This window comes from Trichosurus vulpecula, chromosome 1 (genome assembly GCF_011100635.1).
Source record: "Trichosurus vulpecula isolate mTriVul1 chromosome 1, mTriVul1.pri, whole genome shotgun sequence".
NCBI lineage: Eukaryota > Metazoa > Chordata > Mammalia > Diprotodontia > Phalangeridae > Trichosurus > Trichosurus vulpecula.
This window is the reverse complement of record NC_050573.1, coordinates 342,881,515-342,953,603: the sequence shown is the minus strand read 5'-3', so window position 1 is coordinate 342,953,603 and position 72,089 is coordinate 342,881,515. Positions and strand designations below refer to the sequence as shown.

General features: G+C 36.5%; 1 pseudogene; it reads left to right on the top strand.

The window, feature by feature from the left end:
- Positions 1-47,104: 47,104 nt before the first annotated feature.
- On the top strand, positions 47,105-47,537 carry LOC118852597 (annotated as a pseudogene).
- The last annotated feature ends 24,552 nt before the right edge of the window (positions 47,538-72,089 follow it).

Here is a 72,089-nt window from a genome sequence, read left to right as displayed (position 1 = left end):
GCCGAACCGCGAACTCCTTCCACTCCCGCAGCTTTTCCCACTAACCTTCTCCGCAGTCTTTGGTGTTTGTGGGTCGAGGGGTCTGGTAACTGCTCACGTATTCAGGGCGCTAGGGCCCCCTCCGCCCGGCTTCCGGTCTGGATCGTCCACGCCGCTCAGGCTGGGCTCTGCTCCACTCCGTTCCCAGCTCCCAGCTCCCAGCTCCCAGCTCCGTGTGGAATAGAGCTCACCCAGAGACCATCCGGGCTGTCCTGGGCTGGAGCCCTGCTTCCCTCTGCTGTTCTGTGGGTTCTGCCGTTCTAGAATTGGTTCAGAGCCATTTTTATAGGTTTTTGGAGGGACTCGGGTACGGAGCTCACTCTAGTCCGTGCTTACCAGCCGCCATCTTGGCTCCGCCCCCTAGTCCAATCAACCTGGAGCACATTTAATGGATGTAAATACACATCTGCAATCTAGTCATGCTCTCCCTATCTCCATTATGGGAAAAAAAGGGAAATAAAGTTAAATGGAAGCAAACATTCTTAACCATAAAATTAACCAGTTTCAAGTCTCCAAGGTGATGCTTTCAATGATAAATCTCTGCAGAAGGTCTACTATGACAGGAGTTATCAACATAACTTGAGTAGTTATATAGGGCACAACACAAGGGAATGATTTCCTGAAATACCTAGCACAGCTTCTTGCATATTTAAATGCTTGCTTAGTCTTGATTAAAAGCCACAAAAGCATAGCAATATGAACATACATTGCTATAAATGCATGTATGTGCATGTACATATGTATGGAGAAATATTTATTAAATGAGAAAAAAAACCAGGAGCCTTTTAGTGACCATCAGTGCAAAGGAAGATGAACATTAATTGCCAGTTATTCATAGTCTCTTCATATTTATTCTACAAAGAGCTGCTCCTTGTTAGATGACTGAGAATTGGGAGTAGAGGGGAATGGGAGGATTAGATGTGGGTAGACTTTTTTTTCTCACTGTCTAACTACCTTAAAAATATCTACTTATTTTTATGAGTCTTTAATATGTCTTTGCCACTACCGCAACTTCCTGTCATTGGAAATTTTAAGGAAGAAAAAAGAAAACCCTTATATCAGATAGGAATAGTCCATACAAATAAATCCCCACATTGTTCAGGCCCAAAAACTGTGTGCCTCATTCAGCGTTTTAAGTCCATCACCCTTCTGGTAGTAGGTGTATATCTTCAGTCTTCTGGATAACATGGCTTTTCATTGTATTCATCAAAGTTCAAAAGTTAAAGTTGTTTTTCTTTATAATGTTGCTTAACATCCTTTTAGTCTTCCTGGCATTGTCAACTGCACTCTTGGGGCATGGTCACCCTTTCCTTAGTTTCTTAGGAAAGGTGTGATACTAGGTCATTTTTCACTCTTTTTGTATCAATACCACTTGCACAATGAAGGCAAAACTTTCTGTGTCCCCCTTACCTCTCCTCTATGCCATATTTTATCTTCTCCAGTTTGATCTTTCTAAAAAAATTTTTGATGAAGCAAACACAGAGGGCTAATATTCAGGGTAGGATTCTGTGTAGGGTAATGTAGTAAAGCTAATACGAGAACCCATTTTCTTAGTTTCTTACATTTAGGTACTTAACAAGATGATGCCAATTGTTTCTGATCAGCTTCATTTGATACCATCGCAAAGTTGCATTGACATCAAAACATTTTTCAAATGTTCGCTTATCCATAAAATCAAGTCAGTTTCAGAACTGCAGCAGTGTTCAATGTAATATTGAGCCAAGACATTATAAATGATGCATACCAAGAACTTGTCAATGGTTCTTGTCTGGTTTGACAGAAACTATTTAAGAATCAAAGAACTGTAGAGCTGAAAGAACCTTGGAAATTATAATTTTACAGAGAAGGTAACAGAGACTCCGACAGGTAAAGTGACATCTAAATTCCCACTACTAGATGGTTGCAGAATTGGGAATAAAACATAAGTTCTTTTTACTTCTAACTCCTGAATCTTTTGACTACCTCATGCTGTATGCTGTTTCTCAAAACCTCACATTTTAAAATGCACTAAAAAAGAAGAGAAAAAAAGAATATATAGGTTTGTTTTCAGAATGCCATTTGCACTCGTTGGCTCTATCTCACATTAGCATTGGGTATTGGGAAATTTTAATTTTGCTTATTAGGCATACTTTCCATCTAATGTTCAGCTTAAACACATTCCTTGTCTTGGTTTTTCCTTAGGATTTTGTTATTGTTGGTGGTGGGTGGTTATGTGTGTCTTTCATTTTTTTCCTTCCTAGGGAGTTATTTCAAATCCAGATTGAAAGGATGGAGATTTTGGAGAAATAATTTTAAACTCACTGTACTTAATTCAGGTGTTGAATATATGTGTTCTTCCATGTAAAGAGAGTTTACAAGTTACTCCTACAAAGATATCTATCCTTTCTCTCAGGGTCATTACCAAGAAGGTTGATGTGTTCTTGTTTTGAAATTTGGAACTCATACGTACATTTTCCAATAGAAGCAACTCGTGGTTAGTTGCTGTTGAAACAGTACCATTAACATTAGAATTTGGGTTCATTGTTACTTAAAGAGGATTGTGTGGGATGTAGTCTAACCAATGGTGTATAAATGTAATAATGTTGCTATTAAATTAAAATACTTATTTAGCAATTAGTCCATGTAAGGCCCTGTGCTAGGCCTCCAGATACGAAGATGAGAAATGATATAGCTTTCCAGCAGCTTATAATTTAACATGAAATAAGGAATGGATATTGTCATTAATAAATGGAACATATGACAGAGGAAGGAAATTCTTTAAAAGCCAATTGTTTTTTTCAAATCTAAATGCTGGAACTCCCAACATTTATTTACATGCACAGATCGGTCATAAATCACAAATTCTTAAACCAGATATTCCCTATAAGTGAAAGTGGAAATTGATTTAATGTTCTATGCTTAGTGTATCAGGTACACTTAGTATATCAGGCAGTGGATCTCAATACCTATGGAACCCTTAGTCTGGACATCCCTTGGCTTGCTATTTACCTTGGCATATAACAATAACAAGAAGCTGATAAGGCCAAGTGGAGTAGGAAACATGCAAATCTTAGATAAGTTTACCCTAGCTGTCAGGCATTTGTAAATGTGTAGTGCAAATCATAGTTCCATTTTCCTTTTAATTTGATCTTAAGTACAACTTCCTTCCCCTCCCCCCCCCCACCTTGTAGCCTGTGATTCTCTTGTACCATTAAAATTTATATTGCTGGTTTCAACTAATATTGAGTTCATGCTCCCTTAACAGCAAGGCCATAAAAAAGTATATTTGGGGAAATACTTTTCAAGATACTCTGGGACCAAATCTGCACTTAAACGGAAAATACAGTACCATTGCCCAGTTTTCAAATATATGATCTCAGTTTGTCTCAGAGAATCAGTCCTCAGTTTGATTTAGTACATCTCTTGCTATAAAACCACTTAGTACTGGCACTTAAAAATATTTTATTTCTCCCTTGGGTGGAAATGAGTAATTTTTACATTGTTCTAATGCTGTCTTTTTCTTCAATGATTTTTTAAAGCTCCTAACACTGAGACTTTCTATAAGGTTTTAGGACAAAATTAAAGACACCTAACAGGTAAACAATTACACATTAAATTAGCTTCCCATTTTGTTCATTTGTTCAAGAAGAATGAACTATGACACAACTAAGAGATCATTTTAAAAAATTTCAGAAAGTGCTTTGGTATTACCACCAACTGAAGAAAAAAGTCCACACATGATTGTTAAGAGTCCTCTCTACTTTGCCAGGAGTTGTTTCCAAAGAACCATTCAATTGTATGCAATTCTGCATAGCTCCTTTTCCATCTCTGTCTAATTACCTACCAATACAATACATGTGCAAGAAGGTACACTGTTGCTTTTTTCATATTCTTTGATCAGACCTGAAACTTGTGGTACATAAAGATATGAGTTCATCAGAAATAAATCCCTCAGTTCATGTATGATATGCCCCAAGATTTATTTTTTCATTGTTTTACAAATGAATTCCTCTGCCAAATGAAGTGTCTTTTCCAGTAATACTTAATACAGTTTCTCTTTTTTGATTTCACACAAATCAATTTAGAAGCATGAATGAGATCTCTTAAGATGTGCTCTGATGCTTTTAAGAGAACTGAGGCCAGTTTCTTATTGGAAACAGCTCAACTCATCTTTATCTGGAAGTATAATGATATTTTTTCATGTTTAGAAGTATTTAATTAAGAGGAATTCTCCTATTCTGTCAATTGACAGAAATAGTACAACCCAACTTCTGTGTGCAAAGTAGAGACAGAACTTGCTGAATCAGGACAAGGAAGGCAACCACTGGCTCAGCCGAAGAGTAAAGAGTCCTCATCTCTACTCATTTGTCCATCATTTACATGCTACCTCGTTATAGCACTTGAATTGTAGTTTATCTTTTCATTTATCTGTACTTTTTCTGATCATGGACTCTAAGCTCCTTGAGGCAGGGATCATATTTTAGAGGTTGGGCCTTGCAATGTATCCATTTTTTTAAAAAAATAATCTTTGCCTGTTTTTCTATAGTGTATAGAAGAATTAAATTTATTTTGAAATATTTTAGCTATCAAAATTAATACTTCCTAAGTGTCTTTTCTTTTTTAATGAGTAAACAACAAAAAAGTCTTCTCTATAGCAGATTAAGAAATTTTGCATTTGGTTTTTCAGTATTTCAAGGATTTGTGATTTTGACAGGACTAGAACCACCTCTACCAATACAGATTACAACATTCATATGCCTTAGCAGATAGCTTTCTTCAGTCAGTCATTCATCTAGCAATTATTAAATGCCTTCTATATACCAGGCATTGTCCTAAGCACTGAAGTTATTCTCTCTAAAAACAAATGAACTCATTTACCAGCATTCATTTTTATTCTAGCAAAGAACCACTCCAAAATTAGCTAGCCTGGACGATAGACATGCATTTTATTCTCAAGCTCATATTCAAAGCCTTTCCAACTTTATAGACTCTGCCAGAGGTTGCATCCACTAACATAGGTGATGACAATCCAGAATCACCTGTAAGCTACAACAGAGTTTTGAAGTATGCCTTTAGTGAAGTCCCCATCCTACATGAATGAAATTCTATGACTTGAGATGAGAACTTTCCCCAAAAATGAGGGTGAAGAAATAAGAGAAAAACCTTAATTTTGGCTAAAAATCCTAAAATCCAAAATACTGAGTTCGTCTTCAAACACATATGCAAAACTAAACACTGCTAGCTGGACAACTGAGGATGAAAGATGGATTCAATATAGTTTAGTGGAAAGAGCACTGGGCTTGAGACCATGAAATCTGGAAGACTCTGATAATACTTTGAACCATGACCAAGTTGCCTAATCCTTGGACCACAATTTCCATTTTAAGTACCAATTTCTATGGCCTTTGTAAGGTATCTAGCACACAACATAGTTGTATCATATTGTCTCATTGACTCATGTAAGTCAATATTGAATGTCCTCTGAATACAGTATGCTCTTCTGGAGCTGAGATCAGGCCTTACAGGATAGAGAGACCTGTGTTTAAGTCCTATCTTTGTCCCTTTGCTTTGTGAATTTGTGCAAGTTGCACTACCACTAATAGTTTACTCATCTACAAAATGGGAATAATGATACTTACACTACCTGTGAGGAAGTTACTTTGTAAACTTTAATGTTAGTTATAATCAATATAGTCATTATAGTCAATAGCATAATCGATAGCACATAATAACTAGCTCTTTCTTCCTGCTTCAAGGAGTTATCAGCAAGTAGAGGAGGCACATAAAAAATGTTCACTTTTAAGCAACAGGGGCAACTGCTGAGCTCTAGATGTAGGAACAAGACCCTGATAATAACAATGATGATTTTTAATAACAACAACAATAATATTCATCTTAGATAGTGATTTAAGTTTTGCAATATAGTTTTATAAATATTTTATTTGTTCCTCTAAATAACACTGGGAGGTAGGAGCTATGATTATACCCCCATTTTATAGATGAGGAACCTAAGGCAGACAGAGTTTATGTGACTTTCCCAGAGATACTCAGCTAGTAAGTGTCAGAGGATGGTTTTGAACTCATGTTTTCTTCACTCCAAGCCCAGCACCAACTAGCTACTCTTGATATTGACTAGCTGTTGAAACTGGATACTAGACATTGAATAGTGCCTTTTTTCCCCCTTCCCTTTTGTAGAGTCTGGAAACTGGCCTTGAAAAATCAGAAAGACTTGGTTTAATTCTGGTTTTGACACTAGTGACTATAGGCACTTAACATCTCACCTTTTCAAGTAAATCTCTAGGATAAGATATTTCAGGTGAGTTGCCAATTTGCATTTTGTTGAGGCTGGTTCCACACCATGAGATCCGCCATTGGTGAAATCACAAGTCCAGACCCTTTCACTTTAAAAAAAAAATGGAGAGCCAAGATGGCGGCTGGAAAGCAGGGACTAGCATGAGCTCCCCGCTGAGTCCCTCCAAAAACCTATTAAAAATGGCTCTGAACCAATTCTAGAACTGCAGAACCCACAAAACAGCAGAGGGAAGCAGGACTCCAGCCCAGGACAGCCTGGATCGTCTCTGGGTGAGGCCTACCCCGCACGGAGCTGGGAGCAGAGCAGAGCTGAGTGGAGCAGAGCACAGTGTGAGCAGTACAGACCAACCAGACCAGGAGCCGGGCTGAGCGTGCCCGAGCTCCCTGAATCAGTGAGCTGCAGCAGTTACCAGACTTTTCAACCCACAAACACCAAAGACAACAGAGAAGGTTAGTGGGAAAAGCTGCAGGAGTGGAAGAAGTTTGCAGTACCAAGGTGGTACCCCAGGGGCAGTGGAGGTCGGGCAACTACAGAAGTACAGCTGTAGTTGCTTCCGGCCCCAGGCCCACCCGGGGGGAGGAATTAAGTGGTGGATCGGAGCAGGAGTGCAGAGCCTTCTGAAGATCTAAGTCCAGTCCATGTTGGGGGTTCTTGGGCAAGGAGGAGTGTTGGTGTGGCAGCGCATCCGCCCAAGCTTGGAACATAGTTCTCTAAACTCTAAAAGCAGTCATACCCCACTGAAAAACTCAAGGGTCAAGTTAGTTGGCTGGGAATATGGCCAGGCAGGGAAAAATGCACCCAGATTCAGTCTCAGACTTTGGAATATTTCTTTGGTGACAAAGAAGACCAAAACATACAGACAGAAGAAGTTAACAAAGTCAAAGAGCCTACAATGAAAGCCTCCAAGAAAAATACGAATTGGTCCCAGGCCATGGAAGAGCTCAAAAAGGATTTGGAAAAGCAAGTGAGAGAAGAAGAGGAAAAATTGGGAAGAGAAATGAGAAGGATGCAAGAAAACCATGAAAAACAAGTCAATGACTTGCTAAAGGAGACCCAAAAAAATTCTGAAAAATATACTGAAGAAAACAACACCTTAAAAATAGACTAACTCAAATGGCAAAAGAGCTCCAAAAAGCCAATGAGGAGAAGAATGCCTTGAAAGGCAGAATTAGCCAAATGGAAAAGGAGGTCCAAAAGACCACTGAAGAAAATACTACCTTAAAAATTAGATTGGAGCAAGTGGAAACTAGTGACTTTATGAGAAATCAAGACATTATAAAACAGAACCAAAGGAATGAAAAAATGGAAGACAATGTGAAATATCTCCTTGGAAAAACCACTGACCTGGAAAATAGATCCAGGAGAGATAATTTAAAAATTATTGGACTACCTGAAAGCCATGATCAAAAAAAGAGCCTAGATATCATCTTTCAAGAAATTATCAAGGAGAACTGCCCTGATATTATAGAGCCACAGGGTAAAATAGAAATTGAAAGAATCCATCGATCGCCTCCTCAAATAGATCCCAAAAAGAAATCTCCTAGGAACATTGTCGCCAAATTCCAGAGCTCCCAGATCAAGGAGAAAATACTGCAAGCAGCCAGAAAGAAACAATTTGAGTATTGTGGAAACATAATCAGAACAAGCCAAGATCTAGCAGCTTCTACATTAAGAGATCGAAGGGCTTGGAATACGATATTCTGGAGGTCAATGGAGCTAGGATTAAAACCAAGAATCACCTACCCAGCAAAACTGAGTATCATGATCCAAGGCAAAATATGGATTTTCAATAAAATAGAGGACTTTCAAGCTTTCTCAGTGAAAAGACCAGAACTGAATAGAAAATTTGACTTTCAAACACAAGAATCAAGAGAAGCATGAAAAGGTAATCAAGAAAAAGAACAAGAAAAAGAAATTGCAAGGGACTTACTAAAGTTGAACTGTTTTGTTTACATTCCTACATGGAAAGATGATGTGTATGATTCATGAGACCTCAGTATTAGGGTAGCTGAAGGGAATATGCACATATATATATATATATATATATATATATATATATATATATACACATATATTTATGATGTATATGTATAAGTGAATGTGTATGTATGTATATGTGTATGTGTATATATATATATATATATATATATATATATATATATATATATATATAGAGAGAGAGAGAGAGAGAGAGAGAGAGAGAGAGAGAGAGAGGGAGAGAGGGCACAGGGTGAGTTGAAGATGAAGGGAAGATATCTAAAGGAAATAAAATCAAATTAAGGGATGAGAGAGGAATATATTGAGAGAGGGAGATGGGGAGAGATAGAATGGGGTAAATTATCTAGCATAAAAGCAGCAAGAAAAAGCCGTTTTGTAGCTAGGGAAGAGAAGGCAGGTAAGGGGGAATGAGTGAATCTTGCTCTCATCAGATTTGACCTGAGGAGGGAATACCATAATACTCAATTGGGTATCTTACCCCACAGGAAAGAAGAAGGAAGAAGATAAAAAAGGGGGGGATGATTGAAGGGAGGGCAGGTGGGGGTGGAGGTAATCAAAAACAAACCCTTTCGAAAGGGGACAGGGTCAAGGGAGAAAATTCAATAAAGGGGGATAGGTTAGGAAGGAGCAAAATATAGTGAGTCTTTCACAACATGAGTATTGTGGAAGGGTTATACATAATGATACGCATGTGGCCCGTGTTGAATTGCTTGATTTCTTAGGGAGGGTGGGTGGGAAGGGAAGAGGGGAGAGAATTTGGAACTCAATATTTTAAAAACAGATGTTCAAAAACAAAAAAAAGTTTTTGCATGCAACTAGAAAATAAGATACACAGGCAATGGGGTGTAGAAATTTATCTTGCCCTACAAGAAAGGAAGGGAAAAGGGTATGGGAGGGGAGTGGGGTAACAGAAGGGAGGGCCGACTGGGGAACAGAGTAACTAGAATATACGCCATCTTGGAGTGGGGGCGGAGGGTAGAAATGGGGAGAAAATTTGTAATTCAAACTCTTGTGAAAATCAATGCTGAAAACTAAATATATTAAATAAATAAATAAAATATCAAAAAAATGGTGAAGTTATGAAACAAAATATCTGCAAACCTTATCAGCTTCTCATTTATTTATTTAATTTATCTATCTTTTTAAAAATTTACTTATATATTTATATTTTAATGAGGAAAGTTAGCTCTTTGGGAAGAAAACCAGCAAGTAGCCAGTTCAGATTTGACCTTTAAATGTACCTTTTAATAGTCTATTTTGACACAATATGGCTTTGGGGAAGTCACTGTGCCATGTATATTTTCATTACCTTGACTTCATTACAAATGGAGCTGAGCCTAAAATATTTGAAAATGCCAATTCTGTAGACAGAAAAAGAAAAATACTAATAATAACTTTAAGCAACAAAGACATTCTAATGCTATCATCAACCATGGAACATTAGATTATAATTTATGCACATGTATTTATACATATTTAACAGCATATACATTCAGAACTACTTAAAGATCAATTTTGAACTCACTGACGGTTCTAGTAAGATCTGAGTTAACATTTGACAGCTGACTTGGAGGTTTATCCTCAATTTGAAATAAAATTAATGAATGCATATAGGTTGGCCAATATAGAAGAAGCTTTAGAAAATTCTAATGAGGAAGAATTTATGATTAATAAAGGTCACATTTTGGGAATCACATTACTTCTTACATCAGCCTAAATTATTCCATAATAGAAATTTCAATTTGATAGAACTTGCAGATTTATGCACCATGTAGCAGAGAATCCCTGTCATTACAACTCATCTACTATCAACTGTTTGGACAAGATAAGAATGGATTTGCATTTTTAATAAGAGCTCTCAATTTCTCTTCTGATGCCATACTGACAAATACAAATTCAAATCCATACTTCCTTTAGGCTTATTATACTTAGTTTAGTAATACTCTTCTGAATAAAAAGATCAAGTACCCATAAACCCAAGCAGAATAGGTGATTTATGACATATTAAAAATTAATCTTCCACATTAAGATTTTTTTCAAACAAACTTTGTGACCTCTAATGACCAATAATAGGTTTACAGAAAAATTAACATATCCTGGTCAGTAATATAAAAGGCAACAAAAAGTATCTTAGATGTATAATTAATTTTTATTAGAAATAAATTAGAAATAGAGTGAAGCTAGAGGTCATGAAAGTTTAGGAGGCTGTTGAATTGGCAAAGCAATGTATTTGAGGGAATATCACCACATACATTGAAATCCTCCAATTATGAGGGGTAGGGTTGGGTTCCAAATACCAAGAACCAGGTAGAAAACTCCTTGAGAAAAGTAGGCAGAGGTACCCAGAGGCTAGCAAATAGGTGCTAGCCCATGAATTGACACCAGGTAAATGGATGTACCTGAACCTTGAAGAAAGAAAGATTGTTGGGTCTGAGTTCCCAGTCAGGATAAATGACTATAGCCCCCAAAATGAAAGAGTATTGTATAAAGAATGAGTATTAATGAAACAACTCAATGTAAATTTAGAGAATCTTCCAATACATTTGAAAGCAATGGTGATTATAACAGCAGGTTAAGCCTAAAGAGTAATAACACTATGTAACTCCTTCCCATCTCCTGATTGCCTAGGTAGATCTTCGTTTAAAAAAAAAGAAAAGGTGATTTCTTCATTTTTCCAATGTTACATAATTTTTGAGTATTTGAGTTTGCTAAACACTATTATTAGTGATAATCTTTTTCTGCTGATCATCTACATAATTCAGTCTATAATTTATTTATCATATAAGGAGCTTCATTTATTTATCATATTTTGAAATATATAGTCCCTGAGGAATATCCAGAAATCTATTTTTCCTAAGGAGGGTAGGCAGTACAACCTCTACAAACAATGGACAACATTCATTTTTACATACAAGTCAATACACTAGTTACTGGGGAAAAAATTGAAAAATGCAACATCCTGTTCTTAAGAAAGAACCTAAAATATAATATATATAAATAACTTGGGAAGGGAGAGAGCTCAAACAACTGGGAGTGGGGGAGCAGCTCTATAAAGATATCGCCAAAGAGGTGGAATCTGAATTGAATATTGAAGGAAGAGGATGCGGACAGGTAGGTATGAGCAAGGAAGGCATTCCAGGCCTGGGGATTTGCTTAAATAAATGCACAGAGGCTGGAGATGAATTCAGGGGAAGAGTTGATATCTACCTTGGCTGGAAAATAAACTACATGAAGGAGAGTACTATGATATAAATGAGGGAAACACTAGTTCAGTGGAAAGAGTGTTAAACGTGGAGTCACAGACCTAAATTCAAACTTGTGAATTTGGGTAAGTCACTTCATCTGTCTGGGCCTTTAAGGACTTTTCCAGCTCCAGATAAATTAAAGCTCTGAGTCCTCCTAGGCAAGTAGGGAGAAAGTTTAACATTCAAGTAAGTTGTTTGTATTTTTTAATAGAAGTAACTGGAATTCACTTCAGAGCGGGGAGTGCAATGGTAAGACCTAACTGTTACTACGCCCTTTAGTATAGGATCATGTAGCAATATCATGAAAAGAAAAGCGATGTTTAGAATTAGTATCTTTGTTTACATCTCAGGGCTGCTCCAGCTCACAAGTATAGGAAAGAAGTAAACAAACAAACAAAAACCCCAAGCAGTTATTTAAAGGTTTTAAATTTGATCACCCTGAAGCAACAGAAATAATTATTTAAGTTTTGTGCACAGAGAAATAAAAATTAATCTCTAAAATTATTCATATGAATAGTTACAATTTGGTTCTACTTTAATGTGACCATAAGGGTGTGTTTCAACACATTCATTAAAAAAGTTACTTGAAAATGGGATACTAAGCAGGGAGAAAAAAGTAAATTACCTAAACAAAGCCTCTGATGTTTAGGAAAGCAGGGAACAGAATTTCAATTTGACCAGCCACACTGTGGGTGAGGAGAACCTCATCTCAATGTGACTACTTTGTGCCAAGTATTCTGCTAAGTGCTTTATAAATATTATCTCGGTTGACCTTCTCCAAAACCTGTAAGCCAGGTACTGTTATTATTTTCATTTTACAGCTGAGGAAACTGAGGTAAACAGGTTAAGCAACTTGCCCAGGGTCACATGGCTAGTGAGTGGCAGAGGCAGGATTCAAACTTGGGTCTTCCTGACTCCAGGCCCAGTGATCTATCCACCTGGTTTTTGTACAGGGCAAATGACTAGGCAAAGTCAATTGACCTCCATCTCCCTCAGTTTTCTTATCCCTAAAATAAAGTGATTAGATTTGATGATCTTGGAGGTTTCCTCACCATTCCTCCTCTCCCAAATGCCCAGCAATGGGGCAGAAACGTTGTCTTGTGCTTAAAAGCCATTATGGTTGCTAACTCCACTGTATTTATAATAGTAACAGAAAACTGTGTCGGTGGGTTGTTGGGGAATATTATTTTACCCACCAAAGAAGAGCCACAGATCTCTTTCTCTAATGACATGGAAAAGGATAATTTATAAGAGCTCTGATAATAAGATTTCCTTTAGATTAGTTAAATGATTTGTATGAGTAAAGAAATATAAATTACTAACAATTTTAGAGATTAATTTTCACATCTACATGCACAAAACACTCAAATTTCTGTTACTTCAGGTGGATCAAATTTAAAACCTTTAAATTCATTTTGTACACACTTTCACTTCCTCGAATTCATTAAAGATATACTTCTTACTTGACATGGTAAAGTTTTGGTTTATGTCTTCTTAGAATAAACAACACTCCCAATTGTTCTCCTCTTCCACATATCATTTAGAGGAGCCTTTGGGGCTGGTATACCTTTATTTGCAGTAACTACTAAATATTTCATCAATCCTTTCCCTAATAGGTGTCTTGAGTCTATTAATATAGTGTAAATCTCTGAAATGTGAGTGAAGAGGCATGGTGGATAGAAATAATTTCTCTTTCCCATACCATATTGGACAATTCATTTACAAAACTAATTTCAAGAGGGTAAGAACAAACAGTTCTTAGACAATTCACCTGACAAGAATAAAGCAGCAAAAAACAAGTATAAGGAAAGTCACATTGAGAAGAGCTTCCCTTCCCTGCAATGTGGTTAATCTAATTGTCATTCTACTCCCTCCTCTCCTAAACACAAATGTCTTTGTTTAGGTCATTTACTTTCCCCCCTCCCCTCCCTTCTTAGTTTCATTTTCCAACATTTTTTAATGAGCATGTTAAAATACATATTATAATATGACATAGTCACAATGAAGTAGGACAAAATTATGATTACTCACATGAATAATGACTATTTTACTTTAATTTCATTCAACAGACATGTATTAATAGCCTTCTGTATACAAGGTACTTTGTGAGACATCAGTGAGACAAAGATGAAAAACGATACTTGGTCTTTAAGACGCTTAGTCTTTTTGTGTCATACGTATCAAAGAAAAGAAAAATGGAGAAAGATGTATGTTCATTAGACTCTAAGTTCCTTTGTCTTTTCTGTAGAGGACCTAGTACACTGGCTAACCTAAACAATGTTACACCCAAACTTCCCTTATGAAACATTCACATTTTTAGGTATCATGTGTCATATATGTCCTGTTTTCCTCCCTACAAAAGTATTTCTGGTTTAGGAAGTGTTAATGCTATTAGGAAGTAATACAAAAGTTGCCAGTAATCTAAAAACACCTATCAGCATATCAACAGGTCAACCTGAAACTCACTTCTGAAAATTATGGTTTTGCATTCCTAGAAAGAGAGATCATTTTCCTCTAATGCAGACTAACCTTAAATCTTCCAAAAGGCTAACTGCCACTTTCATAAATGACACTTTTTGGATAACAGCAATTGAGGTAAGAGTAGCAGGAGCGGGGAACAAATCCTTTTATTAAGGGCATTTCTTCTGTGAAGTTTGGATACAGTCAAAGGGCTGAAGTTGAGGACCTAGAGGGCCACATGTGGCCTCGAGGGCACAGGTTCCCCTCCCCTAGTAGGGTGACCTAATAGATCTTGTTGCTGACAGCTATGCATAACAAAAGCAGGAATGGGGAACAAGCGGGTAGAAAGTAATGACCTTGTTTTTCACATAATTTTTATTCTGGTCCCCAATTTGATTTTCATGCCAATAAAAGGGGACATTGGGTATAAGTTTTACTTTGGCATCCAGGCAGGCACTCTGCTCCCGTGCATGTTTTTGGGCATTGTTGCCAAATACATTGGTGAGAGGTGGGGAGACAAGTTCAGAATTAGAGACATTATGGGAATTACGAAGAAAATTATAACCCTAAATCATATTGGTCTGTGACCAAAAACCTTGAATCAGCACAAGGCAAATTCAGTTTAAAGAGGAAGCTTAATCTTTCTCCAGGGGCATTCTGATTTTTGTTTGTTGCCTGCCTACTTGTGGCGGCTCCTAGTCTGAACTGTGTATTCAAAGAATATCAGCTTGCCCTCGACAGGGAGATAATCTTTTGTCACTGCATTCTAGGAGTCATTTGTTTTGAATCAATGTTGGTAAAGGTGAATTATATTGGTGGGGGCCTGGGCACAATCATGTTGAGTGGCTACTGGCCCACAGAACGTTTTAAATTTGGGGCAACTTGTTAGGGGCAATTATTTGATGGGGTAACTGGTAAAGTGTTTTGGGGACTCATCTAGGATATCTGTTTTGGATTCCTCAGTACTGGATATATCCTCGATACCAGTAGGGGCTGGCACTGGTTTTGCAACTTGAAACCTTAGTGAGCTGCCAGGAGCATCGAGAGCTTAAGTGGCTTAGCCAAGATCACACAGAAAGTATTATCAGAGCTAGGATTTGAACCCAAATAACCCTGGCTCTTAGGTGGACTATTTATCCACTGTGATATGTGTATGTATGTATACATAGGTATGTTATGTATACATGCATACAAGATGGCTGTGTGTGTGGTGGTAGTGGTGGTGGGGGATTCCAAGGTCTGGTAGTGAAAGGAGCAGTGAAGGTCCAAATATATTGTCTTACTGTCACAGGGGAGCAATGGACTGCTAGATAGTAAAGGCCTAAAAGTGTATTTAGTCAGTCTTAAAAGAGACAGATGGTAGATCATAATCAGTTGCTATAGACACTAAAATTTTTAAGGGAAAAGTCAAAAAAATAAAGACAGGTATTTAATTAAGAAAATGAACTTAGATTGGTTCTATAACATCTCCTTGGGTTATTGAAATATACCCCAAAGAGACCAAGTCCTTCAGCTCTGATTTATTTCCCTGTAGGCCACAAGCACAGCCCTCCATGAGGTATACTCTAATGTAGGATTAACCACACTGGTTAGTGTTTAATGAAGGCTACTCTTAATGTTGTTGTTGTTCAGTCATTTCAGTCATATCTGACTCTTCATGACTCCATTTGGGGTTTTCTTGGCAAAGATACTGGAATGGTTTGTCATTTTCTTCTCCAGCTCATTTTAGAGATGAGGAGACTGAGGCAAACAGGGTGAATGACTCGTCCCGAGTCACATAGCTAGTAAGTGCCTGAGGCCAGATTTGAAGTCATGAAGACAACTCTTCCTGACTCCAGGCTCAGCCCTCTGTCCACTGTGCCACCTAACTTTCCCCTACTCTTAGTAGCCATATCGAATTATTACTCATAAAGAACTTGAGTATTCATATGTCATCTTGAAGCAGAACACCCCATACTGAATGTATGTTTTTCAGGGGTGTATTGCCTGAGTTGTTTGATCAGGTCCCTTCCAACTCTAAGATTCTGAAACAGGAGACTTATTCAGATTCTAGCAAAGGTACTTCTGTCTTCACTAATCAATATTTTCTTTTCTTAGAAAGAAATCTAAATTTACCCTGGCATAGTCAGAGATCTTACTTTCTTTTTCCTTTTCCACCAAAACATTTAGATGCAAAACTTTCAGACAGCTGTGCCATTTGGTTTATTTTCTTATGCTGAAGTGGAATACCTCATCAAACATACGGCCATGATATACCCCTTTGATTTCAGGTTGCTGCAGCAGCTGGCTAACTTCAAATGAAAGTTTTCTGCCATTCTACCCTCATCTGTTTTTCATATAGTCATGCAAAAAAGGAAAATGAGTTTTTCTTAATGCAGCACCAAACAACACAGAATTACCTGAAATAATTTCTTTCATCATGATAGGTAGAACATTAACTTAGGAAAAAAAAACTTAAAACTTAGGAAAACAAGATAAATCTTACAGGACAATTTTCCTGATGGGACTGCATACTTCCTTACTAGATTACTGAATTAAATAAGCACAAAGACAAGTTTTAAAAAGACTAACATGTCTACTAAAGATATAAAAAATAATGTTCAAAGCAAGGAGACTAAAATATTATATTTATAGATATGGCATTTGCTACAGAGTAACATTTTAAACCTTTTAATAATCAGGCAAAATAATAAAATGATATTAAATTAAATTTACAAAGTACTATATAGTTCCAATAACAAAACTTTAATAAAAAGAATAAATCTCCAGCACCTGTGAATTCTAACATTCAGTTGGCTTCCTTCAGGCAAAGCATCTATGCGCAGATCCAGGTTTTACTAGCAAAAGGGAACAGTTTTCTACAAACACACTCATTTAGAATTATAAAAAGTGATTATAAAAGAGCAGACATACACCAGAAGTTATGCACCTTCTGGAACCATAAAGGAACTATTTTTTTAAAAAAAGCTATACCCCAGGATATTTATGACACTTATCTGGTTCAAAACAGCTTTATGTTCATTTTGTTTCTTTCACTTAGTGACAGACAGACAGAAGGGTAGGAGGGGTAAAACAAGGAGTGTATGTATGTCAATTTACTTTACTTATTTGAATGTGACAGAAATCTAGAGGTAGAAGGAACAGGGTTCAAATCCTCTTTCTGCTACTTTACATCCTCTAGGAGGACCTCAGACAAGCCTCAGTTTCTTTCTCTGCCAAATGAGGGAGTTGGATAAACTCTAAGTTGGATAAATGGACTAAGGGTCCATTGCAGATCTAAATTCCATAATCACATATATCTGGCATTTTGAGGATGATGTTCCATAACATTATGAATTATACTTTGGTGGATTTGGGAGGTATGTGAATCCTTAAATTCAATACCATCATCTGTTATAAAAGGTAGTTTGTTTAGATTTTGATTCTAAGGCTTTCTTTCTTGTGATTTTTTTTTTGTTAGGCTGAGTTTCTTTAATTTGTAAATCTCTCATACAACATGCCCCCTAGGAGAAAATAGGCTGTAGTCGTCTAATATTTAGAATTATCAAATAAAATATGTAAGAAAAAAATAGTACCTGAAGCATTTTCAAACTACCAGGGAAGTTTAAAAGAAAATAATTTGAAACACATTTGAAAGTGAATCCTGCCTCAAGCTTTTATCTCAGAATCATGAAAGAGGAAGCTATAGCATACATTCTGCATGTCAAATAAGCACTCCTTGGTAATGTGGTGCCATGTCCAAGAACCTGAAATTTAGGATGATATGACCAGGTATAGTAAATACCCAGTGCCACTTTCACATTTTCTTGTTCAGAATTCAGCAGAATTGTTTTTTAAAGGAAACTTATACTTGATATGTCTGCCATAATTTCTCACCAATTTTAAATGGTTTATTCACTTCTGTAAGGAAAATAGCCAAGCTTTCTCCTTTGCTCCTAACAAGACTAAATCTACATAATCACATTGAGTTTACATCTGGAGTTTAGAAGCAAAGTTTTTATCCAACAGCATAATAGGCCTAGGGTTTAACAGTGATGTAGAATAGAATTCTTGAGCTAGGAAGGGACTTTCCAGATGACCTAGTCCAATTTTCTCATTTTAGACAAGTAAACTAAGGGTCAGAAATCAGAGAGGATCATAGAATCTCATCTCTTCTACTTTTTCTCATTCTATACATGTTAAGGCAGGGTAGCTAGGTCATGCATTGGATAGCATGCTGAGCGTGGACTCAGGAAGACCTGAGTTCAAATCTGGCTTCAGATACCTACTAGCTGTGTGACCCTGGGCATGTCACTTAATCCTGTTTACCTCCATTTCCTCATCTGTAAAGTCAGTTGGAGAAGAAAATGGCAAACCACTCCAGGATCTTTGCCAAGAGAACCCTAAATGAGGTTACAAAGAGTTGGACAAATGGAAATGAGTAATAACAACAAGAACAAATATACATATTAAGTGATTGGCACAGCCACATGGGTATTTAGAACTCAGATTGACTGACTCTCTCTTCACACTGTACTATACTTTCAAGATGATTTTTTAGGGTGGTAATTCAAGTGGTTTCTTGGGTGTTTTCATGAGAGTTTGAGTAAGATACTGGGTCACATAAAATTTCTAGGAACGTATTTAATGTATGAATTTTTTTTCTCAAATTTCTCTAATTTTACTTTCTCTTATATTAATGAAGAAAGCTAAATGTGTAAGAAGGTGGGGTGTGACCCCCAAATTAACATATCATTAATAAATAATTCTTGATTGGTCATTATTATATCACTGCAAACTACTGATCAGAAATATGGCTGAGATCACTATAGAAAATGAGGCAGAGATGGCTGAACGCAATCAAATGCATTTGGAAGTTTTTCTTTTTTTAGTTACCCACACACAGACTATAGCCTCTATATTAACTATCCCATGGAATAGGCTTGGTATAGTGCCTGTCACATAGTATGTGCTTGTTTCAACAATCCAGCTATCAGGTGTTGTGGGGGTGGAAGCCCAACAACAAGAATGCTACCAGCATGCTGCAAAAGCACAGGTTCTTTTGATCTGCTTAACTAAGGAAAGTTACATGAAGGGGTTGACAAGCTTACTTTAATTCAGCATACAAATACAATTCACTTAGTTCAGGGGAAAAAGCCAGCACCCTGAACTTCAGAATAAATACAAACAAATTACATACATGGACAGACAGACCTTGTCTGATTCAAATCCCAATACATAGTTACCAGAGTTTAACAAAGTCTCAGCATCTGGGTTTACGAGCCGAAGGGCTCCTTAGCTACAGCTGCCTGGAGTCTCTGCGTCAGCACCATTACGAGTGAGAGCCCTGCGCAAATGGCTCTGTCTTCTCTTCTTAAAGGGTTTCAGACATCATCGTCATCTGAATGACCAGAACTTAGGCTGCTATAATTGGCTCTTGAGTTAGCCCCTCCCCTTAGGACCCTGGGAGGTTCACATCCACATAGGCTAGGTTAATACCTAATAGGGGTTAGAGCCTGGGGCTCAGCACTTAGTAAGACTCAAGACAGGCATGGCTCTGGAGTTAGCACCTCCCCTTAGCCAGCCCCACCTTGGGCCCCACCCCAGTCACCAATCCACACCCACATAGGTTCCACACCTAATAGGGGTTTGGGCCTGGGGCTTAGCACCTAGTAAGGCTCAATGAAATACACTGAATTACTCAAAGGAAACAAAGGCCAACTAAGTGCTAAGAGCCCATTTTGCTTACCAACACACTCCACCCCTTGTTACAGGATACATAATCTAATCAGCCATGTGTCCTGGAACATACATTGACCCATTATAAATTGTGATCCAATTACACAGAAAACTAAACCATATTCACAAAAAAGCAAAACATATCATTCAGTGACATTCCCAAATTATTTGTTTACAATACAAAGATGACCCACCCCTAGGTCCCAGCAGGATAATCTCTTCAACCAATCATTCCCAAAATAATTGTTTACAATTTAAATGTCCACCCCTAGGTCAAAGCAAGTTAATCTCTTTAGCTCATAAAGTACTTCTTGAGCATCACCCCGCCATTGCAGGCTTTTTCCCAGTACCCTGAGGCATGGGCATGCTTTAGTTAGTAAAGTCCTAATGGAAACAAACAAATAGAGTTCTCTTGGGGATGTCTCCTCCCCAAACTGCCATTGCAGGCTTCCACGTGGCACCCAAAGTCCCAATTTCAAAGAAAGAGTCCAAACAAAATACTTTTAGGGTCTGTCCTCCCATTTATGTTCCAGTCCCAGGTTCCAAGTCCTGAGGGTCCCCAACAAAGGCAAATCCATGCCTCCCTCCTGGATCCCAAGCAGCCCAAGCAGAAGGGACCAAAAAGGCAGACTCAGTGTCTTGCTGCAAAGTTTCCATCTTGCCCCAGGGCTGAATTCCAAGCCCCTGGGTTCCTGGTTGTCTTGTTCCAGCTGGCCTCTCCTGGCTTCTGCCAGAATCTGGATTGCAATGTAGGTGATTCTCCCCCTTTTTGCTCACCTCAAAGTTCTATGCTCTGGCTGGGGAAGGCAGGGAAAAAAAACACACTCAGCATCTTGCTGCAGTTTCCATCTTGCCCCAGGGCTGGACTCCAAGTTCCTGGGTTCCAACTCCAGCTAGCCTCACCTGGCTTCTTCTGGAATCCTGATGTAGGTGGTTCCCCATCTTTGTGCTCACATCACCAAAGTCAGCTGGAAGGCAGCTCACTGCTCTCACCTTCCCAAAGTTCTCATGCAGGCAGTCTTCTGCTCTGTCTGGGTCAGTATTTTGGCAGCTGCCTCCAGCTCATAAACCCGGATGCTGAGACTTTGTTGAACTCTGGTAACTATGTATTGGGATTTGAATCAGACAAGGTCTGTCTGTTGATGTTTGTAATTTTTTTGTATTTGTTCCGAAGTTCAGGATGCTGGCTTTTTCCCTTGAACTAAGTGAATGATATTTGTATGCTGAATTAAAATAAGCTTGTCAACCCCTTCATGTAACTTTCCTTAGTTAAGCAGATCAAAAGAACCTGTGCTTTTGCAGCGTGCTGGTAGCATTCTTGTTGTTGGGCTTTCACCCCCACAACAGCTGCTAGCCGGATTGTTGAAACAGTGCTTAATACATGTTGACTAATTGGTTGATTTTGTTGTTGTTTAGTCATTTTGGTTATGTCCAATTCCTTGTGACCCAGTTTGGGGTTTTCTTGGCAAAGATACAGGAGTGGTTTGCCATTTCCTTTTCCAGCTCATTTTACAGATGAGGAACTGAGGCAAACAGGGTGAAGAGACTTGCTCAGGGTCACACAGCTAGTAAGTGTCTAAGGCCAGATTTGAATTCAGGAAGATGAATTTTCCTGATTTCAGGCCCAGTGCTCTAGCCACTGAACCACTCGGCTGCCTGTATTGGTTGAATAGAAGTCTCTTATAAGAACAGGAACTTAGCTTATTAATCTTCTCTAACTCCCCTTTCTCTTTGAAACACAAGACATAATTCTATTAACTCCCATATCATATTTTCTTCCAAAGGAAGTTATCTGCAACATCCTTCCAAAATGCAGAGCAACTTCCCTATCACGTATGCATCAAGATTTAAAGCATCATTAGTAGATTTTTCAGTGAGTTGCCTCCTTCTAGAGCCCAACTCCCCTTTAAGTAGTAGATAGATGTCTTTATTTCCTTCCATGGTCTTTTCCTTATTTGTGACAAAGAATCCCTCCATCCTCTGCTATCAGAATATTCTAATTCTTGATAATGTAATACATAGAATATTGGAGCTCCCCTACCAAGGAATAATTGGGAAAGGGAGAATAGGAATAATAATAATCATGGCTTCCATGTAAACCACCGGTTGGATTATTAGAGCTTACAACCTTGGAATACAGTTGGTCCTCTTCTACAATAACCTTATTAATGCCAGTATTTAATAAGTTTTTCTCTTGGCTACCAACTACACAAGAAGACTTCACATCCAGAGTGTGTATGTGTGTGTGTGTGTGTGTTTGTATGGATACATACGTATGTGTGTGTGTGTATCTCCCAAGCCACAAGTACAGTACAAATCAAACAAACTTCAGAAACATCACATACACACACACACACACACACACACACACACACACACACACAATATATATATATATAAAATCAAAATTTTAGAACCTTGTAGGTGTGATCTTACTCTTTACTCTGGTCAGTTCTACCAATATGCAAGAGTGATCCTATAAATGATTAGTCCAGATATGAGCATGGTTGGACTGTCTGAATGGATAAATTTACAAATCATCACTAATTTAATTATCATATAAACAGTAAAATACAATAAAAACTGGAACCATAATGAGAGTAGGGTGATTGGGATGTTGCCCCAGGGAACCAAAATTTAACATGTACATTTCTTTTGCAGCATAGAAACACATAGTTACTAAATAGAAACTCAGTATCTAGTTAACAAGAATAATTAAATAAGCAGTCATCAAATTGGCTTCATTGTTAATAACACCCATCTGTGAGCCACTATTGTATCTAATTCCCCTTTTGTTCAACTGAATTTATCTTAATTAATTCTTCTATTTTTTCATAACATGAATTGCAAAGTTACTTTGAGTGTAGGTTTCATGCTGCTTGCTCCAGGTGCCAAAATTGCTAGTTATGGCTTTGATTAAAAAAAAAAAACAAAAAAAAACAGCACTATAAACATTGTCTAGTTGAAGAATTGCTCAGTGAGGTATAGAGTTCTCTCTTTTTTCCAAAGAATTCTGAAAACCAGCTAAATCATGGATATGAATTTGTTGCACTTCAATTTCACACTCTTTCCTTCTGCTGCCTTCCCTCTGGTAGAGATGCTTGTTATAGAATATTGTTTTTGAAAGTGAAAGTTCTTTTTTTTTAATACCACAGGATAATCAAAGGAAAAGGGTAAGTATGGGTTAAACAAAAAGAGGGTAAGACTATTCTATATGTGCTGAGGATTGGTATACCTAATTTGTTTTATTTTAGGTCTGGTAAATGAAAGATGCAGTTTCCTGAACCAAACAGCAATTTAAAGAGGGATCAGATTTTGTGACTATTTTTCTGTATCATTTAAATGGTCTCCAATATAAAACATTTTAATCTTTAAATGTCATAGCAAGAACTTTAAAAAGACAATGTTATATAGATGTGCATCAAGATTTTCAAGCAAACTGACATTTGAGGAACACACACAGGGAATATTAAAACAAATCCTTAAGGTTGCCATTTGTTAGAGTTTGTACTTGCTTCTCCATAATGTGCATTCCTTTGTCAAGAAACATTTATTTACCAAAATAAATCTGAAGCAATTACGTAAAGTAAAAATAAAATTCAAATATCATTCTAAGTTGCAGAGAGACAAAAATCATTCATTCATGTTTTTGTATCTCATATTGAGAATGTGGAATATTCACAAATAGACTTTCTCAACTGAGGAAAAAACAAAAAATTATATTACTATGTGAATAAAATATCAAAATATTCTATTAAAGTGGCATATCTGGCTGTACTGGACACTGGCCATTACACTTTGGATATATATTTTCTTAATACAAAATACTGTGATGTTTGCCTCCAATTTCAGAATATTCATTTTCCTCATATAATAAAAGTGACACTGGAAGGTTAATGATGTGAAACCTTGTGGACAAAATGAAGCTACAACAATTTCTCTGCTGACAAGTCATAGTGATACAGTATGAGAAATGAGAAACACTGTAGTGAAATCTCAAAAGGAAATTTGGCTTATGATGTATTTTTATAGGAAGAGGCTTAATATGGAAAACAAGGTGTTGTTTGCTGAGTGCCAACTAAAATTATTGTGGTTGTTTAATTTATAGCCTATAAGAGTCAGAATGTTACATGAATGGTGGGGATGGGAAAAGAGAAGGAAATAAGTATACCTGCAATATGCACACTATCATGTTATCTTAATTTTCACCTTGGAAGAATAAGCAAATCATAGGTATGCATTCACTTAATTTTTTTAAAGATGAAATAAAATCACTTCAAGATTGCAATGATCACACTATGTCAATTCTCCTCCAATCACACTTAACTTTATTCCCCTTCCATATTCTTGCCAATCATCTCACCTCTGCAATCAGAGTCCATCCCCAGTAGAAATTAACCCTCTTATCTCTGGAACTCCTGCCCTGGGGCCCTTATTTTCTTGTCTGGGTGAGTAGTTCATATACACATTATATCAAACTAGCCCTAACCATCCCTCACTTTACTCCCCAGCTATATTCTCACCAGGTATTTTGCTATTGCTTAAGTGCTTTTTTTCCTAATCGACCAACATTGCAATTTCCCTCTGCCTTCCAGTTTTGGAAGCATGATCAAAATCAATGCTGCTGACACTACTAGAAAGATGATGTGTCCATTTACTCACATATGGGTTCTTTCACCATAGCTGTAAATTCTCAAAACAAAAGTATCCCTTACAGTCTACCACTTTCCTATATGTGGTGTTTTTCTCTATTACAATGTAAGTTTCCTGAGGGCATGAGCTGTCTTAAGTTTTGTATTTGTATACCTAGCACTTAGCATAATTCTTGGCATAAAATAATAATCATTCATTCAATATGAATATGGTCCCTAAAAGTTTGACAAAAATGCATAAAGGAATACTTATCATCTAAGAATTGTAGTTGGAAGGGATCTTTGAGGTCATTAAATCCAACAGTCTCTTCTACAGCCATTAGGAAGGATTTGTGATCTCATTGGCAGGGTTATATATACCCCATAAATGGTATTGATCGCAATCTCACCATTCTTTCCTATCCTGTCAATCAATCAGTATAATTTAGAATTAAGAAAATAGATTATTTGATGACAGAACAGCAATCTGGTCTACTTGTCTCTTCTTCTTGTGAAAACTGTTTTAGGTGATAGGGTTTGTCATTAGAGACATTTGTCAATACAAACATTCTGTCCATTTTCTGAGTCGAGTGCTTTTTGAAAGAGGGCTGGATAGAGCTACCTTAATATATACAGTACCTTATCATCTTTATCTTTTATTCACATTTGATATTTATTTTTGCTACTACTAGGCAGGTTCTAACAATAATTTAAATCTGTAATGAGGATTTGTCTATTAAAAATTTCAAATTTTCTTGTTTCAATATTTTCCATATTTACTACTACAATGGCAATGCCTTCTATCTTCTTCAAGTTTATTCTACTGTATTCTATTCCATTCCATTCCCAATTCAACAAGATTTTATTTAAGAATGACTATGTACAAGGAGGGAGGGGGCAGCTAGGGGGAGCAATGGATAGAGTACCAGGCCTGGAATTAGGAAGACTCATCTTCTTGAGTTCAAATCTGGCCACAGACACAAGCTGTATGACCCTGGGCAAATCATTTAGCCCTATTTGCCTCAGTTACTTTATCTGTAAAATGAAATGTAGAAAGAAATGGAAAGCCCAAATGGGATCAGCAAGTGTTGAAGGACTCAACAACAACAACAACAAATTACAATAAGCCTTAAAAAGAAAAGTAGAGACAGAATGTGAAGTGTCGGGGGCCGGACGGGATGTGCCCCACTTTGGCACCCCGTACTCCCCGACTACCGCCTATCACTCACCCTGCCCTCGGGTCTTCGGACGTCTCCAGCTCCTCTCGGGGGATGCGAGAGGAGAATCACCAGGCAGAACACCGGAGTCAACACACACACAGCTTTATTGCATGGCGTACCAGAAATCTCACACAAATCCCACTGACCCTCTCTGGGGAGCGCCTTATATTGGGTGTTTCGGGTTGGCTCCTCCCCAGTTCCTCCCCGAGGGTGGAGCTCCTCCAGTAAGAGCCGCCCCGGTACTGACGTGGTGGAAGCCACACGGGCACTGCCGTGTCAGCAGGTCCAGACTCTCTGGCGTCTCACTACCCTCTCGGGGGGCCCAGGCCCAGAGCGCCCCTAACAGTGAAGGGATTAATTGTCAAACTGAGGATTCTCTATGTTACTCAAGAGGGAATTGAGAGCTACTGAAGATTCCTGAGGAGGGTAGTGAAATAGTCCTACTTGAGCTTTAGGAAGATTATCTTGGTAGATATGTAGAGAATGGAATGGAAAAGGGGAGATTAAAGGCCTAGAGATAAATCAGGAGTCTACTACCATAGTCCACTGAGATGGCATCAACTAGAGTTGTGGTTATATGAATGGAAAGAAGAGGACAAATAAAAAGGAGGTTGCCTATAGTAGGATTAACCAAACTATGTATTCATGGTGGATAGTACTAAGGTCTCTGGCCCCAGATTTATTTTCAACAACCTAACCCATGCTCACCTTTCCACTGAGCACTAAAGTATATATTGGCTTAATTTAGATGAACTTGTAGAGTTCTCAGTAGAACCCTTCTACTCATTAATCCTAGGCAGCAGATGTTGGAGATAAGCTACAATTGGAAATAAGGATATAATTGAACATGGAAAGGGAGTTTAGTGTAGTTTAAAGAACCTTGAATTTAGTCTAAAGACCTGGCTTTACATTTCAAATCTGCCTGACGCTGGGCAAGTCACTTGAGCCATAGTTTCCTCTTCTGTTAAATGAGAATAATAATACCTTTAAGGTCTAACTCATAGGGTTATTTCGAGGCTCAAACCTTAAAAGGGTCATGTAAATAACAGCCATTTTTATTTTAAATGTTGGGGCCCAACAACTTATGATCTATGATGGGGGCACATTCTGCATCAGTGAAGAGAGTTCCCAGGACTATGAAATCACTGATAATCGAAAAATACTTTTATCAGTTCATTATTCAAATAGAAAATGTCTTTTGAAAAAAAAATATGCTCTTCATACATGATGCTTAGCAACAGCTGTTCAAATGAGATTAGATTAGAGGTGATTGTATTGATTTCCATTAATATTTGCAATGAGTTTCATACCTGAAGGTTTATCCTTTAGCTACACATAAAGAATATGTCAATCAGTTGGAATCAGATTGGTACATTATACAGCCAAAATGAAGATTGTAGCCTTATGAGAAGTACTATGTTTTTTCCTCTATAAAGACCTTGATCTTTTGATTATCATCTTTGCACAGTTCCAAAAAGTCTTTGGGAAAAAAGAGTCTATATAATATAGGGGAATTAAAAGTAAGCTTAGATAGTTTTCAGAATGTTAGATTAGGTAAAGCATTTATTAAGTATTTATCTGCCAGACGTGCCATTTGTACCATATTTGAACTGAGCTAGTCCCTGGTTACAAATGCCATACTTCTCAATTTTTCTGTTCCATACCCTCTCCATCCTTCCCTTAGAAATCTAATGCTACCAGATGTCTACACCAGACTGTCAGGCTACTGAGGTTTTGAATGGGGTAGACAAGTCGGCTTTGGTACTGAAAGTCTGAGGACTCAAATTAGTAACTTGAAGGCCAGAGAAGTAAGACTTCAGCAGGGTTGATAAGAGTATGACAGCTTTAATGAGGAGGTATTTGGGAGTCTTCAAGGGCTTGTCTTAAAGACTTTGAATCTAGTTCCCTTAAGGAGAAAGGAAAGATTGAAACAGTCAGAACTTGCTAATGAAGGAAGGTGGCACAGTGAATAGATTACTAGATGTATAGTCAAAAAGACTGGAGTTCAAATCCTGCCTTACTAACAATGCGACTCTGGGCATGTCATTTATCTTCTGTCTGCCTCCATTTTCTTATCTATAAAATGAGGATAATAATAGTACCTAAATCCCAGAATTGTTGTGAGGATATGATAAGATAATATTTATAAAGTGCTTTCCAAACTTTGAAATGCTAAATAAATGCTAGGTAGGTGGTATACTGGATAGAGTGCTAGGCTTGGAGTCAGGAAGACTTGAGTTCAAACGGGACACCTCAGAAACTTATTAGCTGTGACCCTGGGCAAGTCACTTAACCGTATTTGTCTCAGTTTCTCATCTATAAAATGAGCTGGAGAAGGAAATGGCAAAATACTCCAGTATCTTTGCCAAGAAAACCCCAAATGAGGTGACAAAGAGTCAGAAACAACTGAAATGGCTGAACAACAACAAATCATTGTTATTATTAACGTACCAGAGTGGTAGGCTTTGAACTGCCAGGGTGCCTCCATCTCTTCAGAACATGGTTTAGCTTTGTTGCTAGGGGTGGACACCACAGTACTCTAACTTTATTCTAACATAATGCAATTTAAAAATAAAATGAATGCTATGATTTTTATTATGTGTATAACACAGGCATACATGTCTTAATACACTACTCTACCTAAACTTTGTAATTATATTTTACATTGAATTTTGGTAGAATGGAATAAGAAGATCGCTTACAAAAAAAGCATAGATTATTCCAGGCTTTGTGAATGAAAGTTATAATGTAGCTACTTGGTAAGGGTCAGCACAATGAGTTGAGAGTTAAAATTCGATCTTTTTTGAACAGGTAGTTTATATGCTAGAAAAACAAAACAAAATAATATGTACTCACTGGTCAAAATTGCTGCCTGTGCTGCCTATGTCTAGGAAACAGAAGATTAAAAAATGTGTCAGATTGTAAATCTCAGGAAAGTTCCCCTTTATATTAAGTTCCAGGAACACTCTGAAAGTTTGCATTTTTCTGAGTTAATGCGATATTTACCTTCTTTAATTTTTATCAAAGCAGTTGAAAACACAGAAGTATTTTTTAAGTTCTTTATTATATCTGACCAAGCAATTGTTACAAATATGTTTTTTAATTTCACCAGTAGTTCACAGCGTCATGGATCTGAAGTTGAAAGGATACTCAGAAACGATTTAGATCTAGGTTGGCCACAGCATGTCAAACGTAGCTCTCTGCCAGTTTTTGTGCAGCAGTGACCTAAGAAAGGTTTCTACATTTTTAAATACAATAAAATTTTATTTTAAAATATTTTTAAAAAATCCTTAAGTTTGTAGCCTGTACAAATAAGCCAGTAGACCACATTTAACATGCAGTTGGTATTTTGCTAATTCTTGACCTAGCCCAGTTTCCTCATTTTACAGATGAGGGAATTTGGTAGTTAGTTTTCAGGGATGGGATTTCAATGAGGTTCTACTGGACAACACTGACTCTCTCTTAAAGGACACTGTCAGTTACAAGAGGAACTTGGCAAAGGGGACTGAATGGCTGATGGGAGTCCATTAGCACAACTTACAAACAATTAAAGGCACAGATGGGTTTATTAACTGGCCTCCAAAGGCATCCAGGACATCCTGATTTAACTCATGTTGTTATCCAAGCCTAAAACTCTCTCTCCTCTGCCTTATCTAAATCCTCTTTATCTTTGAAAGCCCAGTTCAATCTCTACCCCCCCCCCCACCATGGAGCAATGATCTATTATTATAATTCATAATGATCTCCCCCACACCTCTTGAAACTATTAGCACTTATTGCCTGTATAACTCATTGGTCAATCAATTATGTATTGTATTGTACTGCCCTGTGACACCTCTTGTGTTAATATTTGCCTCTGGCATTGTCATAGTGACACCTCTATTATTAACAAGTCCTCTTTACATCCCTCCCAGCAATTATCATAATACTTTGAATGTTCTAAACACTCAATACAAAGCAAATTTGTTGAAGGAATGAAGGTCAATCACACTATTTCCATATAAAAATGGCTTATTATTACCCAGAGGTATCAGGCTATGTTTATTTTTAAAGAAAAATAGTAAATTTAATGGCACTATAACTTTTTAGAAGAGATAATTAAATGGAAAAATACCACTGTTATCAGATAAGTATAATAGTAGCATGTTTGATTCAAACATAATCATGTTGGATTATCTCCATTTAAAAAACAAAAATGCTCAAAACCATGTTCTCAATCAATGCCATTCTCACAGTCTACAGGCATCGTCATCTTGTATGAGGTTCACAAAGAATGAACTTGTAGTCATTTGTACTTGGCATCAAATGACAATGCCATCCATCAGGGAGGCAATCTGTGTTACTTCTCTGCAAGGGCTTGTTATTCAGACGCAGGGAGCCCTTAAGTCATATAATAGAAGAACCAGTTGGGGCTTATTATCTGCATACATCCCTTAAGTGCAGCTGATTTAAAAAAAAAAAAACAACAAAATTTCCAATTGTCTATAGTTGAATAATTCCCAAGCTTGATGAATTACAGACTAAATTTTCTGTAAAAATTATTTTTTTCAACAAAAGGAATTATTTGAAAAGAAAAATACCAGTATGTATATGTGTGGATGCTAGAGGTTAGGTGGGGGGATAAGGAAATAGAGATCAATTAAACCAAGTACTTGGAATTCATTAAATTAAAGAAAAACGCCTTAGTTTGTTGACATTTAAAGACTTACATGCATATTTTGCATTGTCATTTTTAATGCATATTTTGTATAGACTTTCTCTCCTATTGTACTGTAAACTCTCCAAGGTCAAGTCATTCATATATTCATATATGTAGACCCCTCAGTGCTTCACATAGTACCTTATATAAAACAGCAGTATAAATATTTGTTGGATGAATAAGTAAATGAATGAATGACTACTGCACAATAGTAGAGGCCTCCTTAAGAGGTACATGTGCATTAATTATTCAGATTTCTATTCCCTTTGGCTTTTCTAAGTTCTATTATAAACCACCACTGTGGTGATACTAATTATATTCCTATATTCATTCTCTTTAGGGAATTTTCTCCAATGTCTGTTGTAGGAATAAAATCTACCAGTCTCTCCTCATATGGGCTGGGTTATTTCTTTTCCTTAAGAGATATTGAAACCAACTTGGAGACTTATTTGTTTCAGGGGATGTGTCCCTGTTGCCTGAGTACAAAGGCCACAAAGAACATCACCATGAGCAAGGCAGAGATAGGGGAGCTGCACTGAACAGAATCAACACAACATCCTTGCTGAATATTCTTGTTGAATATTCTTGCCTATTCTATGGCTAAGTAAATATCCTTTTGTTAAATGTTAGGTGAAATACCAAAGTTTCATTGTTTTTGTCCCACTCATGGAACAAAATATAACATGGAGTCTCAAGTGACTCCATATAAATAGAAAATCTTCTGTGCCATTGGGAAGATAATTTTTTTTAATCTTAAAAAATGTGGGTTTGAAGAACCAGGAAATAGAGTATTATTTTTTTCTATATTGAGAATATTTGCCTTTGTTCAATTTTTGTTTCATTTTTTTAAACTTCTTTATTTTTAAAAGTTTCTGTTTAGTTGATATACTATTAAATGGTAGGCATGTATTTTCATTTTGAAAGGTAAGTCGTGGTACATTGCTGATAGGCAGTTCGCGGCCAGGTACATAATAAGTCTAACTCTTTTTATTGTAGGAAGAATACCAATTTCCTTATTTTTTAGAATCATAGAACTGTAAGGAAGAAAATCTCCTTATGTCTAATTCCTTAATTGTGTATGTGAGGAAATGAAGGCCGGGTGACTTTCTTTATCTCAGTTGCAGAGGTGGCATGAGAACCCACTCACAGATCTTTCTGATATACCTCACTGACTTTCATACATCACACTAACTGCCATCTAGAATTTTTTGAAAATAATAATAAAATTAGCCAAGCCAGTTTATGCATTTTATACACATCAATGATAAAAGATTGATAGCTTAATAAAAGCTTCATTTTTTCTGCCTCAGGGGTGTATCTAATCAAGTAAATATTAAATGAATGTTACTAAGGCAACAATAATCCACTAATAATCAAGCTCAAAGTCTCCCTTCCTTAACTGATAGTGTTCCTTCCATGTTCTCTACTTCGTGAATTTAAGACCACACACGTGCTTCTAAAATGTTCAACAGCTAAGCATTCATCCTTTACAGACAAATAATTGATGTGTGTGTGTGTGTGTGTGTGTGTGTGTGTGTGTATTCAAGCAAGAGAACATATTGGTCCTTATGATGTAGTTTGCCTCTGCTCCTTCTTATCTTTCATTTTTTGACTAGTGCCTGTAAATTTATGTGAATAAAAAAAGCTAACAAAGACAGAAACAGAAAGAACATCCCTTTCTAAAGAAAAAGAAATCATCATACACTTACTTAGGATTTTTTTTAGGTAAACAAAAAGACTGCAGTGAAAACTACAATGAAAAACATTTTAGAGGTTAAATTTTCTATTTAAATGTATTTTTTAATGATGAGAGATCTGGTTCTTTAAAAAACAAACATAGAACTAATTTTGTGCTGCAGGTTTTCAGCATATGCAGGAAAGGCTGAAGAATTTAGTAAAACAACTAATTGTATATTCATTTAAATACCATTTGAGAGGGCAAAATATTATCCTAATTGGAAAAGGGGAGGCATGGTACAGATAACAGGCATGAATGATTTCTCTCTGTCTCCTAGTTATCTATCTAATCTATAGATGAAGGCACCATATTGAAATCCTGAGATGTGGTAGGATGGCCAACACACTGAGTTATTCTAACAGTATAAACATATCTTGGTAAGATAATCACTTTGGATAGATCATTAACAGAGGCTAGAAATGAATGGAGAAAAATTAGGTTGGATACCACTTGGAAAACACTTTGTTACTGTTCTTTCGTTTCAGTTGTGTCCCACTTTTCAAGACCTCATTCGAGGTTTTCTTGATAAATTTACTGGAATGGCTTGCCATTCCTTTTCCAGCTCATTTTACAGATGAGGAAACTGAGGCAAATAGGGTGAAGTGACTTGCTCAGGGTTCACAAAGCTAATAAGTGTCTGAAGCAGGATTTGAACTCGGGTTTTCCTGACTTCAGGTCAGGCACTCTATACACTATGCCACCAAGCTGGAAAACTACGTGTTCTTTTTTGGCAATCTTGAGCTTCTCACTAAGTCGGAAAGACCATGATTTTAATGTGAATATTCTCCCGGGAACACTATGAGGCTATGAGTCATGGAATAACACATTATTAAAATTATTAAGACTACAATTGACCTAAAGGATAATATAAAAAGGAATGAATATAAATAGGCTGCACTACACATGATTGAAGGTTGTTATAAAATGCCTAATTAAAGATATGTATGATAATAAAAGGAAGTAGGCTGGTTATGTAGTGAAAGTAAGGGATGACAGATGAACAGTCAGTGCTGCAACTAGAATTTACAAAGTTAGAACTATCACCATCAAACATCTAGTATAAAGCCTATGACTCATCTGTAATCTATATTCTCACAGACTTTCCCAGGAAACTGAGAGGTTATATAAGTTGTCTATGGTCACACAGCTAAAACGTGTCAGCAGCAGGACTCAAACCAAGGTTTTCCTAACATGAAGGTGAGCTTCCTATCTACTACAATGCTGTCTCTTATAATATGTCATAGTTCTCAGCAATACAATTTGGTTATTGCGACTATTGTTAGGTAAATACATGATATATACTCACCATTCAACCTCTTGTAGTAGTTAAAACTGACAACCTATATAAGATATTACATAATAAATGGAGTAGGTGATGTTGATGAATTTACAAAATAACATTTGGCAGGTTTGTGATTAACTTTAGTGATCTTTAAAGCATAGAGAGAATAGACTGAATGTTGAAATCATTATAGAGCTTAATTAAAACACTAGTAGATAAATTGATAATTACTAAAGGAACTTAAGTAAATGTTCTTTTAAGTCAAAGTTACCTTTGAAGAACCTTTGAACGTTGATAGAGATTAAAAGAAAAAAATTAGAAGAGAGAACATGTCTATATTCCCTGAATAAAAAAATACATAGTCATGAAAAAATATATGTGGTTTTATACTGTTTAGCCATTTTTATCTATTTTTAATCAAACTGTGCTGTTAAAGAGAAACTCAGTAGAGATGAAGTGAAGCAACAACCTTGAGATTACATATTAAATTAAGTTTCTTTAAGAAACCAGCTTTGTAGTTTAAGTATATTATGCAGAATATATTTCTTAGCATTGTAGGATAAATATTACCACTGAAGAATACTTGAGAGTTAAAGTAAGGTTATGCATCTATCTTGTGTTTTGGTTTTTGTTTTAGAAACCAATATTTAGAAATGTTTTAAGAACATATCTAATATTTAAGGGCCTATGATTTTGTTAATGTGGAATTAGGAGATTATTGTGGGAACTATTTCCTCCTCATTAGATTGAAAAACACCCATGAAGTATGGTCTTAGAGAGCTGGCTAAGACTCAGAGAGGTTAAGTGATTTTGTCCATAGCCACAGAGCTAGTAAGTGACAGAAAGATAATTAGAAACCAAATCTTCCTGATTTCTTAGTTTTCATGACACTCCAATACCGCCCCTCTGCGCCCCCCCCCCCCAAACCTAAGAGGACTAATACAATTGGAAAGTGCTCTATGGGATCTGAAAGATTTTTTTTTTCTATTTAAAAAAACATAAAAATAAAATAACATAAAGGAGACCAAATGCTTTCATATGCCAATTCTTGGCTCCCAAGAAGAGATAGAAGTCATTTCCTTCTCTTCTTTGCAAAAAATTTTGAGGAACTATGGGAACTAGAATCTAGAATCACAAATGTAGAACAGGAAGGAGCCTCTTTTACTAAGCCTTTTGCTTTACACTAAGAAAACCGAAGGTCAGAAAGACTGACCCAACCCCATGCTACACAAGTAGTAATCATCAGAGGCAGGATTTCTGCTTTCTGACCCCAGAGCCAATGATCCTTCCATTAGGCCTCCATGCCTCTTATATAACCTTAGACTGGTTAGTTTTATGGAACTGTTTTGGTTTTTCTCTTTTTAGCTCTCTGTTACACTCTTGAGAATATGTGTGGGAAGAACATTTTTGGGAAATGTAGCTAATAAAACCAAAGATATCAATCAAATTTAAAAATACTCAAAACAATACCATTTTTTGAAGTCCTGAATTAGCAAACTCCTTAACAGAGATCACTTCCATTTTCTTATTTTTTTAATCAATAGCATTTTCCTTAGAAATGGCAAAAAAAGCTAGCAAGATTGATGTAAAACCACTCATTTTCCAATTTTAAATTATACTTCAAAGAAAGTAGTGTTGCTTAGTCATCCAATGTACTTCTACCATGTTGGATCATATGCACTTTTCTGGTTTAAGTGTGATGTTCCAGATTGCTTGTACAGTGGCAAGCAGACTAGAACTTACCTCACCAGCATTAGACCTTGGGCCTGGTCTGAAGTAATTTTATTCTAACCCCACAGCATTACAACCAGTTAGCCAGTTGAGGATACACAGTATACTCAAAAATGTCATGGGCCTTGTTGAATTCTCAAATAAATGATCTATGTCCACTTATTTTCTCTCTGTCCATTTTCTTATATTTTTATTTCTTATATAAGTTGTAAAAGTATCCCTTGGATATTTGATCATAATGTTGAATTCTCTATGTCAAAAGCTGAACTTGTCTTATTCAACTGCAAACCAGTTCCTCATCCAAAATTCATAATAGCTGTCATTCATCAGGTGCTTATGTCAGCTAAGCCTTATAATTACCTTGTGTCTATATAATATAATAGATATATTATAATCTCCCTTTTACAGATGAGAAAACTCAGTGTCTGAAAGTTTAAGTGGAACCAGGAAACCTGAGGGCAGTGAGGTAGTGCAGTAGGTAGAGTGCTAGGCCTGAAGTCAGGAACATTCATCTTCCTGAGTTCAAATTTGGACTCAGATATTTAATAGCTGGGTGACCTTGGGTAAGTCGCTTAACCCCATTGGCCTCAATTTCCTCATCTGTAAAATGAGCTAGAGAAGGAAGTGGAAAACTACTCCAGTATCCCTGCCAAGAAAACTCCAAATGAGGTCATGAAGAGTCAGACAGGACTGAAAAAAGTGAACAACGAAGGATACATTAACTCTGAGGTACACTCCTGTTATAGTCAGAAACTTCTTGCCCATCTTTTGCTGATGTGAAGATGAATCCTATGCTGCTTTTTTTTAGGACATATGAGTAGAAATGGCTGACAGTTACACCTTACTATGAATGTTTTCATTTATATATTTCATTTCAGAGAGAAGAATAAAACTCTACCTATTCAAATGAATTTGTCATTATTCCTGAGGACACATTTTAGCCAAACTTGCCTGTTTCCTGTCCCACAGACACACTGTTAATCACTGCTTCTTTGCTTTTGTTATTGGCCAGAATTAGAGTGCTTTCCTCTTTCCCCTCTGTCTATCCAGATGTTACCCATCATTGAAGATCCAAAACATGCCTCACCTCCACCAGGAAGGCTTTGCAGACTACTCCAGCCCTCATTGATTTACATCTATTCTAAACTTCTACAACACTTAATATCTATTCCAAACAAACTGGCACTTAATCATAAACTGTTTTGAGTTATTTATTGTTGTTTCGTGCATGTTAATATTGTCTCAAACTAAATCAGAATCCCTTTGTGGGCAAGTTCTATGTTACATATGTTTTCCGTTTTCTGTCGTAGCAGCTAGTACATTATGTGGCATGACACACCTTCATTAACCCAGTCTTCCATAACCATCTCTTTCATCATTCTACATTTTCTCTCAAAAACCTTTAATGGCTTCCCAATACTTATTGAATAAAATCCAAACTCCTTACCCTAGCAATCAAAGCCCTCATTTGTTTTATAGCCTTATCTCCAGCCTTACATCACATTCTTTACCTTTATTTTCCAGCCAAATTCAACAAATCAACAAATATTTCAAGAGTGCAAGTTGGATAACTTACATCCTGAACATATCTGTAAGGTCATGATATTCTCTACTCCTAAAATCTATTCTCATTCCATTTTAAAAATCCTATTGTTTCTTTAATATGAAGGTAATGTGCTATGAATCCCTCTAATGAATCCTCCCTAATTCCTCCATGCAGAAGTATTCCCTCCTTCCTATGAACTCTCAGAACTTTGGTTGTAACATTATCTGTTTTGTATTTTTATTTATTTTGTTAAATATTTCCAAATTGCATTTTAATCTGTTTGCATCACACTTAGAAGTATTGCTGATTGCAATGGCAAGTGTTTGACATCTCTGCTGTAACTACTTAAAAAGGTATCTTTTTTTTACTCCTTCAGCATTTGGCCTTTGCGGATAGAAAAAAAAAAGTTTGTTAGATGAATAAAAACAAATAATAGATCATCTTTACGTAACACACCTCAAAGCATTTTGCACAATTATCATAGAAACGTTGTGAGATCAAAAGTGCAACTACCATTCTTAGTTTATAGATGAGAAAACAAAGACACAGAGATGTTAGATGCCTTGCCCTACCTCACACAGATAGTAAGTGGCAGAATCGGGTCATGGACCTCAGTTTTGTGATTCTGTATCCAGTTATTTATTTCCATTACACTTTAATTGCATGGATGGAAAACTGGAAAATTGCAAAACAAACCAAAGCTCCCCACTATTTTACATGTGATATTTTGTTTTGTCTTATTCTAGATTCTAAAGTACAAGATTTTGTGAGGAGAGGGAAGACTTACACATTTTAGAAGAAAGAAAAGGAAGCAGTGGACCAGAAACCAACACCATGAAAGAAAATCTAGGGGACAAGATGAAAATGGATATTTAAAATCACTGATCCTAAAAGTACAGAGGACTGAGAGTGGTAATGGATGCATCAAGAAGGCAGGAGTAAGAAAAAAGCTGGTAAAGGTAAGAACGTTAGAGGATATAACTTTTGCTTATTGCTTTAACTTCATCAGTTTTGTAGCACACTGTGATGGTGGATTACAAACACTTCAAAATGGAGATGAATCCAAATGCTGAGGGGAATATTAATTAATTTTACTGATTTTATATTGGAAGAAGATATGATAATGAAATGATTCACATCCTCATTCTGCTCAATGACTGTCTCTAGTACTTTTCATAGGAAGAGTCTGGCAAGCACTGTGTAAATAGCACTACAGAAGTTCTCCAGAATTTATTTCTACAAAGTGGTGAGTCCTCACTTTTAAAGAGATAAAATTTATAGGCATAATAATAGAGTCAGGCATATTTAGGAGCCAGAAGTATTTTTTTCTCCTTGTTTCTGCCTTAATAGAGCAATGATTAAGGACAGTGCAGAGGATGGGGGGAGTAGAGGTGAAAGAACGACCAACATTATTGCCGTTTTACAGGCTTTATAAAATGTTAAAGAAATATATGATGCCTTGGCACCTAAATAGATCTCAGAAAGAAGGAAGCTGTAGAATTTGAATGAGCACTGAATTTGGAGCTGTTAAGACTCAGCTCTGACACTTACTAGCTGTATGACCATGGGCAAGTAACTTAACTTGTCTTGGATCATGTTTTTCTCATTAGTAATTGGGTAAACTAGTATTAATAGCTGACATTTATATTGAACTTTAAAGTTCACAAAATATTTTATACATATCACCTCATTCGTGGCTCCCAATAACTTCAGGAAAGGGGGACTGGTGAAACTGAGGTCTTATTTTTCTTATCTGAAAAATTAGTGGGTTGGATGATATGACATCCCAGATCCTTTCTATCTCTAAAACTATTTTCTTATGAGGAAACTGAGGCTCAGAGAAATTATGTTACTGCCCATGATCACAAAGTTTATGTGGTAAGCTCAAATCGAGATCTAAGTCCAGCACCTCCAAGCTGCCACACACAGTTGTGAACAAAGTACTTAGTAACCTGTCAAGTCTTTTATAGATGTGATCAAATTAAAATCAAAATAAAATAAAATCAAAAAATAAAAAAAATCAAAATAAAATTTAGAGCTAGAAGGGATCTTAGAGCTTATAAAGACCAACTCCTTTATTTTGTTAATAAACATGGACACAAATATAATAAAACTGATTTGAAACAAAGTGTTCTGATTCTAAGTTCAATGTTTTGTTATTGTTGTTGTTAATACTTACCATGCCTTGATACATATAAAATCGAAATTAACATTAGCCTATTCATTGGCTTGTAATTTTTTTTTCTTAAAAACCAAATTTACTAGTTTAGATTCAGCAAATTGGAAGGATCATTTTTCCTAGCCCAAAATTTTTCAAGAACACTTTGAAAATTATCTTTTCATTGAAAGGGATAGGAGAAAATTGTATGCTCACTATAAAATATTGATCCTCATTAGGTATGAGCTCAGAAACTTCCAAAGCAAGTCTCTAATGCTTGCGATATATAGAAGAATTAAGATGCTTCATTACTGAATTATATCTCCTACTCAAACTAAATATTTATAATCTAAAAGTGAATGTTAAAAAAATTCCTACTGGTCCTAATGTAACACTAAGCAGTTTGATAATGACTCTTGGTAATGAGCACTATATGTTCCTAAGGAAAGAATCATCAGTTAGAAGTGAAACTGTCTCTGTGATTAATCCATATGAAGACTAATACTTAGTGACTATTGACCCACACATGATGGTTTGGCCTTTTGTACTTACTGTCCTACATGATCACTCATCCTTAGGAAGCATCGCCTAAGAAACCAGTATCCCAAAACATGGCACTTATTCTATTTGGACAATTGGGTTCTCTATTATTTAAATCTATTATGAGGAACATTAGATAAGAGAAAAGAAAATAATGAAAATGGCTGCATGATAATTTGGTTATAAAAATATTTCCACTAGACTCAAATACCAAACTTTCCCCTTTCCCCTTCCTTTGAATGCCAATAGAAAGTAACTAGATATAGCTATGGGAAAAAATAAAATTATCAGACTATGAATAAAAATTGGAAGACCATCATGGCAGGAACAAATATCAAGTAGTTTCTCTTTTAACAGTACAACAAAATATTTTTCTGTTTGACTGTACAGATTAACCAGATAGAAGATGGACAATGTGAAATGCTTTGGGTAATTATTATCATTTAGGCATTATATAATGTCTATTGAATGGGAACAGGGTGCAAATATATATTTACATAAACACATAAGAGATAAGAACCAGGATACGTTCTCTTTTCTCTCTCCCTGCCTTCCCCTGCCCCCCCACCAACTTTTGACACTGCCTTTGGATACTTTACATGCTTCCTCACACTAGCTATATAGGGAAAATGGGGATATTGTTGGAAAGTGAATGAAAAGACTAGGGGGATAAAAGGATGAACTAGGGTGCAGAACTAGGCATGCACATGGTCCTAGAGAGCAGGACTGCATGAAAGACTTGAAGTCAAAAGATCTGGGCTCAAATTGAGAAAATCAAATTGATTCCGATTCTATTTTGTAACTGATTCTATTCTCTATTAGCCCCAGTTTCTTGTGAAATTACCTAAGCAATGCTTCTTTGTTTCTGAATTAAGTTCAGAAGTTCAGCTTTCCTCTCTGTGCTAACCTGTCCTCTAAAAATCACCTTAATTCAAAGAAATACGTTGTCTCTATACATCTTACTGGTCATGTACAATGAAGGGAGATCTGTTATCTTACTAACAATTCTTGCAAGATGCAAGTGGGCACCAGGAAGTCTGCAACATTTGCTGTCCTTCAAGAAAATCTGTACTGTCATCACTGTGACTCTAACCACGCAGATGGACCACTTACTAATGAGCTTTCCATAGCAACAAGATGGAAAAAGCGGTTGTTTCTAGTCCTGCATTCCCGGCTTCCATCCACTCATATTATTTTCCATCATCTATGCTACTTTGGACTTTGTAACCAAACATGTTGTTTTAGGCTCCTGTTCTTTGTTCTCTTGTATTTCCCAAAACTATATGAAGGCCCGGTAAGGCATACCTCGTGGTCTTTTGACTGACTGAGGAATTGAGAGAACGCTTTTAATCAGTAATTTCTAGTCTTACCAATAAATTGAATATACATAGAACTTTGTGCCTCGGTTTGCTTTAATTTCAATCATAACAAGATCCTGGCTCTATTACTTAATAGCTATGTGAAACACATCCCTTCCCCTCTTCCAGGCTTAAGTTTCCTCACTTGTAAAATTATCATGGTATCAAATTCAAATAGAAATAGGCACTACTAAGCCATACACAAGGATCCTTGCAGGCCAAATATTGACTTGGAAAACCACATATTAATATTATCTATATTTTATTGTTTTTATTCATTTTGTTAAATAATTCCCTATGAGATTTTAATCTAATTTGTGCCATAATTAGAAGTATTGTGAGCCACATGTGGCCAGCAAACTCCACGTTTGACACCTTTAAAATAGATGATCTTCAAGGTCCCTTTCCATCCTAACATCCAGCAAGTATGAAAATTTGTGGCAATTAAAAGGAAATATATTTTGGTTCAATTCAAGGAAGAACTTTCCAGCAATTACTGCTGTCTCCATTGGAAGGTGCTGATGTGAGGTAGCACTATATAAATTGTATTTTCACTGAAGGTTTTCAGGCTAGAGGGATACTTCAAGAAGAAAATGGAGAGGAGATATGTCTCTAAAGTCTTTTCCTTCTTTAAGTTTCTATAATTCTATGAATTATGCTATATGCTGTCTGACATTAGACTTTCATTAAATAGGTACAGTAAGAGAATATAGAAGTTATTTCCATAAATCTATCAGAAACTGAACAGAGCAACAATGTATTGATTAATATGTCTGGATATGTAATATTTTGATAATCTGTTCTCATTAGATGATTATGAAAAAAAAATAAAATTATTTGCTGTGGAATGACATGTGACATCTCTAAATTCATCTGTCGCCATCTTACTACTGCCTGGAATCATCCATCAAGACTTGGAACACCCTATGAGATGTCCTTAGAAACAATTCATGATTCTGAGGAGTTTATGAATATCCTGTGTTGACCTGAGCTTCAAAAACTCTTCTGCTGTGGCTCCAGATTGCAATTTATCACATCCCAGGTGATATGCTGGCTTCAATCATGTCTGTAGGTTGGTTCTGAGGAATTGGAAGATAATAGAATATCCTTTACCCTGATCTCTTTCTTACTCAAGAAAATTGGCTATGTTTTAAAGACATATTTTTTTATATCCAGAATTTTTGCAAGTAAGAATAAAATGGATCAAAGGGTGTATCCTACATTGTTTTTTGTTGTCATTTTGGTGAAGAGCTATTATGTAATCAGAGTGGATTCCAACATGAGGGCTAATAAATTCTCTTTTGTAGAGCCCTTGAACAATTCACAGGATGTTATTCTTAATGACAACACTTACACAACTAATTCTCAATAGTTCTGTAATAGACCATTTGTCAAGATCAAGATTTTTCACCTAGTTTTCTTAAAGAAGAAAGGAAGAAAGGATATAAATTGAAATAAAGTATTTTTTTCCTTTCCAGAAGGATGTATAAGCACACACACACACACACACACACACACACACACACACACATACACGCCAGGCATTGTGGTCTAATGGATACAGCCCATCTTGTAACCAAAAAAAACACCTGGGTTCAAGTCTTGCCTCTGACACTTACTGGTCATTGTCTTTGACCTCTCTGCAGCCTTTGGTTCTGTTGATCACTCCTCTTTGATATTCTCTTCTCTCTAAGTTTTTGGGACAACAATATGTCCTGGTTTTTTTCCTTCTTATTTGACCACTCATTCTCTGTCTCTTTTGCTGGATCCTCCTCCAGATCATGCCCTCTAACTGTAGGTGTTCCACAGGGTTCTGCCCTGTGACCTCCTCTCTTCTCTCTCTAGACTACTTCATTTGGTGATCTCATCATCACCCGTGAATTAATTACAATCTTTATGCTGATGATTCTCAAATCTACTTATCCTGACCCAGTCTCTCTCCTGACCTCCAAGTTCACATCTCCAACTGCCTTCTAGACACCTTAAATTGGATGTCCAGTAGATATCTGTAATGTTAATGGGATAAGAAGATCTTTCTCACCTATTAATAGGCCTCACATAGAGCCCATTAAGGGACGCTTACTTAGGGGAAGCTTGCTAACAGGAAGGCTTCCACACCTTTTGGTACTAAGTTGATTAGGCACTGATCCATGAGGGTTTGATGCCTTCTGGCTGTGAGAAGTGTATATATTCTCTGAGTTGGTATTTTACTTTGGGGGTTCACTTATGAGAAGGAACTTTTGATTTCCTGGTCAAAACTCTGAGTAGCCATATGTTCAGACTCTCCGACTACTCAGATGTAAAGGCTCTCTCAATCTAGTGGTGTATGTAAAGTGTATAGCAATATTGTTTTGATTCAGGCAGTCGGACCCCTGTCTATTGGTCTGTGCCAATTTCTCTGCTTGTACCTTTTCTCTGTATATTCTCTGCTTGTATTTTCTCTGAAGTTCAGGGTCCTGACTTTTCCCCTGAATTAGTGAATGTAATTAAAGAAGATTGTTGACCCCTTAAAAAGCTATCTTTCCTAGTGAAGCAGATCTAAGAACATGTGCTAGCAGGCTATCCTGGGTATGCTAGGGTGCTTGCTGTTACATCTTAAACTCAGAATGTGTGAAACAAAACTCATTATCTTTCCCCCTAAATTCTCTCTCCCCAATACTTTGCCTGTTATTGTAGAGGGCAACATCATCCTCCCAGTTCTTCAGGCTTAGAATCTAGGAATCATCTGTATCAACAATCCAGCTAGCAGCTGCTGTGAGGGTATAAAGCCAACAACAACCAGCTCACAGAATGCTGCAAGCCCAGATCTTTTTCATCTGTTTTATTAAGGAAAGCAACGTTAAGGGGTTAACAATCTTACTTTAATCTAGCATACAAATATCATTTACTTCAGGGGAAAAAACCAGCACCCTGAATTACAGACCAAATACAATTTGTAGTTATCAACATCTAGGTGTACAGCCAGGGAGCTCATTATAAGGGCTGACCCAGAGTCACGCTCCACTCCTGCTGTGACTCAGAGCTCTGAGAGAGAATGCTAGCCTCTGTGCTTATATATTCTGTTCAGGGTCCTGGAGGGCCATGACCTCACCCCGGCTGGGCATGGAGAAGTTCCCCACCCCCAATATCACATCAGATACAAATCAATGGCTCCCAATTGTCTCTGTGTTGAGAAATACAAAAACATCCCACTTTATCTGCCCCATTCAAACAAAGGCCAGAATCATTAAAGGTCAACAGCAAAAACTCCCACCTTAATTACTATTACATCATCTTGGATTCCTCATTATCTCTTTCCCTGCCCCCCCCCCAATTCCTATATCCAAGCTGTTGCCAAGGCCTGTTGATTGCACTTTTGCAACATCTCTTGAATATATCCCCCCTTTCTCCTCTGATACTGCCACCACTCTAGTGCAAGCCTTCATTACCTCACATCTTAATTACTGCAATAGCCTGCCTGTGAGTCTGCCTGCTTCAAGTCTCTCTCCATACCAATCCACCCTCCATTCAGCCACTAAAATAATTTTCCAAAAACCCAAGTCTGATCATGTCACACACATCTCTCCACTCCACAGATACCAGTATGCTTCCAATTACCTTCAGCAACAAAAATAAAATGCTCTGTTTGGCCTAGACACAACCTTTTTGGGACCCAGGTAATTCTAAGAGTCAAAGTTGCAAAGTGCTTGCTGATCTGAACAAGTAGAGTGAATTTCTATACTAGAAGTTCCCCTATACCAATGAAATTTCAGGTTTAGACAAAAAGGAAAAAAACAAAATAAAGAAAAGAGGACCAGAGAGGGGAGGGGAGGGGAGGGAAGGAGAACAAGAAAACTTTCATCCAGAGCTCCATCCAAATAAGAATGAATAAAAGGGAAACAGGAGGTGGGTCCAATTTTGGGAAAACATTCACATACCTATCACAACCTCTGTTAGGGGTCTATAATTTTTTTCTCCTCTTCACAATGTTCAAACCATGACTATCAGTACAACTTCAATAAAGGTATCATGTCCACAGAAACCGTGTTGGATGCTCAACTATCTGAAATTTATTTAAAATTGCTTAAAGACCAAAATGTGTATAGAAGCACTTTTGAGATAGCTAAGACCTATGAACCAAATATATTATCAGGGATTGGGAAGCAGTTCAACAAATGTTGGTACATGGATATAATGAATATTACTGTTCCCTAAGAAGTGATCAACATGATGAATACAGGGAACCATGAGAAGCAGCATACGAATTGATGCAAAGTGAAGTTAGCAGAAAACAATATAAACAGTGACTAAAGCAACATAAATGGAAAGAACAAACAGAAAACAATCAAAACTGAAAACAGTGGAGTTAAAATGATTAAGCTTGACTTCAAAGAGGGAGTATGAGAAGATATACTCTTCCTGTTTCTTGCAAAGGTGGGCTAGATAACCTCTAAGTGCACCCCCAGGCGATCAGCATATCCCCAAACATAGCATAGTTGTGTAAGTGCCAACAGTTCTTTTTACTTCAGTGCTAAAGAGTCTTCATGACTGTTGTATGCCACAGTCCAGCACTGACAAATTACTGCTATTTTGATGTTGAAAGAAAAAAAAACTGACACAAATGCTACTTGTTGAGTCTAGAAAACTGGTTTCTTTACCATGTTCTCTAAAACATTAATCATTCAGTAAGGCAATATACAAGATAATTGATATTGAAATTCTAAATACTCCGTGATTTGTCCCTCAAAGACCCCTCTTTCAACAAATTTACCCAGGTGGTACAGTGGTTAACATGCTGGGCCTGCAGTAAGGAAGACCTGAGTTCAAATTTGGCCTCAAACACTTACTAGCTGTGTGACCTTGGGTGAATCATTTAACCCTGTTTGCCTCAGTTTCCTCATCTGCAAAATTAGCTAGAGAAGGAAATGGCAGGTTACTCTAGTATCTTTGCCAAGAAAACTCTAAATGGGGTCACAAAGGGTAGGACAGCACAACTGAGCAATAACAAAAAACAAACGTGTTCATATTGCAATGCCCACTTTTCTCTCCACCCCCCCACCCCATCCCTCTCTACCTCTGTGAGTATATATCTTACCCTACCTTCAAACCTTCACCCATATACTTTCTCCTCCATATTTTCTCTGATTTCCCTAAATAGAAATATTATCTCCATACACTCCTAGCTACTTTTTTACATTATACATTGCTTTCTAGTTATTTGTATACGTGTTTTCCCTTCTTCTAGATTCTACTTCACACAAGGGTAGGAGCTACATATTCTTCTTTATATCCCAAGTGCCTAGCACATGTGGTACTGGCACATTACAATAAGAATAAGCCCAAAACATTAGTGAATCAGTTCTGAATTACTTTTTTAGCTAGCCTTTTTTTAAATGAATGATTTTTTATTACATAAAACTTAAAAGTGTTTGCACAAACAAAACCAAGGCAACTAAAATTACAGGATAACTTAGAAAACTTAGAAAAAAATCTTTGTAGCAAGTTTCTCTGATGATCTCATTTCTTTCTTTTTAAAATATTTTTATTAAATACTAAAACTTAAATACACAATAAGAAAACAAAAAAAGAAACATAAACTTCAAATATTGAAACTTAAATACAAAATAAGAAATGAAAAAAGACTTTGAATGTGCACAGCAGAATGTAAGAGAGGATTCAAAATTTACAGCAATAAATTTCCATTTCAAGAAAGCCTATATATAGTAAATACTACTCATTGTGTTGAGAGCTGTCCATCTTTTCTTTGCTTCCTTCTGCGTTTTTTTTGTTCTCTGCTGTGCACTTTTTACTTGGTTCTTTCCCTCTCTTATCCCCCCCCACCCCTTCAGGCTACAATTAAGTGTGGAGATACACACATACATATATACATATACATACATATACACACACATACACACATATATACATACATACATACACAGACATACACAAATGAAAAACACAAAGGTATAAAAATATATTTACACACACATACATATACCCATACCTACACATACATATACTTAGATATCTATAATCATACTCATATATGGACAAATGAATTTCTATACATTTATGTAAGACCGTAATATACTTATTTGTCCTCTGTTTCTCTGAGGGTGGCTAATCTCTTCCCTCATAAGTCCAAGTCCTTCCATATTTTTCCAAGTCCGCCAACTTGTCATTTCCTATACCATAGCAATGTTCCAACCTTACACTGTCAAGTTATTTTAAACAGTTGAAAATGACATTGTTGAATATGGCTGACGGTGTAGTTTCCCTATTATTCTATTTTGATTAAATCTATTTTAGCCTCTAAACCCAAACAACTCTCGCATTTTTGTTGCCGTGGAGTATCCTCCCGTAATCTCCTCTACAAATGGGCTCTGTGGCCTAGCGGGCCCTACCACCGAGCCAGGTCACCCGTGATCGTCCGCCGCAGCCCGCTGCCTGACAGGGGCTGCTCGGGAGCCGCCACTAAGGTTTACATCATCATGAGAAGAACAAGCAACATGGCAGCAATCCCGTCCAGCGGTTCACTTGTAGCAACCCATGACTACTACCGAAGGCGTCTGGGTTCCACTTCCAGCAACAGCTCCTGTGGAAGTGCTGACTACTCTGGGGAAGTGATCCCCCACCATCCTGGTCTTCCCAAATCAGACCCAGGCCACTAGTGGGCAAGCTTCTTCTTCGGGAAGTCGAGTCATCCGTTCATGACAACTGTATTGGAATCCCCAGAGCACTCAGGAACTTTCCAGGTTGCTCATGGCACGATCACCTGTGACCTGGCTCAGGAGGCCATGAGGAAGCGGCATGTCAGCGAGCCCAGCAAGACCAACACTGGGCCTTCTGCATGAGCAGCAGCACCCTCCTTGATGCTCCCTCGCTTCTGAAGTGTGCTAGGCATCAGAGCCCATTTCCCCCTCCTCTCCCCCCCTTCGCTCTCCCACCTATTCCCTTAGAATATATAGGCTGCTTAAGTGTAGAAGTAGTTGTGTTGTGTGTGTGGTTTTTTTTTTAAAAAGGAAAACAAAAGCAAAACACCAAAAAAACGAGTAAAAGAAGCCACACTGTTATTATTTATTTTTTTGGTTTTTTTTAACTATCTGAATCACCTATGTGCTTTTCAGCAGCCTCAGTAACTTGTTTACTTTGTACTCAACAGAAACTAATAAACTTTGAGCAGCCTTTAAAAAAAAATCTATTTTAGCCTCAACTTTGTCCAAGATCATGATTACTACCACCCCTGCACCCTTTTCCCTAACAAATTCTACTCCTTATCTTTATTTTAGATTTGTATCTCTTATTTCCTATCACTCCTGATTCCTCTACTTTACTTCTACTAGCTACCTTGCCATCCGATTACTTAAACTCCCCCTCCCCACCAAGGATCCCTCCTCTATCCTCCCATTCCCATTATTTTAAACATCCTTCTATGCCCCCCCCTTTGTCCTATTCCCTCACCTTCCCCTCTAAAGATCCCTACCTTATCCTTTCCCCCTCCCTATCCTTAGTGTTTTATTTCTTTCTGAATTTGGAAGATTTTATAGCCTTCTAGATATATATGTAATATTCCCTGTTGAACCCATTCCAGATCCAAGTGGGTTTCTAGAACTACCAGCACTCCTCTCCCATGTAGTTCTTCTGTGTCAGTTCTTTCACCTCATTTGTATAAGGTAATTGCTCTTTTTAGCTGTTCCTGAATAGTTTTTTAAAAATCATATCATACTCTGGTCTTTTACTGTCCTTCTTAAACAATCACTTGGGATAGTTCTTGTTTTAGGAGAACTAAATAATTAGAGGTTGGTTGAATGTCTTCATTGAATAAATATTTTGTTTCTTTGTATGGGATATTTGGTTGTTAATGTAGCATTCTTTTGAGCATAATTGGATCAAAAATAATCTTAAAAGTCCTTAGTGGGCATATTTTCTCATTCTGAATTTTCTCAATATCACTTGTGTATATATTTGTATCTAAATGGTAAGGTGACATTTACGTGATCTATTCATCTTTCTATAAAAGTTTATTCTACTCTCAGTTATTATAAAAACCTGTCACTGATGCAAAATATTTTAAATTTTATTTACAAAAAAATGATTCCATCTTCATTGCTCTTTATACTTCACATTTTATTTATTAGGCTCTTTGACATTTAACAGCCTCTTATATTTATATAGCACTTTAAATTTTCCCAAGCTTTTCACTTCATTTGATTCTCACAATAGCACTGTATAGTAGATAGAGGCACATATAATTATGTCTGTTTTATAGATAAGAGGTGGGCTAAGGCCAAACTAATAATAAAAGGGCCATAATTAGACACTAGATCTCTAGATTCTTAGGTCACTGTTCTTTATACAATGTCACACCACCTCATTAAAACTTAAATGAATGGAATATGATGTGAAAGACCGGCAAAGTCTGTCTGAAAAGATTCTACCAAAATTCAACTTTGCTTATGCTTTTGTGGATTAACATTAGAAAATCATCCTTTTGAGCAGATCTTCATTGAATCATCTGATGCTTATAGGAAATTCATCGGATGCTGAATGTAGTGAGCAGAAGCAGGAGAACATCGTAGACAGTAACAGTCACATTGTGCGATGACTAACTTTGATACACTTATCTCTTCTTAGCAATTCAAGGATCTAAGACAACTCCAAAAGACTCATGATGGAAAATGCTGTCCATATCCAGAAAAAGAACTATGGAGTCTGAATGAAGATCAAAGCATATTATTTGTTCTCTCTCTCTTTTTTGTTTGTTTCTTCTTTCTCGTGGTTTCTCCCATTGGTTCTAATTCTTCTTTACAACATGACTAATATGCAAATAGGTTTAATATGAAAAAAATCAGAGAGCTGAGATCTTACATTTTATCTGTTTTCTTTTTATCTTAATCTATTTTCACGCATGTTATAATTCAGGTGTTATAGCAAGAATTCTATCACTCACTTTACAAAGTACAATATGGCTGCTTCTAACTCCATTTCATGATAAATATCTATAATGAAAGTCTTATTTATTTATATACTATAATAAAATAATCATTCTCAAAAAAACTATTTAAAACACAAATAAAAAAGCAAGGTTTGCAGAAGATCCATCTTTCCTTGATGTTATAGAAGTGAAAAGAAAACAGGTTGAACTTTTCATTAATTTTAATTCATACACTGCAAAAAACCTGAAAAACTGAAAACATATATTGAAAATCATTTTACCAAAAAAAGATGCAAAAGTGTACATGCAATATTATGAAATGAATAGTAGGTAAAGTATGTGTACTAGTTATCATGTACTTTACAGTAAATACTAAAACATAGAAAAGCATCATGCAATGGAAGACAGAGATCTGGTCTTTGGAGTCAGGAAGACCTGGATTAAAGGAATGAATGGCTCTGTGACTAGAGGCAAATCATTTAACCTTCCAGTGCCCTCAAGCAACCAGGACAGCAAGTCAAAGGAAGGCATTCACTAATTTGCCCTGGTAGTTTTCATGCTTGGAGTTCCCCACAAGAGTGAAATAATAGATCCAAAGCTTCCCCCTCTGCCTTCATCTTTCCAGTCTTCTTACTCCTTATACTTCTCATCCCATTTACTCTGTGGGCCAGTGACACTGGCCTCCTTGCTCTTCTTTGACACACCATCTCCTGACTTGGCATTTTCATTGGCTGTCTCCCATGCCTAGAATGTTCTGCCTCCTCATCTCTATATCCTGGCTTCCTTTAATCACAGGGAAAATTTCCTCTTCAACAGTGTTATGTTAATGGGAATGGGAAAATCTTTCCCATCCATTAATAGGCCTACATGACCTGCTTTGAGACAGAATCACATGGAAGTCTGAGTCACATATGCCTAGGTCACATGGAGCCTGTGCTGGGAGGAGCTTGTTGAACAGGTGGAACAGGAAAGGGTAGAGCAGGAAGTGTGAGTGTGGTGGAGCTGGGAGAGAGAGAGGAGGCAGAGAGAGCAGAGCAGCTAGCTGGGTGAGAGAGGGGCATTTTGCCTAAGGGAACTTGTTTTGGGGGAGGTTTGATGGAGGGAAGGCTTGGGGATGGCGGTGCCCCTTGCATTGGTAATGTGTGTAGACCTCTTTATTACTATGATGGATTTGGCTTCCTGGTGTTTGAATAAATGTCTTGGTTTCATCTTCGATGAAGAGAGTCTGTTATATTTTGTGGTTTGAATGTGGAAATATGTTAGCATATTCATAGCAGCTGCTATTAGTATTGCATTGGCAATACAAATGGGAAACCTTCCTGATTCCAATTAACTTTAGTGCTGTCTCTCTGTTGATTATTTCCAATTTATCCTGTATATAAGTTGTTTATACATATGTATTTATATGTTTTCTCCCCCATTAGACTTGAAGACAAAGATTCTTTTATTTTTCTTTGAATTCTTAGTGCTTAGTATAGTCCTGGTACGTAGTAGGCACTTACATATTTATTGACTTATTGACACACACATGTGGATGGTTCAAATTAGGATATTAAGTAATGTTTTCTAAATCTAATCTTACTAAAAATGAGTCCCTTTGAATGCTAATTCATAAGCTGAAATGGAAAATGTTGTTTTTCTTTATTAGCCCATGCTTAGCTCAATGCTCATTAAATTTTTTTCTTTTTTTTTTTTCAGGGAGGAAGGCAGGGCAATTGGCATTAAGTGACTTACTTGCCCAAGGTCACCCAGCTAGTAAGTGTGTCAAGTGTCTGAGGCCGGATTTGAACTCAGGTCCTCCTGACCCCAGGGCCGGTGCTCTACTCACTGTGCCACCTACCTACCTCAACTTTATTTTTCAAATAAAATACTTTGATGGCTACAAAGTACCTGTTCATTGCATCCTTGATAGGCAAAACAAATAAGAGAAGCTAATGGAAACAATTAAAATCCTCCTTATTGCCTTTATCTTTAGTTATCTAATGTATGGATATAGCTATAGAGATAAAGATATAGGAAAATAAGAAAATACAAATCTGACAGTCACTTTTTTTTCTTTTGCAGTGTCCTTCCCTCCCTCTATCCCCCTTAACTATTGGGGATGAAAAGGCTATTGTATATCTTTAAAACCTTTGCATATCTAGCTCTTCAAATGATGCAAATATAGTTAAGACAAGCTGTAATAGCAAAGTTAATAATAATATACACCATTCTTGCTCTTCCATAGCACCCAAGAATCAAAACTTCGCATTCCAAGCTTCTGTTTATCCCCATCAATGAGCACGGGTAAAGTCTCAACCTGTCTCTGCTGGTGTGTTGGAAGCAAGACAAAGCAAGTTAAGCAGCAGAGAGGGGAGTCCATTCACAGCCAATTTTTCAGAACCTTAGCCTGGCAATTAGGGCTGAGCCCATTCAGGGCTTTTAGAAATCAACACACAAATTCAGAACTCAATCTGCCCACAGGAGGGGAAGCAAAGAGGAGCCCTCTGCAGCTGGTAAGCACAATGACCTTTTACAGCCCTCACAATAAGTAGTTGTGAGAGCTAGGTCAGGCTATGAGAACACCTGCTTTGCTCTCCTCATTTTCTGGTCAAAGACCCTAAGCCAGGTCTCCATTGACTTGTCAAATGAGGAACACTTAGGAAAATAAAAACTCACACAAAACCTCTTCTCTTAATACTTCCTTCCTGAATCCTAATTTTATCATTGCTTTAACTGTGCACTTTCCCATGAGAATCACAGGATGCTGGCAAATAATTGACAATCATCTGTAGAGCACTGATGAACACAGGCACATGCCCCCATAAAGGCATCAAGGAGATAGCTCCCGGGAGCAGAAAAGAGTGGAATCAACTTTGGCCTAAGAGGCAGTTCAATCACCTAAGGCCCAACTCAGTTTAAATCTGCCCATGTGTATATTTGAAGACTGTTCTAGTCTTGCTTGGGCTCTCTGATCGTTTTCATGTAGATTATTTAAGGATATTAACATTCCAGGCTCAACACTTGTTCTTACTTCAAAACATAGTTGGAATTGATCTGAAAGGTTATGAGAGCATGTGTTCCATTAAAGTTAAGCATTGTCTGCATACATTGGCATTCAAAGAAGTAACAAAGATTCCAGAAACTCAATAGGGTGCAATGCAAGAGAAATCCCTTAAGTTTGAAACCACCAAAACAAAAGGCTACCTTGTATATGATGCAAAATTGATCTTTGTAGTAATAGATAAGGTAGTTGAAATAGTAAAATTTTTTTTTCAGAAACCCTCTCACTCAGGAAAAAGGTATCTCCTAGGCAGGTAATAAAAGAATCTCCTGCTCAACTCTGGGAGTTCTTTAGACAAAAACCTGCATTTATTTCTACCATGAGTGTCTTGACTTGGTGTAATGCTAGGTGGTCAAAGCAGTATAAATAATGGCTGTGATAAAATAATAATGCCTCATACTGATGGATTGTTTTGCAGTTTGTGAAGTACTCTTCCATTTATTTCACTGGTGTCATGAGAACCCTTCAGATTGGCAGGGCAGATACGCTTATCCTAATAAGAAAAAACCTCAGAGACGTATAAACTTGGTGTCACAACCCTTGAAACTGAATCTTGGCTCTCTTAATTACTACCTATGTGGCATGGGATCATAGAACTAGAGATGAAAGGAGTCCTATGTAGTAGTCAGAAGTCATTCTCTTCCTGACTCAGGCTTTGTGACCTTGAGTATGTTACTTAGCTTCTCTAGGCCTTAGTAATATCATATGTAATCATTCAATCAATAAATCAACCAATTGACAAAGGATCTAAGGCTGGAAGAAGCCTCAGGAGATATCTAGTCCAATATTCAGTGACACAGGTAGTAAACTTGAGAGGCTGAATCTGAATTCAGGTCTTGTGATTCTAAAGTCAATGTGTTTTCCAGTTCAGCAGTGGTGTCAAATACAAGTGGAAACAGAGGCCAAAAATCCATATGTATGGATCCCAGAAGGGCCACCTAGTGACTTAGGAAAACACATATTAACATTATCTTTGTTTTGTTGTACTTTCATTTATTTTCTTAAATATTTCACAATTACATTTTAATCAGGAGTGTTTCAAGTTAGGCACCATGTTTGATACCTCTGCAGGACACCATCACTATTATTAGGAATAAGGAAATGTAAATAGGAATAAGGTTTAAATAGAACCTTGTATGTAGTGTTAAAATTTTTTTCAATATATTGAATAGTTTTGCTGATGTTTTAACCCCTTTTTTTTTTAAAGTTATAGGGAATGCTTTCCTTGTAAGGAGTTATAAAGTAGGAGGATTATGGGGATTATATGCAAAAACAAAAGACAGCAATAAAACTCATTTTTAAATAGTAATAAACCTCTTCACATTGATGAAAAAATACATTCCCAAATGCCCTATGTTGAAATTTTAGCATTTGGCAGTTATTCTTAGAGGAAAGAGAAATTATTATAGTTCGGGATATTCTACCAACAATAAAGAAGGAAGAAGCCAAGCTCTTGCAATGAGGGCAAAGTCCTGTGCAAACAATTTGCACTTAATAAACCTTTGTAGAACTGAACTGAATAAGTGTAGACACACAGATCATCATTCCTCCCCCAGGACCTTTACAAGAAATACCAAGCTGGGGACCAGATTGAGTTTTCCCTATTATATCAAATGCAATGAATGAGGTCTATTGAGCTTTCTCTTTACTTAGAGAGAGCAGGAATCAACAAAGATTTAATATACTTGGCACTAATTTGTACTTTGCATTTGAAAGTCATATTGAAAGAAAAAGCTTGTTGATTGAATGTCACCACAGGGTATAGTATCAAAGTTAGAAAATATCCAAGTAGACCTCCCTTGAATTGAAAAACTTATGCTAATGGATGTAAAGGGGGCTATTAGTGTAAATGCAATTAAGTTTTACATGTAGAGTGTTAAAGAAGGGTGGAGACAGAGTATGGGGCTTTACAAGAGGCCACCATCATTACCATATACTTATCTACTATTGGGAACGGTTGTGCATAGCTCTGCAAATGATTGAAGTGGCAAGGATGAGTTGCTCTTGTATGCTTGTTTATCAGTCATCAGCTACATCTAAGTGAGTTGGAGTTAAATCCCGACTCTCATTTAAGCCATGTTTCAAAGATATTTTACCTAGTCATTCTGGCATTATAAGATTCAGTTGAATAGTTAGTTAGGTAGGTAAACCTCATCATTGAAAGAGAGTTGGGGAGAAGGACCTAGAAAGAGAAGATAGAGAGAAAATGATTGAGTGAGGGAAGGAGACAGCAATAGAGAGAAAATGATTGAGTGAGGGAAGGAGACAGCAATGATTTAAGCAAGGCTGTAACAAAATTGTAAAGTAGATTAAGTTTGCACTAATACCCTTTTTGTGTTTCCCCTACTTAGTTGCTACATCAATAGGGAGGTCTGCTCTCCTTGGCCCAATACCTTCCCGTTATTACCCAGTTGCTTAGGAGACGTGTAATGTACCCCTACCTAGGCCTGCCTTTGTCAAGTTGCTTTCAGATCACACAATGATTGTCCCTAACATATTGTAATATATTCATTTCATCTTTCCATGCAAGCCAGACAAAGCCTTCCAAGGTAACAGGCTCCTTAATCAAAGAGGCAGCTATGATTTTGGGAGAAACCATAGTGATCTCTTAGCAGGACAATAGCTAGATGTGATTTCTGGAGACAAGGTTGAAATTTTTGTTGCTTAATTCATCAGAATAATTCAATGAGTAGAAATTTCAAATCAGGCAGAAGGGGAACCTGGCACCATGAAATATGAATAAGAAAGACTGTCTTGGAAAGGTAGGATCTTCCAGAAGTGTCCAATTTGTAAATCTTCTGTTTATGGTCACTCTTGGAGAATCCCAGAGCTTTGTAGCAAATTCCCAAAGTAGAGATAGTATTTCAAAATGTTTAGTGACTACACTTTTACACAAAATAAATTTTTCTTCTTTGATTATTCTGCTTCATGTTCTTGCTCACGATATAAAAGCCTTTCCAGTATTATAGCTATCATCACTGGGAACAGTTTTTATAACTATATGTGATGTCACCACATTACCCTTTTTTAATTAACTATATTCACATCACAGGCAATGATTAATTATAAATTCCAAGTACAGCTGGAGATGCTGAGGGTCATCAAATTCGTCTACAAAGATGTGCAGCCCTGAAATGAGAGCTCTCAAGTCTAAAGGTATTTAAGCAGCTCAAGGACTGATATTTTCAAACTCAACATTTAAAAACAAAATAAAATAGGGGAACTATAACATCAGTAAAAATAACATTAAACTGTGTTTAAAACCACATTTTGTAATTCAGTAGCCATAAAACAAAACATAAAGGATAAATGTGTATTTTCCCCCCCTCTATTTCAGCTACAATACCTTGATAGCCAAGTACAAAAGTCAAGAACCAGAGGGGGAAAACAACTAACTATTCTCATTTGAAGGTGCCAATCAAAATGAACAAAGCTTAATTTCTTTAACATTAAAGTCAATCACTAATAGTATTCACCAGTGTTAAGGTTAAGATGGTTGTAGTAGTTTCATACTTAATTTCTCACATTTATGCTCAAATGCATTTAATATGAAAAAAGTTGAGAAACATATAAGGTAGCTAAAAAAAAAAGCCATGGAAAGATCATAATAGGCATACGCTTTCCACATAGAAACCAAAATCAATTTATTTTTCCCCACAAAAACATGACAGAATAATATAGTTCTAATTCTTCCTTTAAATAAGAGTAAATTTGTAAGAACAGCATAGATTCTGGAATTTATTTATTTCTACATATATTATTAATTTTCTTCCGAGAGTTTAGAGCATTCCTAGCTTATGAATAGGAGTTTTGTTACTATGTGGCTGAATTTAATATTTTACTATATGACAAACCAGTTCCTTTGGGAATAAAACAAATTCAAAATCAAATTTTATTAGCATTGGACATTTTGGATATTGTCCATTTCTGCTATTTTTTTCTAAAAGAAGTGTTCACTTAGAATGATGGGGCCTAACATTGGTCCTGTTGTATAAAATGATGAACCTAATTTATTTTCCTTGCTAAATAAACTATGACTTAACATCTTATTTACCCTCTACTATCCTTATTTTAAGATCTCAAGTCTGTCTTTAAACTCTTCCAATAATTTTTGCAGAGGTTTGGGAATCCTCTGTATATTTATTTTTTATTTTGTTCCAACTCCAAAAAGGAGTCCGTATAGAATCTAATTCTGCATATTTTTCTGTTTGTTTTTCTCCTCTAGGAATGTTTGTTAAGTAGTCTAAATTTTTTCCATCTTATTTGATATTTTATTTTTTCCCAATTGAATATAAAAACAATTTTAACATTTTTTTTTCAAATTTTGAGTTCCAAATTCTCTACCTCCCTCTTTTCCTCCTCCCCATCTAGAAGCTGAGCAATTTTACATATGTTATACATGTGTAGTTATGCAAAACACATTTCCATGTGAATCATTCTGTGAAAGAAAACACAGACAAAAACCCCAATAAAAATAAAGTAAAGTAAAAGTATCTTTGATCTGCATTCAGGCTCTACCAGTTCTTTCTCTGGAGATGGAGAGCACCTTTCACCATAAATCCTACAGAATTTTCTTGGATCTTCGTATTGCTGAGAATGGCTAAGTTATTCATAGTAGATCATCGTACAATTACTATGTACAATGTTCTCCTGGTTCTGCTCACTTCACTTTGCATTTCATGCAAATCTTTGCATGTTTTTCTGAGAGCCTGTTGCTCTCAGTTGCTCATCATTTCTTAAAGTACAATAGAGTAGTCTGTCACAATCATATAAAATAACTTGTTCAGCCATTTGACAACTGATGGAAATCCTCTGAATTTCCAGTTCTTTGCCACTATTAAAAAAGATGCTATAAATATTTTTGTACACATAGGTCCTTTTCCTATTTTTTAAAAAAATCTCTTTGGGATACAGATGTAGTAGTGTTATTGCTTGGGCAAAGGGTATGCATGGCTTTATAGCCCTTTGGGCATAGTTCAAATTGCTTTCAAGAATGCTTGAATCAGTAGTTGAATATTTTAAATGATTACATGCGAACTTCACATTTTCAACATTCTAGCTCTTTACCATTATTCCTATTACTATGCTTCAACAATATTTATGTGGATTACAAGAAAGCTTAACACTGTAGGAATACAGAAGTCCAATCTAACAAGCACTTATCAATCTACATACAGGGATAGGGAGCCTGAGGCCTTGAGGCCACATGTGGCCTTCTAGATCCTCAAGTGGGGCCTTTTGATTAAATCCGAATTTTACAGAACAAATCCTTTTAATAAAAGAATTTTGCATACTACACGAAGCACTAAGCTAGGAACTAGGGATATAAAGACAAAATAGAAAACAGTCCCTGCCCTCAAGGATTTTACTGGGAGGTAGTAGAAAATATACAGAGGTAAGTTGTAATGTCAAGCAAAGTGGGACTTTTCACTGTTTTTTCTTTTGGAGTGCTTCTCAGCACTAAGGCAATCAAGTGCCTTTGATTGAGCCTTGCCTTTTATTGAATTTGTACAATTCAAATAAAATCAACAGAGCTAATGAATTGTGTTATAATATTTATACTGCTGTGATACATCACATCTACAATGTCACAAGGATACAATACCATGATTGAGGAAAAAGAGTAGTCTATTTAGAAGGTCCAGATAATATTTTCTGAGTCTATTTTAAATGGTACTTCCCTTTTCCTTTTGCTTGAGATAGTCTTAATTATACATTTTGAATTTAATTTTATTTTCAGTTCCAAATTCTCTCCCTACCACCTCCTACTTCCTACACACTGAGAAACCAAGAAAAACAAAACCTGTTATAAATATGTATAGTCCATCAATAATAATTGTGTTAAGACAAAAAGTAAGGTTTTCCCATATAACTGAAAGGAATAGTATATAAATATGCCCATTGGGCACAGCAATCATAAATAATAAGCCTAACACATTATATTTATAGAGTACTTTACAGTTTAAAAAGCATTTTAAATACATTCTTGATTTTTTTTTCTTGAAATGCACGCACTGAAGTAGGAACCCGGTGGTACCATACCCATTATGGACAACAAGAAACCGAGGTTCACAAAATTTAACCTAATTGCCCAAGGTCATAGTTGTAGTGAATGGCACTAGAGCCTGAGTCTTTTGAGTACTGGCCCTATGTTTTGTATTGCATTATTTTTCTTTTAATTAAGTTTTTCCTATTGAGTGAGTATTAGTGAAAAGGAGACATACAAATGTGTTTTGAAAGAATTAAACAGCTTACTACAAATGAGTCTGTCACTTTTGACAATCAGCTATCCACAGGTGTGCAACTTCATTCATGCTTTAGAGAGATATTCATTGTTAAATTTTAAGTCAATTTGGCAGTCAATTCCTTGGACAGATTTCTCTAATAATCTCTTGCTGAGATTCACATACTCAAGTAAGTATAAAACCTTGAGCAATAATGTGCAACATAATTTTAAGCTTACTCAGCTCCCTCACTACTGAGCAAACAGATGTTTGAAAAGGCTGGTACATTACCACATTCTTGACAAAAACAAATCAGTCAAAAATCATCTGCATTGGCAGCTGACACCAGTCCCTGGGTTTTTAAACTCTAAGCTACTACCATCACCTGTTTAAAAGAAGATCAGACCCAGGCATGTGCTGGGAAAAAGAGCCAGGATTATGTATACATTATACTTACAAATAGGAGTTATAAGGTGTTAATCTGCCATCATTTCAAATGCAAAGTAAGTGAGTATCTCTTTTATTGCCTATGGTGGCCTAAAGTAGGCCCTAGTGTAAAAATAACCCTCTTTCAGAAAACTATCCCTGCATGTATAGATGATAAGTGTAAAGACATCCTTTTAAATTTTTTTTTGTTTCCTTTTTAAAAATCTCAATGTAAAGTACTAGCCTAACATATTTAAAATATTTATGTCAGAACAAATCACATTGTGGAAAAGTGTTGTTTTTCATCGTCTCCAGACTGAAGAGTGTACTTGTCTTCAGGCTGTACTAGAGTTTCTAGAAAAATCTATTTTTTTAAAGTACACATATAGATCTGCTTTAAAATGTACTTTTCAAAAACATTTTCCTAAATATAAAATGTTATTAGAAATATGTTAAAACAAGCAAACACACTTCTTGGAAAGTATCCATTTACTACTGACTTTAGGCCCCTGCCATCTAATGCCACATCTGTGTGTTTAACTCAATTGTCTCATGATTTGGTGAATATTCTGCTCTGTTTAAAGATGATTAAATATTAGAATATGATTATATTAGAATGTGTCAGATAGAATTATATGGTTGAAAATAATCTAGGACTATCATCCCCAAATTACACAGGTGAAGAAAATGAGGGTTGAAAGAATAAATGATTTACCTTTGCTCACTTATTCCAGTGGTGGCAGAGTTTGCATGTATCCTAGCTCCCAGCCTCCTGTTTTCCCACTATGCCATAATGCCCGTTTGTTCTGAATATCATTATGCCACATCCATGGAAAATATTTATCTCAATACTGTTTATCTACCTTCCATTAGCTTCAAATCTCTTACAATGGCCATAAACCAAAAATTCAATAAATGGGGTACAAAGATTGGAATCCAAGGAAAAGTGAAGACGTCTACAATAAGTTATTTTTCAAGACCACTAGTGTCCTCATTTTATTTCTCCACTCAAAAACTTCAGTTCTCCATTCATGAATTCCCAAATAAATACAAATCTGTTAGTTTGTCATGTAAGGCCTTCCACAATTTGGTACCAACCAACTGTACAACCAAGTTTTACCCTACTCTCCGCCATGTACTCTGTATTCTCATTCTACCTCCTGTCTCCTACCTCCTTCCACCTTTGTGCTTTTGAGGGTACTGTTTCCTATGTTGGATTGGAACTTCACCATCTCTTCCTACTTCTTCAGGTCCCAGGTCAAGTGGAACCTCTTTGTAGAACCCTTCCTAGACACTTACAATTAGGTGATCCCCCTCCTCCTTGAATCTCTCAGGCACCTCTCCCTGAACTCCTTTATGGACTTAATAATTTTCTAAAATATATGATTGATTTTTATGTACACTATATCCTCCCTATCAGATTACAACTTCATTTTTGAAAAGGGCTTAAGACATTTTTCATTTTTTATCTCCAGTGCCTTGATCATAGGAAATGCTAACAATTGTTTTGTTGAAAAGACAACTATAACCCCATGAACATGAAGAATCTACAATGTCACTTGCATAAGAAGACACATATTTTTCCTGTGCATGGTACTCAAGAGAAAGAAGGTGATATAAATTTTTGGCAAGTTAATGATAAATATTCCTAAATATACCCACTTCTTTCTGGTAGCTTTTTAAAATATTCTGATAAGATTTATATTTAAATTTGCTATCCAAGACATCATCCGTATTTGATGACATTAAAGTTGTATGAATTATGATGTTATTCTGGCAATGTAAGTTGTCATGCTTTTAGCATAACCGAAAATGTCTACAGACATACAAAGATTTGTATATATTGAATAACAGAATAATTGTATAATAATATATAATATAATATTGTATACCATAGTATAACATTGTATAATAATAATAAAATAATTGTATGTATGGAATAATAGAATTATAAAGAACATCTAGCTAATTTTATAGGAATCTGTATATATTTATAGGATTTGTATATATTGAATAATAGTAAAACTATATAATAATATGATATAATTATAATTATATAATAGAATATTGTGTATATAATAATAAAATATTACATACTAATAGAATAATTTTATATATGGAATAATAAGAATTATAAAGAACATCTAGATAATTTTATAGGAATCACATTAACATAATTCCTATAATAACTTTTAAAACAACCTAAAGCATATGCATATATTCTAACTAATTATCTATTACTCTTAATAGATTAATATATTTTTAAATTTGAAGTATAATAAATCAACTAATATGGAAAATTTGGGCATATACAATAATGATCGTAGTACAAAAATTTGCAGGCTATATAATAAAGGGCCTTATTTTTAAAATATTTATAAATTAAAATAGGCTTGAATAAACTTGTATAAAAATACAGAAAATTCCCAAATTTAGTATATTTGTATTTCCATAATTCAACATATAAAAGACAAGCCCCTCCTCATCTGAAGAACTTCATTTAGATGTCCCCCAAAAACAAGAGGAAAGAAAAAAAACCTCAGAAAATCACAAAATGTGAGTTGTAAGAGACTTCAAAGGCCATCTAATTTATCATGTATCTAAACACAAATCTTTCCTATATCATCCCCCAAAATTGGTCCTTCCAATTCCACTTGAAGAATCTTAAAAATTTCCACTTGAAAATGTACAGTGAGTAGAAATCTCCTATTTCCCAAGGTGGTTATTTAACATTTATGCCATGCTAATTTTTTCCCCTTACATTTAGGGGAAATCCACTTCAAAATATCACCCACTTCTAGTTGTGGTGTCCAGGACCAAACATCATCATAATTGTGATGATAATATGTAGCATTTACGTAGCACTTTTAAGGTTTTAAAAAGCTCTGTAATATGTTAACTCATTTGATCCTCAAAACAACCCTGTGAGATAGGTACTATCATTATTCTTATTTTAGAGATGATGAAACTGAAGTAGAGAGAGTTTAAAGGACCTGTCCTGTGTCACACAGTTAGTAATTGTCTGAGGCAGGGTTTGAACTCAGGTATTTTTTTGCTTCCAAAAACAGCACTCTTACCTTCTGCACTACCCAGCTGCAGAACAAAGTTATTTCCTCTTTCATGTGACAGCCTTTTCACATACTTAGAGACATTTACCATGTTTCTCCTGGCTCTGAGGTATTCTAGGCATTTATATGATTCAGATCTTGCATAAAATATGGTTCTGCAATATTCACTGAAGATTATTTTGAGGGAAACTTATTTGCCTATTGATGCATACAAGACCAATAAATCATATTTGGCACAGAATACATATATTGACTGATCATGCATAGGTTTTTTTAATTAAAATCACTACTGAAAGAAACACGGCTTTATATTATATAGAAACCTGTTAAAGCAAGATTTTTTAAAAGGGAGCATTTATTGTTTAAGATAATCTGAATTTAAATGCAAAATCATTTAAGGAATCTACTTTAAGAGCTTAATATTTATGGGTTTCCTATAGATATTCAAGAACATACTCCACAGGGGAGTGATTATAATGTATTATCTTTTATTAGCTTGAACGACAACACTTACATTTTATTATGAAACCAAATATATGTAAATTAAAATTCATGAGCACAAGAATGGAGTTATTACTTTGTTCAATAGTTACAGTATGTCAAGGTCATGCCAGTTTGTCCAGAATAACACATTTTCTTGTTCCTAGTCTTTTCCCCCCATATCTCTGTAAAACTAACAACAACAACAACAACTACTACTACTACTATTACTACTACTACTTACTACTACTACTACTACTACTACTACTACTACTACTACCACCACCACCACCACTGCTGCTGCTGCAGCTGCTACTATTGCTACTACTGCTCCTCTACTACTACTATTATAGCTGCTGCTGCTGCTAGCTAACATTTATACAGCAGTTATTATGTGCCAGGCACTGTGCCAACAATAATCATCTCATTTGATCCTCACAATAACCCTGGGAGGCATGTGCTATTATTATCCCCATTTTATAGATGAAGAACCTGAGGCAAAAACAATTGAGTTACTTCCCTAGAGTCAAACAGCTAGTAAGTGTCTGAGGTTGGATTTGAATTCAGGTCTTCCTGATTCCATGACCTCTGTCCACTGTGGCAATATTATAGAATGTAATGCAAAAGAGATTTGCTTGGTAACTCACATTCTCTCTCTCTCTCTCTCTCTCTCTCTCTCTCTCTCTTTTTCTCTCTGTCTCTGCACATGCACATGCATGTGTATGTGCATGTCAGCTCCTTGAAGACAGGGACTATTTGTTGTTTATTTCAGTTTTGTCTTTGTGTTGCCACCTTGTACAGTTTCTTACATATAGTACACTGACCACTGATTTTCATGACAAAAAAGAAATAGTGAGATAGCGAAACAGAGAGACAGAGATAGAGGCATAGACAGAAAGACTCACACATAGAAAATGATATGATAATGTAAGAGAGGGATCATCAAATGAATGTTTTTTTCCCCTTCATTAAGTGGCAGAGAAAATGTGAATGAAAATTAACAGTGTCTAAGAAAAGGTAAAAAAAAAAAATGACGTTTTCCAAACAGTACAACAGTGATCATTAAACAAACAATAACTTTCCCATCCATTTTTCTGTTGGTATCATGGTTATAGATTGGATTCTATGGTGCCTTAATTTTGCCAAAAAGGAGATCAATTTTAGGGGTGAAATGAATTAATCATGATGAAATATTTTAGTTCACTTTTATGGAAAGCATTGAGGATTCTCTCTGGACAAGTTATGGCTTTGTTGGAATGGGTAACATGCAAAAGAAATTAATTGTCTCAGGTCTTTACATTGTTTCTTTGAATGCTGAGTTTAAGAGTTTTTCTAAGTAGTGTAAAGCAAATACATTTAACCTTTTAGCTGCACTTTGAGTAATGTATAACCTCCAAGAGAAAAGTCACTTCAAAGTTTCTATCCCAAAATTCATAGGAGGGAAGAGGTAAACACATTTACTACCAGAATCATTTCCCTCCCAGTCACTGTCTTGGATACATACAAAACTGAACAGATCAGCTCAGATAAAAAAAAAAACACATTTTGTAATCAAGAGTGTACCGAGTTACCCCTGTAGATCTCCATGGCTGGAGCAAAATAAAATAGTAAAGCATTTTGGAACTGATAAATATAGGTCAACAAGTTAGCAATAGCCTGGTGATGTGTTGGCAGCCTGTGAGATTGATGTGTCAGAAAAATGTGATTTTTTTCATCCGTGTCCCAAATAAAGCAATGGAAACCTTCATTTAGCTTTTAGCAACTGAACTATATTGACAGAAAGTCCTTTAAGTGGAACCCCAAGTATTAAATGAAAGATTTTTAATCTAATACAATGTATCAATGTATGTCTGTCTTGAGACAAAATCAACATCTGGGGAAACAGTAGACTTTGCTTAAGGAGGAAAAAAACTTCCCCCTACTTCTTCCTGAACTCACCAACTATTTTCCAAGTTGACATAGCCAGAAATGACTTTAAGCCACTTTGATAATTGGCTTTCATAGTATGGGTCCATGTGCATGAGTGGGTTGTATTTTTACAAGTTTGATGTGAATATTGAATCATAAAATGTGAAATTACTTTAAAATATTCAGTATAAAACAAATATGAATCACGACATATGTAGCACTCTCACTTCATTCTTGAATTGCTGTGCTAAATAGACAAGAAATGAGAAAAGGATGGCTAGGTTTTGGCTGTTAAGAGAGGTTATGAAGAAGTCAAGGGGATAGAGGAGACAGTGATTTGGCTACAGGGTTATTTTCAAGTACAAAGAAGCAGGATAATGTTGCTAGGGGTTCCATGGGTGTTTCCCCAAGCCACTGGACAGAAAGTCCTTCCTTTTGGGCACCTACCTCTACTGCTGATCTGGTAAGACAGAATAGCCAAACTTCTGGGTCCAGAGCTGATGAGTCAATGTCTGAAACCAGATGCCTAATATCTTCCCTTGAAGAGCAGATGGAGACATTTGAGCCATATTGGATCATGAATTCCTTCAACTGATTTGATCATGATCTCCCTGGAGGTCATGAATAACACTAGAGAATACTGGCTTGCTTCATTTGACAGTGGCTAACAAGAAGGCTAAGTCTTGGCATTTCAACCATATCTGCACCTTTCTGGGTTCTCTGTCTATAAACATACTATTCATGTGTTTAGGGTTCCTTGAAAGATAACTAGTGGGGAGGAGGGCAAAGTTTTCCAAATGATCTGAAGCCATGATTCTGGCTGAATTGGATTCCCTCCCTCCCACTCTCCACTCCCAGGCACACCGCCCTGCTCTGCTCCCACCTGGATTAACAAGGTAGACAGCTGTTTGTTATAAACAGTGAAGACTTGAGGAGCTCTGAAAACCATAGAGAGAGCACACTTCAATGTTTGGTGGGTGGAGATCACAGTAATCAGGGTGAAGGAATGTGGAAGTGCCAATACCTAGTCCTTCATCCTTGAAGAGGATAAGGTAAGGAGGGAAAATGTGTTCCAGCAGACTAGATGTCAACTTAACAATAATGGTAGGCAAGTCTACATAATTTTAACAATACTTTTCATGTCTTGTGGGGTAAGTCTTAATAGATCAAAGAAAATATCTTGCAAAAGACAGCATAACCAGGAACAAAGAATAGTAGCATTTTTTTTCCATTTTTAAAAAGTCCTACAGCTCTTACAGTTTTAGGAGTTATAAGCATAGGGTCCATTAAGAAGTTTATGATCTAGTAAACTCTGGCCAACAATGACATGCACATATATACTACAAAATGGTTCACAATGAAAATCAAATTATGCTGTAGCTAGTCTAAAAAGTCTGATTGTGGGGATTGAGATGAATTTAAAGAAGGGGATGGCATAGACTTGACTAGCAGTTCCTTACTGAATATTTAAAAGAACATCATTTTTTAGAGGCCAATTTGGGACAGAAGCAGCAGGGTGGTAGTGGTGGAAATTTAAAATAAAAAGACACATATGATGAAATTCGCAAGGGATTTCCCCTCAGTCCAGTGAATTAATAAGCATTTATTAAGTTGTCTTTAGATACCAGACAGGTGTTAAATGGTAGGGATACAAAGAAAGGTAAAAATGTACCTGCCCTCAAGGAGTTCACGTTCTAATGGGGAAATAAGCACAAAATGTAAATAGGTACATGTAAGATACATGCAAAGTATCTATAAACCTGGGGGACTAGGAGGATAGCAGTGCCCTGGAGAGTAACAGGAAAGTCAAGACATAGGTACGTAGGGTGGGGTGGAGTGGAGTGGGGACAATGCATTTTGGTTCAAACGTGTGGAGTGTGAGATGTCTGAAGGACATCCACTGTTAGATGACCAAAAGGCAACTGTGGCTACAGGCCTGGAGCTCAGGAAGGAGACAAGGGACAGAAGACACATCTGCGAATCACCTGCTTCGTGACAATAATTGAACCCGTGGGAACTGATGATATTACCAAGTGAGATAGTATATAGGAAAGCGAGAAGAAGGTCCAGGACAGACATAGTGGGCATGACACGGATGAAGATCCAGCAAAGGAGACTGACAAAGAGCACTCATATACAGAGGAGGAAAACCAAGAGAGAGTCTGTATTACAAAATCCTAGAAAGGAGAGAATATCCATTAGGAAAGTTGATCATATTCAGCATGCAGGTCAGTAAGGATCAGTATTGAGAATTGGCCAAGAGATTTCACAATTAAAAGATCATTTGTGCTTCGGAAAAGATAATTTCAGTTGAATTATGAGATTAGAAGTCAGACTACAAAAGGTTTAGAAGAATAGAAAGTTAAACAGAAGGTACCTATTGTAGACAGTTTTTTCAAGGAGTTTTGCCATAGAAGGAGGGAAAAAATAAAATAATAGCTATGAATGATGGTCAGAACAAGTGATTTTTTTTAAAAAGCAGCTACATTTATTTATAGGCAGCAAGAAAAAAATCAGAAGATGGGGTAGTTTGGAGACTACAGAGAGAGTTGGGATAATGGTGGCAGCATTCTTCTGGAGAAGATGGGAGGAGATAGGTTCAAGGGTGCTTGTGGAGGGCTTGGCCCTGGGCAAGACAAGTTACCTCTTCATCCAATAAAAGAGTGAAGGAGGACAGAATTGGAGCAGATAGTTGGGGGGAACCTGAATAATGTGAACTGAGGAAAAGAGAAGGAATTCTCTGTGAATGGCCTCAATTTTTTTCAATCATACACAAGGTTAGGACCTCAGTATGGATCCTGGTGGTGGTGCTGCCACGGGGAATTTGAGGAGAGATTAGATTAGTCTCTGTAGCTAACAAACAGGGTTTAACTCAGAGCAGTAGCTAGCAAAGCATTCTGTACAAATGATTAAAAGCTAAATGGAAATATGATAACTATCTGAATTGAAGTGATAATTAGACTAAAAGAACATAAGACAACAACATCTCACTTTCTCCATATCTAAAATGAGGCAGTTTAGAATTGTTGATCTCTAAAGTTTTCCTCAAACATTCATGCTCTGTCATGATAAATAATATTCTATAAGGCCTCAGACATATTCCTAGGATACATCTGCTCTTGATGACAGTAGAAGGAGCAATGAGAGCCAAAGTTTATGCAGGAACTATCTCAGATATAGGAGGTTTACCATAAGTGGTTGAGCAACAAAAGTCAGAGAACATTTAAGTAAAGAGGATTAGCTATATTGAATAGAGTGAAGTCAAAATGCACAAAATCATACAGGAAAACCCAGTCACCAGCAGACCATTAGTATTCTTGCAAGAGAAGTTTTTTAAAAGCAACTTATGAAATATGATTCTCAAAGGATCAAGCAAGGCATCAGTTTTAGACACAACAATAGCCCCAAAAGACATACAAAGAAAGGTTACTGTCCTCCAATTTTTAGTTATTCCATTCTCATAGTCAACCACAAGCAGCATAAAAGGCTTCTGGACAATGATTGCAACATTGTTTGCTTGGAATTGCAGTTCAATATTCTCATTCTCTTGTCTAAAAATCAGTACAGTATTTGTTGGAGAATTTGTAATTTATCCACAAGAGAACGGCATCATTACCTCAGATAAGATTTTCCTGTTATTTTGTGTTGTAATTTTAAATAATAATGGCATTCAATGAAAGGAATTCAATAAAATATCAAGATAGACAGTTGAATAGTAGCTTCACAAAGTTCTCTAAATGCTTTTTCATCTGGAAAGTAAATTTCAGGTATTTATAGGTATAGAAATTTAGTTCTATAAGAGCTTCGATTTGTAGTTTAAAAAAAAAGTATGCAATGCAAAAATATACCTGATATGAACAAACAGTAGTATGTCAATATGTGTGTATAGAAACACACATTTGTGTATGTGCCCTTAGAATATTTATATATGGAAGTATCTATAGCTATATAGGGTGTACCAACAGTCTTAATGGGGTTTTAAGCTACTGAAGCTTAAAATTTAAAGTCTTTATTTAGTATTGAAGCTTAACCTATTAACGACTAAAATTGCACTCTTTCGAGACAACCTAGATATTCACTTATACGTATGTGAATATGTATGTATATATGTGTGTGTGTATGTATATATATACATATACATACATACATACATATATATATATATGTATTATCCTAGTCTATGAGAGGTGTCTTAGACACTGAAACACGAGCTAAATTGCCCTAGAGTCACATAAACTGTATCCTTCAAAACTAAGACTTGAAGCCACTTCTAACTTAGACATCAGTTTTCTCTACTATGCTGCACTGCCTCTCATCCATATAGATACAAATGCTTCTGCATCTACCCTGCTTCCCAGTCATTAGTTCTAAACCTTGGCATCTACACACTGACCTTATGCCACAAAATTTTCCCAGTGGGAAAAAGAACATTATTTTCTAGGTCTAGAAAAAGAATTATTTTCTTTTTGCTTTTTTTCAGTCATTTTCAGCTATTTCCAAATCTTTATGACCCAATTTAAGATTTTCTTTGCAAAATACTGGAGTGGTCTGCCATTTCTTCTCTACCTCATTTTACAGATGAGGAAACAGAGGCAGATGGAATTAAGTGACTTACCCAAAGTCATAATCTAGTGTCTGAGGCCAGATTTGAACTCAGGAAAATGAGTCTTCCCAACTTCAGGCCTGGCAGTCTATCCAGTGTGCCACCTAGCTGACCCTTCTCCCCTTCCCCCTCTTTTATTCTATTTTTATTTTACCTATTATTTGTCATTAACCATAGAAATATTTTTCAATATCTTAAAACAGAAACCAGAGATTAAAGTTTTTCTTTGCTCTCAACTTACCCTATTAAAATCAGTCTATATTTACTGACTTATCCAATACCAATACCATGATTCATTAAAACCATGCTTGTTCATACAATGATCGGTATATAGGAGAGGTAGGATGGCCTGCTGGAATAGAGTATTTGATTCTGAAACTGATGTTTTTTCAAATGTACTTATGTGGCCCTAATCTTTTTATTGAGTTTCAGTATCACTGGAAACTAGATGGTATAGTAGATAGAGAAGGAAATGGCAAACCACTCCAGTACTCTGCCAAGAAAACCACAAATGGGGTCATGAACAGTCGACATGAATGAAATACGACTTAACGACAACAAAAAAATCACTTCTCCAATTGCCTACAAGATATCCGAAAGTGAATGTCTTGTAAATGTCTTATATTTAACATGCCTAAAATTGGAAAGATCTTGCTTTTTTAAACACTTACTAACCACTTACTAATAGGCCAGACACTACGCCAAATGACTAGAAAGGCAAAAGCCTGCCTTCAAGAAGGTGAAGATCTAATGGGGACAGACACCATAAAAAGAATCTGAGAGGCATGTTGAAGTCCTACAGCCAGGTAGCAATGATGAAAAAGCTGCCCTGCAACCCCTCCTTAAGTGCAGGATCTGGGAGAGTACCATCATCCTACATGGTTCACAACCTAATCTCACCCCACCCTACTCCCATTATCCAATTTCTTGCCAAGACCTGTCAATTTTACTTTCACAAGTTATTTATACGTCCTATAATTATATTCCCTTCTCTCTAGTCTAGGCCTTCATCACCTATCACCTGGACTATTGTAGTAGCTTATTAGTTGACCTGTTTGCCATTTGTCTTCCTCACCCATCCATCCGCCATTCTGTCACCAAAGTCATTTTCCAAAAGGATAGGTCTGAACACATCCTGCAACTCAGTCAATAAACTCCAGATGTTCCCTGTCACTTATAGGATCAAATACAGAATCCTCTGCTCTACATTCAAAGCCCCTTAATCCCTGAACATACACCAAACTCCACCCTGAACCTTTCTAGCCTTCTTACACTTTACCTACCTCTACATATTCTATAATCCAGTCAAACTGGCCTCCTTACTATTCTTTGAACAAGATACTCTGTCTTTCAAATCCTTTCAAATTCCTCCAAATTCCAGCTAAAATCCCACCATCTATGGGAAGGTTTTCCAAATCCTCCTTAATTTTGCTGTCATCCCTCTGTTAATTATTTCCAATTTATCCTGTATACAGTTTGTTTGTTCATAGTTGTTTGCACTTTCTCTCCTTCATTAGACTGTGAACTCTTAAACAACAAGGATTGTTTGTCTTTGGCCTTTCTTTGTATTCCTGGCCTTAGTACAGTGTCTTGAAGATACTGGATGGTCCTTAAATGTTTATTGATTGAATGAATGAAGCAGGAAGATTGGGATTTGAATCCAGTGCCTGATATCTGCTACCTGTAAATCCTTGGGCAAGTCAACTAATCTCTTGAGCTCAGTACCCTCCACTCTACACTGGTCTGAATAATAAATACCCAGAGTACCTAGTTCACAGGGCAGCTAGGTTGTGCAATGGATAGGGTGTTTCACCCTGGAGTTAAGAAGACTGATCTTCCTGAGTTCTAATCCAACCTCAGAAATTTACAAGCCATGTGATCCTGGGAAAGTCACTTAACCCTGTTTGCCTCAGTTCCTTATCTGTAAAATGAGCCAGAGAAAGAAATCGCAAACCACTCCACTATCTTTGCTAAGAAAACCCCAAATCAGGTCACAAAGAATCAGACACAACTGAAATGACTGAACAACTGTAGTTATTGAGAAACTCAAATGAGAAAATGCATGTAAAGCGCTGTGCAAACATGAAGCACAAAGTGCTTCAGAAAACTATTTAAAACAGAACTAGTCATATGTAAAAAATTATCAGTATGCTCATCATCAATATACTTCTATGGGTTATTGACAACTACAAGAGCAAATTTCTCAGAGGCAAAATGAGCCAGTTCAAACAGTCCTGATCTTGCATGCTCAGTGGGATAAGTCAAGAAAAGGTTTAGGATGCAATGCACTAGAGAAGACCAAATTTTTGGACTATGGCAAATGTCAGAGTTATCATGATCAACCCCTTTATACAGTGTTCATCCATCTTACACAAGTGTTGGGAGATGTGGACTCTGGCAGCTCGTAGATAAATGGGGACACTTTGGGAAATTCACAAAGCATGTAAGAATCAATACAAGGACATAACGGTTCAGGTTAGTGATCATAAAAATGTAATCCTGCTCTTTACTGCAGTAGTTGGAGAAAATCCTGTGAAAGAGTTCTAGATATATTCAGTTTAGCCTAGTCATTTCCCCCTTATCATCTACCTTTTAAAATGTTTCTTTTGAAGAAACAAAGAGAGACAAAAGCTATTAGATGATGTTTCAGGTTCCCTCTTTTGTCTGTGGTATTAATATATTTGAATGTTAACAGATTGCTACCTCTTTCCTTTTTTAATTTTTTATGAACCACCTAATGGGACCTAATGAATTCAGTGCTTTAC